This window comes from Rhinatrema bivittatum, chromosome 2 (genome assembly GCF_901001135.1).
Source record: "Rhinatrema bivittatum chromosome 2, aRhiBiv1.1, whole genome shotgun sequence".
NCBI lineage: Eukaryota > Metazoa > Chordata > Amphibia > Gymnophiona > Rhinatrematidae > Rhinatrema > Rhinatrema bivittatum.
In genome coordinates this window covers 34,605,651-34,677,739 of record NC_042616.1, presented here as the reverse complement: position 1 = coordinate 34,677,739, position 72,089 = coordinate 34,605,651, and the positions used below count along the sequence as shown (strand labels likewise).

The following is a 72,089-nucleotide window of genomic DNA, read 5'->3' as shown; positions in this document are numbered from 1 at the left end:
AGGATCCTTTGCTTTGTTGACATTGATTCAGACCCTGATTAATTATATGTATCAACCTGTAAGCATAAAGGAACAGTTGATAACCAGTGCAGGAATGACAGACATTATCCTTCACTAGTTAGAAGATATGCCTTTGCCTATTAAAAACTTACATGGTCAAGGCTATGATAAGGGAAGCAATATGAAAGGGAAAGAAAATGGTATGCAGTGAAGAATTTTGGATGTTAATCCACAAGCTTTCTTTGTTCCTTGCAGTGCACATTCTTTGAATTTGGTTGTTAGTGATCCTGGCTAAATGTGGCTTGGAAGCAATGGCTTTCTTTAACCTAGTACAACATGTTTATGTGTATTTCTCAGCTTCAACACATCATTGGGATGTGCTAATGCACTCTTACAATGAAACCATTGAGTGAAAAAGGATGGAAAGTCAAATTCATGCACTGAAACCTTTTCACTGTCAACTAGTGATATCTATGATGCACTAATTGAAATTGCTGACGATACTATCCTAACAGGATCATCTGGCAGTACCTCATGGCTAGAGGCACAATCTCTTGCAAAAATTATTCTGAGCTTCAAGTTTGTAGTTTCTCTTGTATGGAATAAACTTTTTGAGATAAAATGACTAGCAAACTGTTATAATCCTGATGTGTTAGAGTGGATTCTTAGGCACTACGGAGTTGGATACTCCCTCGGGGAGAACCCCATGGGGAATCGTAGCACAGGCTAGACTCGATACACACCGTCACCGAGGGTTAGACTTTATTATACAGCAGTTGTACTGTCGTGAAGCAGCCAGTAGTGGGAGCAGAGAACCTGCAGGAGATAACCCGGATATCCTCGGCAGAGGAAGTTAGTCTCAGGTCTTCGTACTCTAGAGAGACAGCGTATAGGCACAGGGCAAGGCCCAGATGTAGAGGCACCCAATAGTAGCTGTAGAGAAGACATTTAATAGGATTGTACTCACAGGTTGAAGAGTACTGTAAGGTCTCAGTGGTAGTATAGGCTCCAAAGCAGGTACCAAGAGAAGGAAACTGGGCCCTTGAGGAGCGAGTACCCAGGGTTAGCGTCAGGCACCTGTAAGCAAGGTGGACCCCCGAGGAGCAGGTACCCTAGAGTAGGTTAAGGTAGGCTTCATAGTCGCAACTGGAAGCAGCAGAGTAGCGCAGAACGGAGGCAATCCAATCGTTGCTAACTCGAATAGCTAGCAAAAGAGGGAAGGCTAAATACATGGAGTGAGTGACGTCACTCAGAGGGAACGCCCCTGAGGTTCACGCCATAGCGTGCATTTAGACGTGGGTGGCGTACAAGCATGCACGCACCCTAGGAGGCCCTCAGGAGGAAATGGCGAGACGCCGTCACCAGAGCCGCTCCGGGGAGACCGGAGAGAACAGCAGGAAGACGGGGTGGCAGCCATCTTCCCAAGGCTAGTGGAGAGAGACAAGAAAAAGGTGAGGCACAGGGGTCGAAGCCGTCTGAGACTGACGGATGCAACAGTATCCCCATTCAAAGGGCCCCCTCCAGACCCCCTACCTGGTCTAGGCTCTGTGGATGCGAATGATGAAACTGTCGTAGCATCTCCTTGTCCAAAATATTAGCCAGTGGTTCCCAAGAGTTTTCTTCAGGTCCGTATCCCTCCCATGACAAGAGGTACTCCCAAACTCTGCCTCGTTTCCTTACATCTAGGATGGAATCCACCTTGTATTTGATGTCTTCTTCTGCAGTGACAGGTGCAGGTTCTGGAGTCTTGGTGGTAAACTCACTGAGTATAAGAGGCTTCAGCAGCGAAATGTGAAGGGTGTTATGGATCTTCATTGCTGGAGGAAGTTTTAAACTGTAGGTGAGTGACCCCAGACATCGGAGGATGGGGAATGGTCCGACATAGCAAGGAGCAAATCGAGCGGATGGGAGCTTCAGTCTTAGATACTTAGTTGATAGCCAGACTTTGTCTCCAGGCTTAAAGTCTGGTGCTTTCTTTCGATGAGCATCACAGCCTTTCTTTGCTCTTAATCCTGCTTTTAGGATCATGTCTTTAGTCTGTTTCCAGAGCTGCTGAATATCTCTGGCAGAAGATTGAGCTGCTGGAAACGACGCTGTGAGAGGAAGTGGTAGAGCCGGTAATGGTTGTCGTCCAAAGACCTCTTCAAAAGGTGTTAATCCAGTAGAAGTTGCTGGATAAGAGTTGATGGCAAATTCAGCCCAGGGCAACAGTTCAGTCCAGTCATTCTGTCTGGCATGAAAGAACTGTTTGAGTATCTATTCATCCTTTCAGTTTGACCATTGGACTGAGGATGGTAGGCAGATGTTAAGTCCAGTGAAATGTTGAACTTTTGGCATAAAGCTCGCCAGAACTTCGCTGTAAATTGAACTCCTCTGTCTAAAACAATATGCTTAGGCATGCCATGGAGACGAAAAATATGCCTGATGAATAATTTGCTGAAACGGTCCACCGGAACCCAGATGGTGTTGTTACCTCCTGGCAAGTCAACCACAAAATCAATGGTAATGTGAGTCCAGGGCTCATCTGGAGTTGGCAAAGGTTGCAGTAGGCCCCAAGGATGGCCGGTCGGTGGCTTCTGCCTAGCGCAGGCAGAACAGGAGGCCACATAGGCTTGAGTGTCCTCTTTCATCGTAGGCCACCAATAATACCTCTGAAATTTAGCGAGGGTTCACTGTTGTTCAGCATGTCCAGCTAATTTGGCATCATGAGCCCACCGTATGAGTTTCTTCCTCAGGTTGTGAGGTACGATGGTCTTGCCAGGAGGTACTGGGTGAGTAGCAGCAAGGGCTAATTACTTTGGGTCAATGATTTGTTGTGGTTCATCAGGAATGTCCTCAGTGATGAAAGATCTTGATAGTGCATCTGCTCTGACATTCTTGTCTCCAGATCGATATTTTAGCAGAAAATCAAATCTGTTGAAGAACAGAGACTATCTTGCCTGTCAGTGGTTGAGACATTGGGCATGTCGGAGGTATTCCAGATTTTTATGATCAGTGAAGACAGTGATCTGATGTTGATTTCCTTCAAGCCACGGGCACCATTCTTCGAATGCCAACTTTATCACAAGCAGTTCTTTATCCCCTATGCCATAGATCTTCTCGGCTGGAGTAAAGCGTCGAGAAAAGAAAGAACAGGGGTGTAATGTTTTCGAGTCGCCTGCTTGACTAAGCACTACGCCCATGTCAGAGGCATCAACCTCTACGATGAAGGGTCTCGTAGATCTGGATGGCGAAGATGGGGCTTGCTTTGGAATGCATCTTTCAACTTCTGGAAGGCCGACATAGCTTCAGGAGACCAGTTGGCGGGATTGGCACCCTTTCTGGTCATAGCTGTTAGTGGAACAGTCAAAGAAGAATAGTTTTTGATGAAGGACCAATAGTAAGTGGTAAATCCCAAGAATTGTCTTAGAGCTTTCAGTCCAATAGGTTGTGGCCATTTCTTAATGCTTTCAAGCTTCTGAGGATTCATTTGGAAACCCTTGTGGAAACAATGTACCCCAAGAAGGGCACAAAGTCTTTATGGAATTCGCATTTTTCCAGCTTGGCGTACAAGTGGTTGTCACGAAGTCTTTGGAGCACTCTCTTAACATCCTTCTGATGAGTTTGCAGGTCCTGAGAAAAAATCAGGATGTCGTCCAAGTAGACAACGACACTGTTGTAGATCAAGTCTTGCAAGATATCGTTCATCAAATTTTGGAAGACTGCCGGTGCATTGCACAGGCCGAAAGGCATTACCAGATATTCGAAGTGTCGGTCTCTGGTATTAAACGCGGTCTTCCATTCGTCGCCGGAATGGATGCAAACAAGGTTATAGGCTCCTTTAAGATCAAGCTTGGAGAATATCTTGGCTCCTTGAAGTCTGTGAAATAGCTCTGAGATGAGGGGTAGAGGATAGCGGTCCTTAATAGTGATGTCATTTAGGCCCCTGTAGTCAATACATGGACGTAAGGTTCTGTCCTTCTTCCCTATAAAGAAGAATCCTGCGCCCGCAGGGGTCTCTTGGATGGTCTTATGAAGCCTTTCTGAAGATTCTCCTGGATATATTCAGACATAGCTTTGTTTTCTGTCACGGACAAGGGGTAGACCCTTCCCTTAGGAGGTTCAGTATTTGGCTTCAAATTGATAGCGCAGTCGTGAGTACGATGTGGAGGCAACACATCAGCTGCTCTCTTTGAGAATACATCCTGATAAGATGCGTACTGAGGTGGTAGACCTGGCAACACCTGAGTAGTTGGCATACAAGGAAGTGGAAAGACGTCCAATAAACATTTGCCATGGCAATCTGGTCCCCAGTGTGAGAGTTCTAAGGTGGACCAATCAAACTGAGGCATATGTTTTTGTAGCCAGGGTAATCCCAGCACCATGGGATGCATCACCTTTTCTAGCACAAAGAAAGAAATAGTCTCTGTATGCAGAGTGCCAGTGCGCAGCTTCACTGGTTCTGTAGTCAATGTCACTTCATCCGGTAAAGGCATCATATTTATGCCTCTCTTCTTTATATTATTGCATTATCTAATTTATTCAGTTATGCTGTCCTATATCTCCGGCTATCCTAGCCCTCCAAGTTAAAACCTCCATGTTATATGTATCTTTCGCCTCTTGTTATATGGTTGATTAAGTTATATCCCTTGTTACATGTAAACCGATCTGATATGAATTTTTTTCATGAAGGTCGGTATATAAAAATGTTAAATAAATAAATAAATAAATAAATAAAATAAATAAAGGCTCTCCATGAATAGAAGAAAGTAATAGCGGTGGTGACATAGGTTTTGTGGGAATATGTAGGTGCTCTACTAATTGTCTACTAATTGTCTTAGTAAGCTCTAATTGTCTTAGAAAGCTCTAAGACATGATGTGAACGTGTTCTCGAATGCCGGTATAAAAAAACCTTAAATAAATAAAAAAATAGTATAAAATTTCCTCCTGCTCCAGAGTCCACTAGAGCAAGAGTCTGGAATTCCAAGGGTCCACAGTTCAAAGAGACTGGCCGAGAGAGTGGAGGAGAAGGTGCTGTTAGACCTAAGAAGAGTCCTCCTGCAGGACTTAGGTCTGTTAGTTTCCCGGACATATAGGGCATGTTTCACCGTGTGGCCAGTCTGACCACAATACATACAAAGTCCCATCTTCCTCCGAAATCATCTTTCTTTATCAGGTAACTTCGGCCCAATTGCATTGGTTCTTCCTCGCTGATAGTAGGCATTGGGGAAGGAGATGTACGCAAAGGTTTAGAATGGTTATCTTTTGACACAGTTCTTTTAGGTTTCTTGACCTCCTGGGCTTTATGACAGATCCATCGATCAATCTTTGCGGCTAATTCCATAAGCCCCTCCAAGGTCTCTGGCATCTCACGAATGGTTAACTCGTCCTTCAAACGAGAGTTTAATCCTTCAAAGAACAAGGTCCTTATACATCTAGAGTCCCAGTGTATTTCAGCAGCCAAAGTCTTGAATTCAATGGCAAAATCTGGAAGAGTCTTGTTACCCTATTGAAGATGAACCAGGGTTGGATACTGCTATCGAGTACCGAGCAGGGTCGTCAAACACAGACTTGAATAGCTTGAGAAACCCACAGACTTGAAAAGCTTGAGAAACCCATCTAGGTCATTCAGGATAGAATCATTACGTTCCCACAGCGGAGAGGCCCACGCCAAGGCTCTTCGGTCTAGGTATGACAGGATAAAGCTACTCTTGGCATAAGCTATAGGGAAAAAGTTAGGTTGCAGGGTAAAATGCATGCAACATTGATTAATGAATCCTCTACATTTCCAAGCTTCTGCCGCGAAGCGTTATGGAGCTGAGAGGGATACTGCAGTCTTGATAGTCAGCTCTGGTGGCTTGGGTTCTGGACCGAAGACTGCTAAAGGTGTATTCAGCTGAGCATGCAGCTGATTAAAAGCGGTAGCCAAACTCTCTAAAGATTTTTGCTGCTCGTAGATCCATTGGGCCATGCTCTTTCTATCCTGTTACACTCCTCTCCCACCTCCCTTCCCTCATTTATCCCCATCCTTTCCTCAGTACAATTACTAAGAAATACTTTCCCTTTCTATCCTGTTACACTCCTCTCCCTCCTCCCCTCCCTCATTTATCCCCTTCCTCCCTCCTCTTCCTCACTACAATTACTAAGAAATACTTTCCCTTTCTATCCTGTTACACTCCTCTCCCACCTCCCTTCCCTCATTTATCCCCAACCCCTCCTCTTCCTCACTACAATTACTAAGAAATACTTTCCCTTTCTATCCTGTTACACTCCTCTCCCACCTCCCCTCCGTCATTAATCCCTATCCCCTCCTCTTCCTCACTACAATTACTAAGAAATACTTTCCCTTTCTATCCTGTTACACTCCTCACCCACCTCCCCTCCCTCATTTATCTCCTTCCTCCCTCCTCTTCCTGTTACGGTCCCGGGCCGTGTCCCGGTCCCTCCACCTACCTCGGGGATGGCCAGGGCTTTGGGAAGGCTTCTTCGGCCGCCCTGGCCCGACCTGGCTCCTGCCGCGCCATCCCCTCTGCGAGGGAGACGCCCGATCTGCGTGGATGGCCCCGCCCCCTAGGCGCGCGCTCACACAGGGGGCTCTATATATTTAAAGGGGCCAGCGCAGGAAAACACTGGACAGCCCGGAAGTGACATCAGACTCTGCAGGGGTACTTAAACCCTGCAGCTGTCCCTATGCCTTGCCTTGCAATGAGGTTCTCTCGCTTCTGATTCCTGGCTTCTGATCCTGCTTCGTACATTGACTCCGGCTTCAGCTCCATCCCTAGCTTTGGCTTTGACTTTGGCTTCTGACTTCTGGCTTCCAACCTTGATTCATTCTCCGACTCTGGTCTCCAGCCACAGGTCCTCGGTCGCAGGGCACCTCTCCTAAGTCCCAGCGGCTCAGGTCCTCAGGGGCTCTTCCCGGGGGACCACAGTCTTCCAAGGGTGAAACCATCTCGGACCACCGCACTACACCACTTCCCGGCTGCGACGTGCACTGTAGGCTCCCATAGTACCTCTCCATCCGTCTCAGCCAGTCCAAGGGTCCACAACCATAACAGTTTGCAAAGCCATGAACCTGGCGGATGCCACGGCCTTGAAAGCCATCCCCGGTGTCGCCCAGAGGCTGCAACAGCAGCAGGTCTGCCTTGTCTCCTTGATGTCAACAATGCAGAGACTTGCCAACCGGATAGACGGAGCTCCTGCGCCTAGCCCTCCGGTACCAGTAGCCGCACCCGACATCGGGCCTGTCTCACCCACACAACTACCAGCACCTTTACGGTACTTGAGGGATGCGAAATTATGCCGAGGATTCATTAATCAATGTCACATCTATTTCAACCTTTTACCAGCTCAGTTTCCTACTGATCGTATTAAGACCAGCTACATTATCTCGTTGTTAGATGGTAAACCTCTGGCGTGGGCCTCCTCTCTATGGGAACTGGGAACGACAGGACTCCCGGCTGGAAAGTTTGGAGCGGTTCCTTGCAGCCTTCCGACAGATCTTCGATGAGCCATCTCGTAGGCCTACTGCCATCTCAGAACTGCTCCAACTACATCAGGGTAATCGACCCTTATTCGAATATGCAGTAGAATTCCAGACCCTAGCAGCCGAACTGAATTGGGAGAATGATAGTCTCCACGGCGTGTTTCTCGAGGGCCTCTCCTCCCGACTCCAAGATGAACTGGCGGCTAGAGATCTCCCGGACAACCTGAACAGCCTCATCAATTTGGCAGGTCGGGTGGATTGCCGAATCCAAGGCTGGTTCCGCAAAAGAAGATCTGCTCAGAAACCCGGGGGTTCGGGAACCACATTTTCCCGTCCCGTGCCATCTTCTCCAGCCTCCCCACGGAATCAGGAATCAGGAAGTGGAACCCATGCAGCCTGGCCGAGGCCCACTCTCACAGGAGGAGAGGAAGAGACGCCGTGCTCATGGGTTGTGTCTCTATTGTGGCGCCAAGGGGCACTTCATTGCTTAGTGTGCTGAGCGGCCAGGAAACGCCAGAACCTAGGGATAGTAGGGGAGCTGACCCGAGGTAATACCGTATCTGCCTCCCCATGTACTGTCCCGGTTACTATTCTCCTTCCCGAAGGGAATTTCGATACTCTAGCCCTGGTCGATTCTGGGGCCGGGGGGAACTTCATCCTCAAGGATTTAGTCCAGCAACTTCTGATCGGGGTCCAACCTCAAGTGCCTCCCATCCGAGTATCTTTCATTCATGGGACCCCTCTCCCAGGGACCATCACTACCTGTACCAAACCCCTGACCTTATGCACAGGTCTCCTGCACGTTGAGGAGATCTCATTCCTCGTCTTAGAGAAATCTATGCACCCAGTCATCTTAGGCCTACCCTGGCTTTGGAAACACTCTCCGATCATCTCCTGGGATACTCTTCAGATTACCTCCTGGGGTTCTTCTTGTTTCGACACCTGCTTGACCGCTGTTTCTCGTCCTTCGGTGCCACTCCTGACCACACCACTAGCAGTGCCGCTTCCATACCAGGATTACCTGGATGTCTTCTCGAAAGAGAAGGCCGAGCTCCTTCCGGAACACCGACCCTTTGACTGCGCCATCAATTTGCTTCCAGGGACCATACCACCACGTGGGCGGGTCTATCCCTTGCCACTCCCTGAGACCCGGGCCATGTCCACATATATTCAGGAGAACTTGGACAGAGGTTTCATACGACCGTCCAACTCCCCGGCCAGAGCCGGGCTCTTCTGTGTGGGAAAGAAGGACGGGTCCCTCCACCCCTGTATAGACTATCGCGGCCTGAACAATATTACACGGCGTGACAGATACCCGTTGCCCTTGATTCCGGAGTTACTGGATCGTTTACAAGGAGCCAAGATCTTCACAAAGTTGGACCTCCGAGGTGCATATAACCTTGTACAGATACGACCAGGCGACGAATGGAAAACCGCATTCAACACACGGGATGACCATTATGAATATTTGGTCATGCCCTTTGGTCTCTGTAATGCTCCCGTGGTTTTTCAGAACCTCATGACCGAGATACTGAGGGAGATGCTCCATACCTCGGTCATCGTTTACCTGGACGACATCTTGATATACTCGAGGGACTTGAACACCTACCACAGAGATGTCCGCAGGGTACTGCAGAAGCTTCGAGACAATCAACTCTATGCCAAGTTGGAGAAGTGCCAATTTGAGCAAGAATCCCTACCCTTTCTCGGGTATATTGTCTCCTCCACCGGTTTCCATATGGACCCTGAGAAAGTTATGGCCATCAAGGATTGGCCACAACCCGTGGAGATCAAGGCGCTCCAATGGTTCCTTGACTTCGCCAATTTTTACCGGCAATTTATACCCCACTATTCCTAGATGGTAGCCCCGCTAACGGCCCTCACCAAGAAGGGGGTTGATGCTAGAAACTGGCCTCCGGCCGCCCAGCACGCCTTCCAGGAATTGAAGTCGGCCTTCTAGTTAGACACATGTTTCCACCACCCGGACCCCCAGCATCAATTCATTGTAGAGGTTGACGCCTCCGACATGGCGGTCGGAGCTGTCCTGAGTCAGATATCTAATAACGGCAAGTCTGTGCCGTGTTCCTATTTCTCCCGGAAATTCTCCCCCGCAGAAAACAATTATGGCATCGGGGATAAGGAACTCCGGCTATCAAACTGGCCTTCGAGGAGTGGCGCCAGTGGTTGGAGGGAGCGCTACACCCAGTGATGTTTTATACGGATCATAAAAATCTGGAGTGCTTGTGTCGCGCCCAGCGCCTCAACCCCCGACAAGCTCGCTGGTCACTCTTTTTCAGCTGCTTCAATTTTGTCCTCCGCTACAGGCCAGCATCCAAGAACGTCAGGGCAGATGCTCTCTCCCGCACGGCGGAGATGGAAGATAGTCCTAATCTGCCCCAGTACATACTCGACCCGGCCAAGGTCCTGCTCATGACGTCTGAAGTAGTCCCCATAGGAAAAACAGTCGTGCCACTGTGCCTCCGGAAGAGGAAGGGTATTGTCATGGGCACACGACTCCCTGACCGCAGGCCATCCCGGGATTGCTTGAACCCAAGAGCTACTCTCTGAGTACTACTGGTGGCCTCAGTTCAAGAAAGACGTCCGGCTCTATGTCAGCTCCTGTCCGACCTGTGCCCAACAGAAGACTCCTAATGCTCGCCCCTGGGGCCTGCTTCAACCGCTGCCGATTCCTACTGAACCGTGGACCCACATTTCTACTGATTTCATCGTAGACTTGCCCTCGTCCGAAGGGAAGACGGTGATCTGGGTCAGGATCGACAGATTCTCCAAAATGGCCCACTTCGTTCCTCTCGCTAAGTTACCTATAGCACCCGAGCTTGCAAACCTATTTACTCAGCATATCTTCCGCCTCCACGGCCTCTCATGACATATCGCCTTGGATCGGGGCTCACAATTCACAGCAAAGTATTGGAGGGCACTCTGCAAGAAATTTGGGGTCCAGTTAGACTTCTCAACCGCCTTCCACCCTCAAGCCAATGGCCAAGTGGAGCACACGAATCGCACCTTGAAGACCTTCCTCCGGGCTTTCGTAGGAGATCTACAGAATGACTGGGTGGCGTTGCTCCCGTGGGCGGAGTTTTCTTATAACCACCACAAACATTCTGCCACCGGCAGCTCCCCCTTCTACTTGGTTTATGGGACATGGCTCCGACCTCCCTTACCCCTGCCATTGGCAGTACCATCTCCAGCTGTAGAGCTTACAGCTCGACAATTACATCATCTCTGGACCTCTTCCCGGGAAAGCTCCAACACACCGCGCTCATCGCCAAGAAGCACACAGAAAGCCTACGACGCCCTGCTCCATTATTTCTCCCAGGGGACAAGGTATGGCTGTGCACCAAACATTTTTGCTTGCGGCTTCCCTCTATGTGCCTGGCCCCAAAGTACATCGATCCGTATCCTCCGCCTCCCACCTACGCTTAGAGCACACAACATTTTTCAGGTTTCCTTGCTGAAGCCATTGATTCTGTCCATCTTCCATAGGAAGACTCCTGCACCGATCACACCTGAGGCTCACGAGGATACAATCTATCAAGTCAAAGAGATATAGATGTGTGATTCCACCGCAGACGTTGGGAATACCTTCTCTCTTGGGAGGGTTACGGCCTGGAAGAAAATTTGTGGGAACCGTCCTCTCACATATTGGACAAGAGCCTTCTTCGCCAGTTCCACGTGGACCATCCAGCTAAGCCCAGACCGCCTGGAAGGAGGCGTAGGAGAAGGGGTACTGTTACGGTCCTGGGCCGTGCCCCAGATCCTCCACCTACCTCGGGGCCGGCCCGGGCTGCAGGAAGCCTTCTTCGGCTGCCCAGGCCCGACCTGGCTCTTACCGTGGCGTCCCCTCTGTGAGGGAGACACCTCCAATCCGCCGCCACTGGCCCCGCCCCCTAGGTGCACACGCAGGAAGCTCTAGATTTAAAGGGGCCAGCGCGGGAAAACACTGGTCAGCCCGGAAGTGACATCAGACGCTGTAGGGCTACTTAAACCCTGCAGCTGTCCCTACGCCTTTCCTTGCAATGAGGTTCTCTCGCTTCGGCTTCCAGTTGTGCTTCCTGAGTGTCTTCAGCTTCTGATTCCTGGCTTCTGATCCTGCTTCATCCATTGACTCCGGCTTCAGCTCCATCCCTGGCTTTGACTTCGGCTTCTGACCTTGGTTTGTTCTCCGACTCCGGTCTCCAGCCACAGGTCCTCGGTTGCAGGGGACCTCTCCTAAGTCCCAGCGGCTCGGGTCCTCATGGACCCTTCCCGGGGGGACCGCGGGCTTCCAAATGTGAAGAGTCTATCTACCTCCTGGTGCCAGCTGTTTCTTGGCCTACTCTCTCTGGTCCTCGGTTGCAGGGGACCTCTCCTAAGTCCCAGTGGCTTGGGTCCTCACAGGCTCCTCCCGTGGGACCGCGGGCTTCCAAGGGCATGCGACATGCACTGTGGGCTCCCACAGTACATCTCCATCCATCTCAGCCGGTCCAAGGGTCCACAACCGTAACACTTCCTCACTACAATTACGAAGAAATATTTCCCTTTCTATCCTGTTACACTCCTCTCCCACCTCCCCTCCCTCATTTATCCATCCCCTTCCTCTTCCTCACTATAATTACTAAGAAATACTTTCCCTTTCTATCCTGTTACACTCCTCTCCCACCTCCCCTTCAATTATCCACATCCCCCTCCTCGTCCTCACTACAATTACTAAGAAATATTTCCCTTTCTATCCTGTTACACTCCTCTCCCACCTCCCCTCCCTAATTTATCCCCATCCACCTCCTCTTCCTCACTACAATTACTAAGAAATACTTTCCCTTTCTATCCTGTTACACTCCTCTCCCACCTCCCCTCTTCCTCACTGCAATTACTATGAAATACTTTCCCTTTCTATCCTGTTACACTCCTCTCCCACCTCCCCTCCTTCATTTATCCCCATCCACCTCCTCTTCTTCACAACAATTACTAAGAAATACTTTCCCTTTCTATCCTGTTACACTCCTCTCCCACCTCCTCTCCCTCATTTATCCTCATCCCCCTCCTCTTCCTCACAATTACTAAGAAATACTTTCCCTTTCTATCCTGTTACACTCCTCTCCCACCTCCCCTCCCTCATTTATCCCCATCCCCCTCCTCTTCCTCACTACAATTACTAAGAAATACTTTCCCTTTCTATCCTGTTACACTCCTCTCCCACCTCCCCTCCCTCATGTATCCCCATCCCCTCCTCTTCCTCACTACAATTACTAAGAAATACTTTCCCTTTCTATCCTGTTACACTCCTCTCCTACCTCCCCTCCCTCATTTATCCCCATCCCCTCCTCTTCCTCACTACAATTACTAAGAAATACTTTCCCTTTCAATCCTGTTACACTCCTCTCCCACCTCCCCTCCCTCATGTATCCCCATCCCCTCCTCTTCCTCACTACAATTACTAAGAAATACTTTCCCTTTCTATCCTGTTACACTCCTCTCCCACCTCCCCTCCCTCATGTATCCCCATCCCCTCCTCTTCCTCACTACAATTACTAAGAAATACTTTCCCTTTCTATCCTGTTACATCCTCTCCTACCTCCCCTCCCTCATTTATCCCCAACCCCTCCTCTTCCTCACTACAATTACTAAGAAATACTTTCCCTTTCAATCCTGTTACACTCCTCTCCCACCTCCCCTCCCTCATTTATCCCCAACCCCTCTTCTTCCTCACTACAATTACTAAGAAATACTTTCCCTTTCTATCCTGTTACACTCCTCTCCCACCTCCCCTCCCTCATTTATCCCCATCCCCTTCCTCTTCCTCACTTCAATCACTAAGAAATTCTTGGCCTCTTTATTTTTATGACCTTTGTATTTCCAGTTCAATCAGAACCAGAGATGGACCTGGCGCTGTGAAATTTCAATCCCTACTACTATGGAATGTCTCCCCTCCCCCCCCCCCCCCCATTTTAAATCCCTCAGGAAACATGAAATCTACTAATTGCAGCAAGAGTGCTGGGCTCTAAGACAGCAAACACTAGTCCTAGGGGAATTCTGCGCAGAAAATTGCACGAGGAGACCCTGGCACGCCATGAATGGAGGGTGTCCCACTCGCGGTGAAGATAAAGGCCCCTGCGTGCCGCCTGTATCACGGGGTGTGTATGTGTATTAGAGAGAGGAAGGGACAGAGGGAGCCTGTGGGAGGGGCAGTATTGAGAGAGGGGTCAAAATCTGTGAGTGGAGATAGAGTGGTAGGGGTTGAGCCTAGAGGGGGAGGGGAGAGATACTGGCAGGTGGAGGAGTTGGAGCCTGAGAGGGCAAAGTGAAAGGAGACTGGGCAGGGGAGTAGGGAGAGAGAGTGGAAGGGACACTCTTACAGTGAATTTCCAGGGAAATTCTGCTCAAAATATTTACAGTTCTGCATCTTTAAGAAATATATTTTCTGTATTAATTTAAAATGTAATTATTTAAAGACTATTATGTATATTGTGTAATTTTTACCAATATAAAGTATGCAGAATTTTAAGTTTTTGTATGCAGAATTTTGAATTCTTTTGCACAGAATTCCCCCAGGAGTAAAACACCAAGGCACCTTCTGTAACTCTGCAATCACGGGTCTTGTATCCAGCCACTAGGTGTCAGCCCTGAGCAATGACTGTGACTCCCTGTCCTCACTGGGCCAATGAATGCTGCCTCTGCATATTTTCCAGCCCCAGCTTCCACTGATTTAGGGAGCAGAAGACCCAACCTCACTCAATAATAAAATATTCTGTTCTCCCCCTCCCAAAAATATGAATTTCTTATGAAATATTCTCTTTACTTAGTAGCTAAGTGTCTGATCATTCTCCTTCACCACATCTTTGTAAAGCTCCTTCTGCCATTCTTCTAAACCCTCCCACTCCTCCTGGGAGAAATAGACAGCGACGTCCTCAAAGGTTACTGGGTCCTGAAACACAAACCAGAAACACTCAACACCTTCTGCATCAGGAGAGCTCCCAGTGCTAGGGCTCAGAAATGTAGGGGAAGGGATTTCTGGGTGTATATAATTCACAGTCATATAGCACACAGTCCTAGAGCAGGAGTAGAGTAACCACACAGAACCTGGGACACCATGCTCTACTTTGAGTCACTCACGATCACTCTCCTTAAATTCAAGAGAGTCCCAAATTGCCTTTCTGGGCCCCAGGTCTGCTCTGGGCCCCATTAAAGACAGGGCTGACTCTGCAGATTCCCAAATTATAAAGCTGCAGCAGTGTTTGTGTAGAGAGGGCAGGATTGTAGTATTTAATACCTGTCATCATGAAGTTCTCCCTTTTTCTTTTTCAGCCAGTAATGTAGTAATTAAAGGATACAAATATGTAAATAAGCAAACAATTAGTATAAGGGCACTCTCAAACCTAAATCAAAGCTATGAGACAAAACTAAAGAAAACAGTTGAACATTTATTAAAATAAAAAACCCCCCATAAAACATAGAGACAAATAATATACAACCCAACAAGATCATGTATGGGCGTGTTGCCTGCCTCAAGGGTTAATATGCAATTCATCCATAAATGGTGCTGATACACTGTAATGGTACCTTAATCCTAAAAAGGAGAGGAGGAGAATTATGTTCTTGATCAAATAATACAAAAAAAGACTTTGGCAAGTGAAACCAAATTTGCATGGCAGGATGGCACCCCCTGGAACCCACCCAAGGGGCACAAACCTGGGTTACAAGGCTGAGCAAATTAAAGTGTGCCAAGCTGGTTCGCTATTTGGCTATTCCCAATGTAAAAATGTGCCTCCTAAACCAGTCCAAACTCCTCAGGAGAGATTATTTTAAAGACACTGAATTCTCTAGACCTTTCCTTATAATATCCCTGCTTCCACACTCATTGATCCTGTTGTCCTTTTCCTTCAGCAGCTCCCTGTTTTTATCTTTTTGCATGGGAAGCTGTTCATAGGGCTGCCACCTCATTTTTTTTTGCCTGCTTACTACCACCTTGACATTTTCTTGACCCTCAACCCCACCCCCACCACCGCTTCATCCATTCCATCACTCTATAATGGATTTTTCCACCACTGCTGTAGCCACGTGACCGATCGCACGTGACTGTCCTGTGCTCTAACTACCACCTCTACTGCTGAAGCTCTTCCTCCCTCTGCTGTCAGTCTCTTCCCCTGTACAGCCGCCCCCACAAGCCAGCTTCCACCTCCAGTCTCTCCTGCCTGACCCTGCCAGCACAGTGGCTCACAGTAAACAGACACGTTGCCTTGGCTGAAGTGATGGGCGCACAAGATGCTGACAGCAGCAGCAAATAAAGCAGGGAGGACTTACTGGGGAGCTCAAGAAGAAAATGAGAAGGGAGAGCAGGAAAAAGAGGGGAGGAGGGAGATTAATGAGGGGGAGAGTCTGGTTGGTTGGAAGCAGACTAAAGGTGGATACTGGAGGAAATTAAAGGAGGGGGGGGGGGGAGATAGATTGTAGGACATGGCCATAAATATTTATTAAGTGAGTCCAAGGAAGCACACAAGCAAAACCAGCGATCAATATATATATATATATATAGATAGATAGATAGATAGATAGATAGATAGTTAGATAGATAGATATAGATATAGTACGCCAAAAAGACTGCTGGACAAAAGTTCACATAGTCCAAGGTATCCAAAATATTTTTCAAGACTTCTTTTATTGTTACTTCTGGCAACTCCACTGTAAATATTGTTGAATTCCAAAATGGGGTCCCCCGACACGGACCCGTGTTTCGCCGAGGCTGCGTCGGGAGGGACACACTGGTGATTATCACAAATTCTTCAACATGCTTAGATCGTGAAACATCAGGGAGCTCCCGACGCAGCCTCGGCGAAACACGGGTCCGTAACAATAAAAGAAGTCTTGAAAAATATTTTGGATACCTTGGACTATGTGAACTTTTTCCAGCAGTCTTTTTGGCGTACTACATAAATATTTATTAATCAGATAGATAAGAGGTGGAGAATTCAAAGTCTATTTCTTGCATTCGTGGTATGTGGGGTAGTGGGGGTGGTGTTGCTGCCATTCTTGCCCTGTCAAGTTCTAATACCCCCTTCAGTCAACATAATGGCTGGGAGGGAGGTGGGGTGGGGAAGAGACGATGGCAATGCCCCTTTCACGCACAATTCTCCGGGCAGGAGGGTTAGAGGTGGAGGCAGGGGCTGGTATCAGTCCAACTTCTGATTGGGTCTCCCCAGGGATAGGTGAGTTAATGTGCTTTAGTTTTCTCTTTTTCTTCCCCGGAGGTTTCTCCAAGGAAGAAGGAATGGGTTTGGTGATGGGCTTCACCTCTATACCTAGGGCAAACAGAGGTGGCTCAGGGTTTAGCTCTCACCATACCTTCCCCCCACCCTTCTCACCCTCTTCCTGGCCCGCCATGGCCCGCCAGGGAGTAGCTGGGGTCCCTCCTGTGCTCCTACCTTCAACCCTATTCCCCAGGCTGTATCAGTTACTTTGACTGGAGATGCTTTGTCAGCCATGGTTTCCTTATGGAAAAAGGACAGACCACAAGGGATCTAGGAAGTGGGACTACAACCAAAGAAGAAGTAGGCACTTTGGCCTTTGGGGGCAAAGGAAAAGAAAAAAGAAGCAAACTGTTTCTCTCACTCTTTCTACTATTTTCTTGGAGAGAGAGAGGGGACCTTTAGCTGGATTCAGCCTTATTACCCACTCCAAAGTACCTTCTTGTTGGCAAGGCTGGTTACTCTGCAGCGCTCCCCACCCCCCTCCACTGTGCCTCTGAGGCCCGGCAAGGACTGCTGTGAAGGAAAAACAAGGAGTGAGTGGGGGAGTAGAGAAACGAATCCCTAACCGAGAAGGAGTTTGTATGTATTGAAAAAAAAAAACCCCTGTGAATTGCTGCAGCAAGCTAACTGAACCAGCAAAAGCACACCACCTTTCTTCTGCTGGAGCTAGCCCGGCGCAGAGTGATGACATCTCAGCGGAGGAGGGCTGTTTACCCTAAGCCCACAGACTGGCCTCTGATTAAAGCTCCTCCTTCTCTGTGATGTCATCAGACTGCACTCTCATTGGAAAGGGCCCATCCTTCGGTGTGATGTCATCAGTGTGCACCGGAGAGAACGTGGTGGGAGGGAGCTCTTTGCAAGTTTGATGCTTTTGAAATTGAGATTCAGGAACAACCGAATTTCTTCCCCTTTCCTAGCTACGCAGCTCTGATTGTCAGCTTTATTCAGATCTACCCCAGCCCAATTATTTTCTAATCTTGAAAGCAGCAAAAGCAAAGAGGAAAATGCCTGCAGGAGCTTCTGTTCAGGTAGGAATTGCCCCCCCAACTTCCTATTATTTCTTTATAAATACAGACAGGCCGATACTATAAAGTTCGCTCAGCTGAACGCACCATAGGGGTTTCCTGTCTGCAGCTGGTGGCGACAGAGAACAAACCTTCGTAATGTTTTTCCATTATGTCACATCCACTACAAAGGAGGCATGGTTGGAGGCAGTCCTCAGTATTTTTCTGCGTCTTGAAGTTGTGTATCGACTCAGAGAAAAACAATGTGGTGCCCTCTTTGCTCCTGAGTTAACAACCCCTGGCTTCCTCTCAGTGTGTTCTCTCGGGCTTGATCCCCAGGCCCTCGGGACTCCTGTATAGGAGATCTAGAAACGCTCCAGGTTCTCCCCCAGTTCCTCTGGTCTCCACCCGGCGGTGGGTACAAAAGGGAAAGTGAAAGGAAACCATGGGGGAGGGTTTAAGCACCTGCAACACTGGGGTGGGCCTTCCAGGAGCCGCATCGCTCGGGTGGTGGCGGCAAGGAAACGAACACATTAGCACTGTTCCCTGTATCTACCCGAATCAGTCCAGACTCCTGGGTTTTGCCTCCCCTCCAGCAGATGGAGATAGAGAAAGTTTTAACAGATTCTGCCTTATATAACAAGGTGCCATCCACAGTCTACCAGTATTACTCTGACTGCAGCAGATGGTGGAGGGCAAAACTCACAGTCTGTACTGGTTTCTTGGTTTAAAAAAAAAAGACAGTAGTTTAATCAGGTTTTCATTTAGATTAATTTAAATTTAAAAAAAAAAAAGACAAGAGACTCAGAAGGAGAAGGTCCTTCAGCCTCCCAGGAGGTTGGCAGGTCCTGAGCGAACCATCCCCCCTGGTCTTGGAGGTGGCTGTGGCTAAGGGTTGAGGGCCCTTCCTTTGTCTCGGTGCAACCAAGTTTGGGGTGATACCGGGGAGCCCGGATCACTCAACACAGCAGGACCGCTTCAGGATCCGGACCCAAGAGCAACGGGGCAGATTTGATTAAAAAAAAAAAAAAAGCGTTTTTTTGCTGACCAGTTTTGTTTTTTGTGTTTCCTGGGGCATTCCCTTTCCTTCTCTGCCGTGGCGGTCGGGGAGCATTGGATATTTTATTGTCGTCTTTCTCTGTTTCAAAAAAAAAGTTTTGTCTCTTTCCTGGCTCTCTCATGCTGCACAGAGCATCGTGCGGCTCCGGACGAGCGCACTTCTCGAGGGATGGGCTGTGTTCAGCCTGCATCCCCGGAGGTGAGGGAACCTCCAAGGCTGGCGGGGAGGGGGTGATTCTTCGGGGGAGGTCAGTGTCAATAGTATTTGGAGACCTGCCGGCTCCTTCCTCCAGGCCCTTCCTGCTGAGTGCGGGAACAGGCGCCATTTTAGGCTCCTTCTCCACAGCGTCTCAACTCGCGATGGGGGAGGGTAATCTCCCGCCCCCCTCTGTCTCCCCAGCAGCCCGCACCACGGCCTAAATCTCCTGTGCTTACTGATGCTAATGCACAGGGGAATGATACGGGGATGGATTCTGAGGGCTCTTCCTCTTCTTTTTCATCAGACTTTATTTTATTAATGCATAAACGAATACTTCAGTTCTGTGTTCACTAAAGAGGACCCTGGTGAAGGACCGTTGCTACTTAACAAGGAACTGGAGGGGGGTGGAGTAGATGTAACTCCATTTACAGTAGAAAATGTATGGGAAGAGCTGGAGAAACTGAAAGTGGACAAAGCCATGGGACCTGATGAGGTTCATCCCAGGATACTGAGGGAGCTCAGAAATGAGCTGGCGGGTCCGCTGTGTGACCTGTTCAATAGATCCCTAGAAACGGGAGTGGTACCGAGTGATTGGAGAAGAGCGGTGGTGGTCCCGCTTCACAAGAGTGGGAATAGAGAAGAGGCTGGTAACTACAGACCGGTTAGCCTCACTTCGGTGGTGGGAAAAGTAATGGAGTCGCTGTTGAAAGAGAGAATAGTGAAATATCTACAGTCGGGACAATTGCTGGACCATAGGCAGCATGGATTCACCAGGGGAAGGTCCTGTCAGACAAATCTGATTGACTTTTTTGACTGGGTAACCAAGGAATTGGATCAAGGAAGAGCACTCGATGTCATCTACTTGCACTTCAGCAAAGCTTTTGATACGGTCCTGCACAGGAGACTGGTGAATAAAATAAGAAGCTTAGGAGTGAGTGCCGAGGTGATGGCCTGGATTGCAAACTGGTTGAAGGACAGAAGACAATGTGTGATGGTAAATGGAACTCTCTCTGAAGAGAGAGCGGTTTTAAGCGGTGTACCGCAAGGATCGGTGTTGGGACCGGTCCTGTTCAATATCTTTGTGAGCGAGATTGCGGACGGGATAGAAGGTAAGGTTTGTCTTTTTGCGGACGACACAAAGATCTGCAACAGAGTGGACACGCCGGAAAGAGTGGAGAGAATGAGATGGGATTTAAGGAAGCTGGAAGAGTGGTCGAAGATATGGCAGCTGAGATTCAATGCCAAGAAGTGCAGAATCATGCATATGGGGAGTGGAAATCCGAATGAACTGTATTCGATGGGGGGAGAAAGGCTGATGTGCACGGAGCAGGAGAGAGACCTTGGGGTGATGGTGTCTAATGATCTGAAGTCGGCGAAACAATGTGACAAGGCGATAGCTAAAGCCAGAAGAATGCTGGGCTGCATAGAGAGAGGAATATCAAGTAAGAAAAAGGAAGTGATTATCCCTTTGTACAGGTCCTTGGTGAGGCCTCACCTGGAGTACTGTGTTCAGTTCTGGAGACCGTATCTCCAAAGAGACAGAGACAAGATGGAGGCGGTCCAGAGAAGGGCGACCAGAAAGGTGGAGGGTCTTCATCGAATGACTTATGAGGAGAGATTGAAGAATCTAAATATGTACACCCTGGAGGAAAGGAGGAGCAGAGGTGACATGATACAGGCTTTCAGATACTTGAAAGGTTTTAATGATCCAAAGACTACGACAAACCTTTTCCGTTGGAAAAAAATCAGCAGAACCAGGGGTCACGATTTGAAACTCCAGGGAGGAAGACTCAGAACCAATGTCAGGAAGTATTTCTTCACGGAGAGGGTGGTGGATGCCTGGAATGCCCTTCCGGAGGAAGTGGTGAAGACCAGAACTGTGAAGGACTTCAAAGGGGCATGAGATAAACACTGTGGATCCATAAAGTCTAGAGGACGTGAATGAAGAGTGGGTGGCTCGCGGGAATGACGGCTACTGCCTGGAGATAATACCCTTATTCAATAAACATTCACACAGTTAATGCGACTCCAACAATGCTCTAAACTTCAACGGCAAGAGGAAAAGTGGAAAAAAGGATTTGCATTCACAAAGAAGTGGGGAGTAGCTGTCTTGTTACGGCGGTTACTACCCCGAGCCAAATGGGCCTGATACTTCACTTTTAATACATATCCAGCATAGCTCTCTGCTTCAACGGCAGGGGGAATGAGGAAAAGTGGATCTATATCAAGACAACAACCGACAAGGACTGAATTACATAGTTTGAGTAGACAAAGGCATGGGTGTGACTTGCTTATTGCGGCGGTTACTACCCCTAACTGAGCTAGATATTCATTTGGATGCAGTTCCAACGCTGTTCTCTGCATTAATGGTTGGGGGTGGAGGGGAAATAGAACCAAAAGGTTACTAAGAGCCAAGACTAACAGAAGTATGAGAGAAGAAAAAGTGCAGGGCTTTGCTGGGCAGACTGGATGGGCCGTTTGGTTTTCTTCTGCCGTCATTTCTATGTTTCTGTGTTTCATAAGGCCTTTAAGGCCAGGAAGACCAGTAAAAAGCAAGTTACTAAACCGGTGGATTTCTCGGTACCACTCTCTAAGGCCAAAAAGTGGCCCCGGTCTGAGGGACAAGTGGGGTCCTCAAAAACAAAGCACCCCTTAAGGACCATAGTGCCACAGGACGATTCGGACACGTCCTCAGACACAGCAGACCAGGATGGTCAGCACCTACCAGCCCAGCCCCCGAGTGGGGTAGAGGGTGAGGAGGACCTGCAGCAGAGTGCTGCTTGGGAGTCCCATGTCATCGAGGGAGATGACCCAAAAGTGGTCCACCTGTTCCGAAAAGAGGAACTTGGACCCCTCATTCCCACCATTTTGGGGGAATTAGGGATTGAGGAGCCTCAGGAAGAGTCTCGCTTAGGGGCTATGGACCCTGTTGTTGGGCCTGAGGGGTCCTCCTACATCTTTCCCTTTCCATTTCTCGGCTACGGATCTGCTATTCAGAGAATGGGACACCCCAGATTTGGGGTTACAGGTCACGAAAGCAATAGACAAGCTTTATACTCTGCCAGAGGAGGCTTTGGAGATTCTTCGCGTTCCGAAGGTGGATGCAGCTGTGTCTGCGGTCACGAAAAAAACTACTATCCCGGTCACGGGGTCCACAGCCCTCAAGGATCTGCAGGATCGAAAGCTTGAGCTGCAGCTTAAGAAAATCTTTGAGGTCTCTGGCTGGGGGTCCGAGCAGCAATGTGTAGCAATTTTGCTTTGAAAGCAGAACTCCGCTGGGTGCAACAGCTGCAGGCCAACGAGTCTCTGTCTGAGGAAGAAGTTCTTCAGGCAGGGTGCCTTGAGGCGGTGGTGGCTTATAGTGTGGATGCCCTTTATGACCTTTTATGGACGTCTGCTCGGTCCATGGTTTCCGCTGTCTCGGCACGTGGATTGTTGTGATTGTGAAACTGGGGGTCTGCGGATGTTTCTTCCAAATCCCAGTTGGGGTCCCTGCCTTTTAAGGGCAAGCTGCTGTTTGGAAAGGAGCTGGAAGACATGATTCAGTCCTTGGGCGAGAATAAGGTTCATCGGTTACTGGAAGACAGACCAAGGTCAAGAGGAGCCTTTTCTCTTAGGTCCCGCTTTCACAGGGGTTGACGATCTCGAGCGCCCCGAATGCCCACTTCTTCCTTTCGGCAGAATGCTGGCAGACAGCAGTCATGGTCTCAGCCTTTTTGTGGGCGACGTTTCGGTAGACCTAGTAACTCCCAGTCTATCCCAGGCGGTAAATCTTCACAATGATGGGCAGCCAGTCCATTCCTAGGTTCCATTGGTAGGGGGCAAACTGTCTCTGTTTTACGAGGAATGGGCCAAAATCACATCGGACCAGTGGGTGCTATCTGTGATAAAATACGATTGTGCTTTAGATTTTGCACGCCGACCCCGTCCTCGGTTTCTGATCTCACCATGCGGGTATGCCACAAAGCGTCGGGCGGTAAAGCAGACATTGCAACGCCTTCTCGATCTTGGCGCAATTGTTCCAGTTCCTCCGTCAGCACAGCGAAGGGGCCGTTAATCCATTTACTTCATCATGCCAAAAAAAGAGGGGTCCTTCTGGCCCATCCTAGATTTAAAAGCGGGTCAACAGATGTCTTTGGATACCCCGCTTCCGCATGGAGATGTTACGGTCAGTCATTGCTTCAGTTCGACCGGGGAAGTTCCTAGTATCTCTGGATCCTGACGGAGGCTTATTTGCACATCAGGATCCGGGTGGATCATCAGAGGTTCCTGAGACTTTCCATCCTGGGACAGCACTACCAGTTTCAGGCTCTGCCCTTTGGCCTTACCTCAGCCCCCAGGACATTTACCAAGATCATGGTGGTGGTGGCAGCGCAACTACGCAGAGAAGGGTTCTTGGTGCACCCGTACTTGGACGATGGGCTGATTCGGGCGAAGTCAGAAGTGCTTTGCCAGGCAGCGATCCCCACGTATACTGCAGTTATTGAATGCGCTCGGCTGGGTGGTCAACATGGCCAAGAGTCATCTAATCCCCTCCCAGTCATTGGAATTTTTGGGGGCTTTGTTCAACACCCAAAAAGGGAGAGTTTTCCTAACGTCCGACTGCATTGTCAAATTGCAAGGGCAGGTGAGCCCTCCGAAGGTCTGGGATTACTTTCAGGTTCTAGGTTCCATCACTTCGACTCTGGAGCTGGTTCCATGGGCCTTCGCTCATATTCGGCCTTTGCAGTTAGCATTACTTTCCCGTTGGAATCCGGTTTCTGAACAATTCCATCGGCTCCTGCCGCTGACTGAGTCCGCTCGGTCCAGTCTGGATTGTTGGCTGCTCTCGGACAATTTGAGCTGTGGCATTCCCTTGGTTGTACCGGAATGGACGGTGGTGACCACGGATGCCAGCCTTTCCTGTTGGGGAGTGGATTGTCTGTGGAAATCAATGCGGGGCAGTGGTCTCCAGAGGCGTCTCGATGGTCAATCAGTTGTCTGGAGACCAGAGCGGTACGGCTGGCGTTGCAGGCCTTCCTCCCGCTTCTCAAGGGGAATTCGGTCAGGGTGCTGTCAGACAATGCGACCACGGTGGCTTACATCAATCGCCAGGGTGGAACCAAGAGCCAGCCGGTGGCGACGGAAGCTTGCCTGTTAATCAGCTGGGCGGAGCAGAACCTGCTCAGCATAGCAGCGTCCCACATAGCGGGGGTCAACAACTTTCGCGCGGATTTTCTAAGTCGACATCATCTCGCTCCAGGAGAGTGGGAGCTGGCGGACAGAGCCTTTCAACTCATCTGCGTCAGATGGGGCATCCTTACATGGATCTGATGGTGTCCTTCAAGAATTCCAAGGCTCCGCGCTTCTTTGCTCGCCAAAGAGAAACAGGAGAAGAAGGAGTAGATGCTCTAGTTCTTCCCTGGCCGACGACGGTCCTGCTTTACGTATTTCCTCCTTGGCCTCTAATCGGCAAAGTACTCAGGTGAATAGAGAAACACCCGTCAGACGTGATCTTGGTGGCCGCGTCGGCCGTGGTTTGTGGATCTGGTCAATCTAGCGGTGGAAGGTCCCCTGCGGTTCCCCTATCTTCCGAACCTGCTTCATCAGGGGCCCATCTTGTTTCGACCAGGCCGATCGCTTCTGTCTAGCGGCATGGCTTTTGAGAGGCAGCATCTAAAGGGCAAAGGCTATTCCAATACGGTGGTGACTGATTGCGTAAAACGTCAACTTCCCTGTCTTATATTCGCGTCTGGAAGGTTTTTGAATCTTGGTGCATAGACCGGAGGATTGTACCCACCTGGGCGTCCGTAACAGATATCTTGCATTTCCTTCAGGCAGGATTAGCTAAGGGATTATCGTGTAGTTCCTTGAGGGTCCAGGTGGCAGCTCTTGGTTGTTTGCACGATGCCATACACGGCATAGCGTTGGCTGTGCATCCTGATGTCTCTTGCTTCCTTAGGGGGGCGAAGCATTTGCGCCCACCGGTGAGTTCGGCATGTCCATCCTGGAACCTAAACGTAGTCCTTATGGCTTTGTGTGCGGCGCCCTTTGAGCCTTTGAAAAGGGCAACGTTGAAAGACCTCACGTTGAAAGTGGTGTTTCTAGTGGCGATTTCCTCTGCTCTTAGAGTGTCCGAGCTGCAGGCATTGTCATGCAGGGAGACCTTCATAAGGATTTCAGATTCTGGTGTTTCCTTGCGAACGGTTCCTTCTTTTCTTCCAAAGGTAGTTTCCTCCTTTCATTTGAATCAATCGGTGGAGCTCCTGTCCTTTTCCGATCTGGACAGGTCGGATCCGCTCTCTAAGGACTCGAGGAAGTTGGATGTTTGCAGGGCTCTGCTGTGTTATCTGGAAGTTACTAACAATTTTCGGGTCTTGGATCACCTCTTTGTATTCTGGAGTGGGCCAAAGAGAGGTAATATGACATCTTAAGACTACGATCGCCCGCTGGCTGAAGGAGGTGATAAATTACACACATTTACTACATGGTAGGTCCTTACCAGTGGGGCTTCGGGCACATTCTACACATTCTCAGGCGGCTTCCTGGGCGGAATGTCAACAGATTTCACCACAGGAGATTTGCAGAGCGCCTACATGGAAATCCTTGCATTCTTTTATGAGGCATTACAGGCTGGATGTCCAGGCTCCGGGTGCGGGTAACTTTGGAGAAGGTGTGCTGAGAGCGGGCCTCTCCGTATTCCATCCCAGGTAAGGAAAGCTCTGGTATATCCCAGGAGTCTGGACTGATCAGTGTAGTACAGGAATGAAAATTATCAGGTAAGAACTAATTTTCTTTTAACAGTGGGCTGTGAGTGCAGCAATACCGTGGCAGGAAATTTAGTCAGGAAGTCGACGTGGCAGCATGGTAAGTGGGAGAAGGTGTCCAGCCTGCGGAACCAAGAGGGGTCCTACAGTGACGGGCTCCCTCTGCCCCGTATGTGATTCTGAGATTCTGAGGCAAGAGATCTGCAGGGACCCGGAATGGCTGGGCAACCCTCCTTCCCTGCTAGAAGGTCAGGAGTCTAGTAGCCCTAGAAGATCAAGTGGCAGAAGAGGCAACACTGCCCTTAAGCAGCCTGCCCATGGATCAGGTATCAGTCCACCCTCAGTAGCTTCCTCTGGGAGCCGACAGAGGGAAGTCCCTCAGGAGCCTTCTGAATGTAATTCACTTTGTAGATGCATCAATCATTTTTTCAAGCGATGCCAGGCCAGTTCAGGTGGACAAGGACCCGCCTCTCTCCTAGGAAAGGAACCTCCCCAGAAAAATGCTGGGCTGATACCGGAAGAGCCAGAACGATCACCCAGAACCCCCACACAGGAGTCTGCAGGGAACTCCCCGGTTGATCTGGAGTCGGATCGCTCAGATGACCAGAGTTGTTCCTCTGAAGAAAAGGGAGACCTGGAGGAAGTTTGCCTATTTCATAGGCAGGAATTACCGGCCCTGATCACAAATACTCTGGCAGCTCTCAAGATCTTGGATCCCAAGAAGGTGGAAAGTGTGGAAGGCGATTCCATTCTGCAGCCCTTAACGAAATAATGGTTGATTGGGAGATGCCCCAAGGGCCCTTACAGGATACCAAGAAGTTTGGTAAGGTATATCTACTATCCTAAGAGATGAGAGAATCCTGGCTGAGGATACCTAAGGTAGATGCATTAGTGGCAGCAGGGACCCAGAAAACTACTATTGCGGAGGAGGTTGATGACAACATTATAGGAAGATGAAGACCATCCTGAAGCATTCACATTGCAAGCAGCAGTCTGGGGGGTGGTTACGTCACCAGGGCAGCTGTGCAATGGGCAAAATAACGTCTAGAATTTGATAACAGCACCGATCAAGTTGGGTGGCGTTTCTGGCAGACACTCTTTATGATCTGCTCATAATGTCCTCCTGAGCATTAGCCTCAGAGGTGGCAGTAAGGAGACTTCTATAGATCCACAATTGGTTGGCAGACAAAGCCTTGAAGACCCGTCTAGGCAAGTTACCCTTCAAAGGCGGTCTTTTATTTGGACAAGAGCTAGACAGATTCGTTCCTTAACGTTCTGCAGATCAGTCCAGACCAATGCGGTTTCTTCTCCTACCTGCAGATTGAGGCAGAGGACCAACTTCTTGCCTTTATGCCGCCTCGCTATATAATACGGCTTAGCGCACGAGGTATCTATTTCTCTGTTTCCAGCAGATGGTTGGAGGATTGTTTGGTACAAAAAAAATGAAGCAAGAGTAGGCCTCGGAGCTAACCATCCAGGAAGTGGGTTGTGTTCCTCCTGTGCAGGCCCGGGTCGAGTCGGGAATGGGTAGTAGGGACTAAGGCCAACAGTGTACTTGTCCCTGTCCCCGGGGCATTCAGGGGTTGGCCCTTGTATTTCCTAGCCGCAGAAACTGAAAATGGTACGAAGGATAACAGTGAACGCAGCCTGTGCTTCCCCTCCCCCTCGGAGTACAGGTATGGAGAAGGGGAGGAAGTGTGGACAGTGTGGCTCTGTTTGTAAAACCTGCAACAGGGAAACAGCTTAACACAATCTACCAGAGGTGGGGGAATATTCTGACCATAGCCCTGCGGTCCCATCGCTATGCACACCAGTGGCACAGGTTCCTCGGTGGTCATTAAGCGTGCATAGATCTCCTTTGACCAGCTCTTGCAGGGAAGCCCAGGGACCTTACAGCAGGAGACAGACTCCCTCAGAGAGAGCCTGGTGGAAATTGGAGAGTGATACCGCTCCTCACTGCCACTACCTGAGTCCTCTAGAAGAAGAAGAGTTTCCCGTAGGGGAACTGGAGAAGCAAAGGAGCTAGACAAAGGAGAGCTGCACTCTCAGACAAAGGATTCAGCAGTCAGATTGTTTAGGCAGCATGAAATGTGTGCTCTCATTTCTAAAGTCTCTAAAACTTTTCAGCTGGAGGAGGGGCAGATGGAGGATAGGCCCAGGTGGAACCCAATCCCCACGGACATTAAAAAGCCAGCAAAAGTATTTGTGTTACATGCCACAATTCAAGATACAATAGTGGCAGAGTGGGAAACCCTGGAGCTGGCACTAAAAAACTTTAGAACTATTGAAAGGCTCTATCCACTGCAAAACAGTGAAATATTTAGACACCTCAAATGGATGCTGCTGCAACATTAGCAAAAAGGATCCCAGTCCCAGTAGAAAGAATGTTCAGCACTGAAGGATCCACAGGATCACAAGCTGGACACTTCCACGATGAGATCCTCTGACCTGTCTGGCCTAGCCCTGCAAGCAATAATCTGTGGGGGCTATGTAGTGAGGGCAATGATCTGGTTGCAGCAGGGCAAGCCACGGAAGCTCAGGAGGTAATGGGGGTGGATCAAACACTCCAGGAGTCCAGGACAGCCTTTTTGGCTGATACCCTATATGACCTCATAAGAATCTCATCTAATCTGGTGGCCACATTGGTCATTTCTAGGCACTAGTGGCAAAAGAGCTAGTCAGCAGACTCAGTTTCCAAAGCAAAATGAACCAGGCTGCCCCTTAAATGAAACCTGTTTGGCAAGGACCTAGCCAAAATGGCGAAAGAATTTGGTGAATCAGTGCCACAGAGACTACCAGAAGATAGGAGGCCAATAGCCAGGGGTTCTGGCACTAGACCTCGATTGAGCGAGGTTAGACAATATAGGCTGGGAAGGCCAAGCAGACAAAGCTAAATCTTCCGGGAGGTCGCAGCCCTTTTGAGGCAGCAGACAGGGAAACTGGGAGAGTAATTTCAGATGGGCATCCTCAGGCAAAAGGACCCTCTATCAATTACAGGGTCCACGCCACGATCCCGCCAGTGGGAGGCCACCTGCAAAGGTTTACGAGGAATAGGCCTATATCACAAGCAGCCAATGGGTATTAGAGGTAGTTTGCCAAGGGTATGCATTGGAGTTGAAGGCCCCAATAGGTGAAAGCTATATCAAATCTCCCCTCAGGAGCTCAAAGGAAAAAAAAGATCTGGAAAACGGTAGACAGGTTAATTCAGTTGCAGGCAATTGTACCACTACCACGGCAAGAGCAAGGAGGAGGAAAATAGTTTCTCTATTTTATTGTTACAAAGAAAGAAGGGACGTTTCGTCCGTTACTAGATCTCAAAGAAGTAAACAAATGCCTGAATATACCCTATTTTTGGTTGGAGTCCTAGAAGCACAGTCCATTAAGAAAGGTGAAAAGAAGGCAAAACGATTACCGGCATGGTTAAAAGGAGAGGAGAAAGAAGAAGCTATTTTAGCCAAAAGATCTTCATTCAGAAATTGGAAGAAAGATCCAACAGAAGAAAATAGGATAACGCTTAAGCGTTGGCAAGTTAAATCTAAGACATTGATAAGACAGGCTAAGAGAGAATTTGAAAAGAAGTTGGCCATAGAGGCAAAAACTCACAGTAAAAACCTTTTTAAATATATCCAAAGCAGAAAGCCTGTGAGGGAGTCAGTTGGACCGCTAGATGATCGAGGGGTAAAAGGGGCACTTAGAGAAGATAAGGCCATCGTGGAAAGATTAAATGATTTCTTTGCTTCGGTGTTTACTGAAGAGGATTTTGGGGAGGTACCCGTTCCGGAGAAGGTTTTCATGTGTAATGATTCAGGTGGACAGAACCAAATCACGGTGAACCTAGAAGATGTGGTAGGCTTGATTGACAAACTAAAGAGCAGTAAATCACCTGGACCAGATGGTATATACCCCAGGGTTCTGAAGGAACTAAAAAATGAAATTTCAGATCTATTAGTAAAAATTTGTTACCTATCATTAAAATCATCCATTGTACCTGAAGACTGGAGGGTGGCTAATGTAACCCCAATATTTAAAAAGGGCTCCGGGGTGATCTGGGAAACTACAGACCGGTTAGCCTGACTTCAGTGCTAAGAAAAATAGTGGAAAGTGTTCTAAATATCAGAACATATAGAAAGACATAGTTTAATGGAACAAAGTCAGCATGGCTTTACCCAAGGCAAGTCTCGCCTTACAAATCTGCTTCACTGTTTTGAAGGAGTTAATAAACATGTAGATAAAAGTGAACTGGTAGATGTAGTGTACTTGGATTTTCAGAAGGCGTTTGACAAAGTTCCTCATGAGAGGCTTCTAGGAAAAGTTTAAAAAGTCATGGGATACGTGGCGATGTCCTTTCGTGGATTACAAACTGGCTAAAAGACAGGAAACAGAGAATAAGATTAAATGGACAATTTTCTCAGTGGAGTGCCTCAGGAATCTGTATTGGGACCCGAACTTTTCAATATATTTATAAATGATCTGGAAAGAAATACGACGAGTGAGGTAATCAAATTTGCAGATGATACAAAATTGTTCAGAGTAGTTAAATCACAAGCAGATTGTGAGACTGGAAAATTGGGCATCCAAATGGTAGATGAAATTTAATGTGGATAAGTGCAAGTTGATGCATATAGGGAAAAATAACCCATGCTATAGTTACATAATGTTAGGTTCCATATTAGGAGCTACCACCCAAGAAAGAGATCTAGGCGTCATAGTGGATAATACATTGAAATCATTGGTTCACTATAGGGAAAAATAACCCATGCTATAGTTACATAATGTTAGGTTCCATATTAGGAGCTACCACCCAAGAAAGAGATCTAGGCGTCATAGTGGATAATACATTGAAATCATTGGTTCACTGTGCTGCGGCAGTCAAAAAAGCAAACAGAATGTCGCAGGAGAGATCTGAAGTCCTTGGGTATCGATGCTCTCGTGCAGGTCTGGACGGAGGACAAGCTGCTGAATGCCTTTCCTCCATGTTGGGCAGAATAGTTTTAGGGTCGAAAGTCACAGGGGGATGGTGCATTGGTGGCACCGGATTGGCCCAGGAGACCATGGTATATAGATCTGCGAAGACTCCTGGTAGACTCCCCTCTCCGTCTTCCGGAGCACAGGAATCTGTTGCAGCAGGGATCTGTCCTTCATGAAGATATGACTTGATTTTGTCTTACTGTCTGACCCTTGAGAGGGCTCGCTTGTTGAAGCATGGATATTCTACTGTGGTGATTGCTACCTTGCTATGAGCATGAAAGTTCTCCACTTCCACTTCCTTAGCCTATGTGTGGGTTTGGTGAGTGTTTGACGCTTGGTGTGAAGGTCGAGGAGCGCTTGTTCAGTTAGGATCCCACTCATTTTAGAATTTTTGCAGGAAGGGTTGAATATAGGGTTGGCTCTTAATTCCTTGAAGGTACAGATAGCGGCTCTTGCCTGTTTCAGGGGCCAGGTGAATGGTGAATCCTTATCGTCTCATCCTGATGTGGCCCGTTTCTTGAGGGGAGTGAAACATCTTTGTCCTTCCTTGTGGTTATCGGTTCTTTTGTGGAGTCTTAAAACTTGTGGGAGAGAGCAGAAAGAGAGTCCATCTTACCGCCCTCAGCTGAAGGGACCCGGGGCGTGTGGCAGCTGGCTGTAACCCGACGGCAAACCAACAGCTGAATTGGTGACGTCAGGGGGCGGACCCGGTGAGGGGAAGCAGGAAGCCCTATAAAATCGGGCTGTGTGCAGCGCGCCTAAGGGGCACGCGGCAGGTCAGGCTTTTCCTGGCTTCGCCTGGATTCCGCCTGGAGCCGCCCGGGATTATCTTTGACGGATCACCAAGGTAAAAGTTTCCTTCTCTTTTGACTCTATCTGCGGATCAACTTGTGGGATATTTCTTGGCAATACAGTTGAGGAAGCTGCTAATTTTCTCTGGCGAAAGTTTTTTTCCTTGTACAGTTATGCCCCCGAAGAGGAAGGGAAAGGTGAGGGTATTTCCTTCTCTCCCTCTACCTTCCCCCATTCAACCAGAGATAAGCCGCTTCATGATCTCACCTGGATTTAACAAGGCAGGTACCGAAGAGCCTGGTGTGCCTGTCAGTCAGGGAGGACTGGCAGTGCCGGCAGAGGAGGCCTCCCTTAGTCCTAATACTGGACTGCCACCTGCGCAGAGGAATGGAAATGGGAAGTTTGGAGAAGCTTCTGCAGACATCAGTGTTTCCAGCTCTGTAGCTGGAACTCATGATGTCCGTTTAAAAGATCTGGACTCTCAAGAAGCTGTGGGTGTTGAAGGGAGCAGTAGGAGGATTGGAATTGTTGTCCCCCCACAAAGGGTTGGAGACTCAGCTGACCAACGGGACACCCCCTATCCCATTAAACCGCCCCGCGATGGTCACTTTAGACACTTTATGGGAGATGATGGCCGGCATGCTCAATAGTATTAAAGGGTTGGAGAATAAAGTTGATGCAATGAATACTGGGCACCAAAGAGATTTCTTTCAAATTCAAAAACAAATTAAAGATTCTACTGAAAAGATTATATCATTAGAATTGAATGATAAGAAAAATCAAGATTTTCAATTAGCAGTTGTGAAAGATAGAGAAAATATTGAGGAGAATTGAAAACCTTGAAAACAATTCCAAGCGTCTAAACTTAAGGTTTCTAAACTTCCCCAGGATAATTGGGGAAGTTCCTTTAATTTCCCTAAAAAAGTTTCTTACTGAATGTCTTGGTTTTGTATTAGAGGAGTCTCCTGTAGTAATTAACTGCTATTTTTTACTTAAACCTAGGAATGAGTTACCACAAGAAGCAGATCAAAATGTTTCAAGATGATGTACCTAACTTCCTAGAGGATTCTTTAGCACGGGTTATTGATAGGGGCACTTTGCTTGCAACGTTTTCATCAATTAATGATATAAATCTTGTTATGAAAAAATATTTTGCTAAGTTCCCCATCAATTACCTGGGGAAAGATATGAAAGTGTTCCCAGACTTAGCTGCATCAACACAGCAGAGGCGGAAATCCTTTCTGGGCTTTCGCCAAGAGGTTATTGCTTTGGGGTATTCTTTTGTTTTGCGATTTCCCTGTAAATGTTTAATTTCAAAGCAAGATGAAGTTTTTATTTTCTTTATACCCGACCATTTAAAAAATTTTTTAGAACAACGGAAATTAACAACTTCGTCCTCAGTGTCTGAAAACGAGTAAAAGAGTATCCAGGTTTCTGTATTAGCCCTATTTTTGTTTTTAAGAAAGCTTAATGTAATAATCTCCATAAATTTTCCAATATCCCGCATTTCTCTCAAGATTGTTTTGAAAAGATAATAGTTTAGAGAGACAATGAGTTCACTTTTTTTTTGTATGCTATAATTTCCTGTAGCTACTAACCATGATTTTTGGTGTTTCTGTAAATCATCTTATTTGTGAATTATTAGAAAAATTGATAAAGAATTAAAAAAAAACAAAAAACTTGTGTTGGATTTTTTTTACCGCTGCATAACCTTTCTTTGTGGTTACTGACCTTGAAAATGGTGTTTCTGATGGCAATATGTTCTGTCTGTCAATTTCTGAGCTTCAGGCCTTCTCTTGTTGGGAGCTGTTCCTTCGGGTTACTCCAGGAGCGATACAGCTGCCTAATGTTCCTTCTTTCTTGCCTAATGTGGTCTCAGATTTTCTCTTGAATCAGTCTATAACCTTGCTGTCTCTAGGTAATGAAAGAGATGCAGAGGAATATCACCTGTTGCATCCCTTGGATATCAAGAGATATGTTGTGAGGTATCTGGAGGTTTCTAAATCTTTCCAAAAGATGGATCACCTGTTTGTCTTTCATGCTGGAGGTAAATAGCGTGCGTTGGCTTTGCAGGCTACAATAGCTCGCTGGATTAAGGAAGTAGTCACGGCCACATATGTGGCCGCTGAAAAAACTGTTGCCTACTCAGCTTAGGGCTCATTCCACTAGGGCTCAGGCAGTATCATGGGTGGAGGTTAGATTATCTTCCATCGGCATTTGCCGAGCTGCAATGTGATCCTCCTTACACACCTTTTCCAGATATTATTGTTTGGAGAGAGAGGGAATTGCATAGAGAGAGGAATATCGAGTAAGAAAAGGGAAGTGATTATCCCCTTGTACAGGTCCTTGGTGAGGCCTCACCTGGAGTACTGTGTTCAGTTCTGGAGACCGTATCTACAAAGAGACAAGGACAAGATGGAAGCGGTACAGAGAAGGGCGACCAGGAAGGTGGAGGGTCTTCATCGGATGACATACGAGGAGAGATTGAAGAATCTAAATATGTACTCCCTGGAGGAAAGGAGGAGCAGGGGTGATATGATTCAGACTTTCAGATACTTGAAAAACTTTAATGATCCAAAGACAACGACAAACCTTTTCCGTCAGAAAAAAATCATGGTCACGAGCTGAGGCTCCAGTTAGGAAGACTAAGAACCAATGTCAGGAAGAATTTCTTCACAGAAAGGGTGGTGGATGCCTGGAATGCCCTTCCGGTGAAGTCTAAAACTGTGAACGACTTCAAAGGGGCGTGGGATAAACACTGTGGATCCATCAAGTCTAGAGGGCGTGAATAAAGTGGAGGCATTCGAACACTGCACGGAGCGGCAGTAGTCACAGCGGCATTCAAACACTGCACGGAGCGGCAGTAGCCACAGAGGCATTCACGGAGCGGGATGCCAGTGGCCAGTGGTTGGTGTTCCACCTTCACGGAGCGGAAGGATGGAGGGCTGCTATTTCCAAAAAATAAATAAATAAAACAAAACAAAAAAATAAAAACAGGGGTGGGTAAGAGTATGGGGCAAGGGGGTGGCCTGCTTGTTGCAGCGGTTGCTACCCCCAATTGAGCTGGATGTCACTTGGATGCAGATACAGAGCTGCTCTCTAGATTGGGTGGAAGGGGATTAGGGCTGGAGGGTACTGGAAGCCAATAGTAACAGGTGGGAGAGAGAAAAAGGGAAAAAAAATGGATAAAGTGCGTAGCTTGCTGGGCAGACTTGATGGGCCGTTTGGTCTTCTTCTGCCATCATTTCTATGTTTCTATGGATGTGCAGGCCTGGGGAGGCTGCAGCTTTTGCGCATGTGGTTTTCACTGGGCCGCAGGCAGCTTCCCATCCTATTCGAGAGCAGCTTGGGTACATCCCACAGATCCTGAATCCATCTGCGTAGATGCTAGGAAATGAAAAATTACTACTTACTTGATCATTTCCTTTTCCTTAATGTAGACAGATGGATTCAGCTTTCTGCCCTTGGCTGCCAAATGATTGTGTTATGGTCCTCCTATGTGGCTACGTGTTCCAGGGGATTACTGGTAAGAGTTCATCCAGTCCCTAGATTAGTGTTCATACATTCTTTGCCTAAGTTCAGTGTTTCCTGTTGGTTGAGCACAGAAATGGTTATCTGTTATTAATCAAGTTCTTGCTAGTCTATCACAGTTGGCTTTTGAAGAGAATACTGGCAGGCTGATATCATAGTATATATACTTCTGCAGTGACTTCAGCTTTGCTATATCTGAATCTGCTGGTAGAGGTGCATAACCCACTGGTCCAGAATCCATCTGTCAATATTAAGGAAAAGAAATTAACAGGCAAGTAACAATTTCTCTTTACTAAAGGCTCAGGAAGCATAGACCTCTTGAGCCTATACAAGAGTCTGGAAATGCTTTGAGAATTGGTGTGAGCAATTTGGCACCAGAGCAAAGAAGGCAGATGTACCAATAATTTTGCAATTTCTACAAGCGGGTCTATTTATTTTTATTTATTTATTTTTAATTTTTATATACCGATGTTCCTGTATAGAATACATATCACACCGGTTTACAAGGAACCGAACAGTCGCCTCCAGGGCGGAATACATTAAAACAGTCGCCTCCAGGGCGGAATACATTAAAACAGTCGCCTCCAGGGCGGAATACATTAAAACAGTCGCCTCCGGGGCGGAATACATTAACATAGGTGGAACAGGAAAACTTTTAAGGAACATTCATAAACTCGATTAAATGTGACTGGGTACCAAACTCGGAAACATATGTACAGAGGTAAGTACATCGTCTATCGCTTCATCAGGTTTTAGCTCTCAGGGAAAGCTTCGGTGAATAGCCAAGTCTTTAGCTTCTTTTTGAATGTCAGAAGGCACGGTTCTTGGCGGAGGTCTGGTGGGAGCAGGTTCCAAAGAGGGGGACCTGCAGTGGACAGAGCTCGTTTCCTCAGTGAGGTTTTCGCCGGCTGGGTGTTAAGCATGTTCTGGGATGCACTTCTGATAGGTCTCTTGGAAATGTGTTGCTGTAGTTGGAAGGATAGGTTGAGGGGGGAGATGTTGTGAAGAGCCTTGTGAATAATCATGAGGGATTTAAATTGTATCCTAAATTTTATCGGCAGCCAGTGAAGATTTTGGAGGATATGGGTGATGTGATCCCATTTTTTGGTGTTCGTGAGGATTCTAGCCGTTGCATTCTGGACCATCTGAAGTGGTTTGATGGTGCTGGCGGGCAGGCCCAGGAGGAGTGAGTTGCAATAGTCCAGTTTAGGGAGGATGATAGATTGAAGTACCAAGTGGAAGTCTCGGAAGTGTAGAAGAGGTTTTAATTTTTTTAAGACTTGCAATTTGAAGAAGCAGTCTTGGTAGTATTATTTATGAACTTGGTGAAGTTGAGTTGGTTGTCTAGAAGCACACCAAGATCTCTTACTTGCAGCGTATGGTCGATTGATGTGATGGAGAGTTGGGCGGAACTAGTGGGTTTGAGCAGAGAGCAATTGTCTGGAGCTATTATGAGGATTTCGGTTTTGCTAGTATTTAGCACGAGGTTGAGGCTTGTTAGCATGTTTTTGATTGCCGAAAGGCAGCTGTTCCAGTAAGACCATGTTTTATGGAGGGATTCCACTATCGGGATGAGGATCTGAATGTCATCCGCGTAAAGGAAGTGTGTTAGCTTGAGGTTAGATAGTAGATGGCAGAGTGGGAGGAGATAAATATTGAATAGTGTAGGTGAAAGGGATGATCCTTGGGGTACCCCCAGCTTTGATCTGATAGGGAGTGATTCTTTGTTGTTAATCCTAACCTTGTATTGCCTGTTTTCAAGGAAAGATTTGAACCAGTTGAGCGCTGAGCCCGTTATACCAATATCTGCTAGACGCTGAAGGGTCTAGAGAGAAGCTTAGCAGTAAATTCATAGAAGATGCAGGAAGCAGCAATTGTCTCTTTCGGAGGCCATGTCAAGGGGATCCCTTTAGTCACCCACAGACATAAACCGTTTTGGAAAGGAGCGAATCAAGTACACCCTCCTAGGAGAAGCCAAGTACTAAGGGCACTGATGCAAGCACCCTTTGAGCCAATCAAGCAGGCATCGGTGAAGGACCTCACACTTAAAACGTTTTTTCTGGTGGCGATCTGTTCAGCTAAAAGAATCTTGTAGTTACAAGCCCTATCATTCTCCAGAGAAAAAAATGTCACTGTCAGACTGGTTCCCTCATTCTTACCCAAAGTGGTATCATGATTCCATCTCAGTGAGGCAGTGGTACTGCCAGGGTTTAAGGAAGAAGGGAGTTGAGAAGACTAGAAAGTTCCTTCTTAGGTATCTCGAGATTACCAATCACTTCAGAAGACTAGATTGTGCTTTTCGCAGGGCAATGTAAAGGCGCAGCAGCATCAAAGACCTCTGTTGCAAAGTGGATTAAGGAAGCAATAGCTTCAGCCTACACACTCAAAGGGAAGAGAGTGCCAGAAGGTCTCAAAGCACACTCGACTAGGGCCCGAGCAGCGTCATGGGAAGAATTATTTATTTATTTATTTATTTATTTGTGGGGGGGTTTTATATACCGATCATCGTTTGGAACATCTGATCGGTTTACAGTGAAACATCAAATTCAGCAACAGGCTTTACATTTAACTTAGCGTATAACAGTCAGGGAGAAGGTAGTGGAAACAACGATAGAGGTGTATACAGTTATGTTACTCTGAGTGAACGGAAGATACATCATTATATCACTCTGCGATAGCAGTAATTTGGGAAATTGATCAAAAGGGAAAAAAATAAATATTCTAAAGTTTATACAGATATTTACATTTGCCATAAGGACTAAAAGGGTAATCAATTCTTAGACATATATCTTTACTCAGGGGTGTGGACATAAAGTTAAAAAAGGGTGAAGGTGAGATATAAGCTAGGGAATGGAGAGAGAGAGTGAGGGAAATAGCATGGCAGAAAGAAGGAAGTGGTGGGCGGTGAGCAGGGTGGAGTCTGGGGCAGTCTCGTCACTGGACATATGCAAAGCAGCTACTTGGTCCTTGCTGTATTCGTTCCAAAGCATTATAGATTAAATTTACAGGAGCAGAAGGATGCAGCGTTTTCCAGAGAGTAATGCAAGCAGCTCTGAGGAACTCCTGCCTGGGATAATTACTGTTCAGGTACAACCTCAGAGGTCTGGATTGGACTGCAGGATGTTAAGGAAGGTGAAATTGGATCTTACCTGCTAATTTCCTTTCCTTTAGTCTTGACAGACAAGAGAAGAAAATTATTTTTTGTTGGCTTCATTTCATGGAAGTAGGCGGGGACAAAAAAGGTCACGGAAAGAAATGCCCCGATGCAGGGGGATAAGCAAAGGGAATACTTCCTAAACTGTAAGAACCCGAGGAAAGGGAAAATTGATATTAAGGCTCAAGACTTTTTATTTAGGTTTTCTTTAGTTCATTTATGGCCGGACCTTAAATACATTTGAAGAGAATGTTTCCCTGTACGTACCCGGATCAGTCCAGACAGCTGAGTTTTGCCTCCCATCCAGCAGATGGAGAAAGAGAAAGTTTGACTGACTCTGCCACTTAACCCAAGGTGCCACCTGCAGTCTGCCAGTATTTTTTGTCTCCAGCAGATGGTGGAGGTGCAAAATCCTGCAGTCTGAGATTTAAAAAAAAAAAAAAAGAACAAGGAAAGGGACAGATGACTCCTCCTTCAGCTAGCCTCCCAGGGAGTAGCGAGGTCCTGGTAGGACCGTCCCCCCTGCTATTGGAGGCAGGGGAGCTGTTGGCCAGGAGATCCTTTGACAGCCACCAGAGCCTTGCCACCACTCAGGGTGACACCAGGGGTTCTGGTTCACTTGCCCTGTGAGGATTCACGTGAGCCCAAGTTGTTAAAGTTTTTAAAGTTATGAAGGAAAATAAAAAAAGACACTATTTTGTTTATCGGCACGGCTCTGCTTTCCCTGTGTGACGGCAGCTCTCCAATCACCCCTTCCCCAGCGGGCAATATTTGTTTCTTTCTTACTTTGGGACCACGATCGTTTTCCCGGCCGCCATGATGCAGCGTGGGTCGGTGTGCAGGACACGCGCATGAGGTTGTCGCACAATGGTGTGTGTGCTTGCTGCCTCCCTGGAGGGGAGGGTTCGTCGAACTCAAGAAAGCCGCGTGAGCCTGGGAAGCTCTCTGCTTCGCGGCAGCTCCCGAAGGACCTGTCCCGCTGAGCGCTGGAACAGATGCCATTTTGTCCTTATTCAGGACTGGTGGGGGGGGGGGGAATTTCCCGCTTCCGTGACTGCCGCAACATGGGGCCTCTGGCAGGGGCCGGGCGGCTCATGTGGGGTCGGAGTGCCTGAGGAGCTCTCTGATTCTTCCTCCTCCTTTTCCTTTGCATTGGACTTCATGTGTTTCATGTAGAAGGTCTTCAAAGTTGGCAAGTCAGCCAAGCAGCAGTGGGGCAAGCCTGCAAAAAGGGCAGGAGCACCTGCCAAGCGCGGGGTCCTGAAACAGCGATGGATGAGGTCTCCTCTGCTCGCGCCGATGGCGGACACCTCGGAGGGTTCAAGACTGGATGATCTGCAGGAGCAGGACGCGCCGGGGTTGGATCCTGGGCTGAGTCCTCAAGATCTGGACCGCGATTCCTCTCAGGTGTCTGCAGCCGAGGGAGATGATCCCAAGGTGGTCCGTCTGTTCCACAGGGAGGAGCTAAGCCCGCTAATTTCAGCAGTCTTGGTGGAACTTAGTATTGAAAATCCTCCTGAGAGCACGGAGCTGAGCACGGTGGATCCAGTTATGGTGGGGCTCCCAGGTCCTACCAGGGCGTTTCCCTTCCATCAGACCATGACTGCCTTGCTTTTCCGGGAATGGGATACCCTGGACACCGGGCTGAAGGTCACGCGGGCCATGGACAAATTGTACCTGCTTCCGGAGAAGCACTGGACCTCCTGAGGGATACCTAAGGTGGATGCTGCTGTGTCGGCGGTCACTAAGACCATTCTGGTCACTGGCACGACGGCACTCAAGGATCTTCAGGAAATAAAGTTGGAGAGTCACCTTAAAATTTTTTTTGAAGTGTCAGCGCTGGGTGTCCGAGCTGTGATGTGTAGCAGTTTTATGTTGAGAGCGGGCACCTGCTGGGTTCAGCAGCTGCAGATGGACAGGTCTTTGTCACCCGCAGAGGCTGGTCAGGCCAAACAGCTGGAAGTTCTTGTGGCCTATAGCGCGGATGCTCTTTATGACCTTCTACATACATCTTCCAGGACCATGGTAGCAGTGGTGTCAGCTTGCAGACTCTTCTGGTTGAGGAATTGGGCAGCGGATATTTCCTCCAAGATGCAGCTTGGTTCACTGCCTTTTAAGGGAAGGCTGCTTTTCGGAAAGGACTTGGAAGACATGATTAAGTCCCTCGGAGAGAACAAAGTGCATAAACTGCCAGAGGACAAACCGAAGGCTTGAAATGCCTTTCCTTCACCCTCGTTTTCGTGGAAATCAGCGATTCAGGTCCTCTGCACGGCAAGGTGCTGGAAGGCAGCAGTCGTGGAACCAGTCCTTTCATGTTCGCTGATCTGGACGAGATGGCTCTTCCCAGGGGCAAGGCGGAGTTAAGTCACAATGAGGCGAGGCCGGTTCACTCCTCGGTGCCCGCAATAGGGGGTAGGTTGACTCTGTTCTACGAGGAGTGGGTCAAGATCATGTTGGACCAGTGGGTCTTAAGTGTTGTAGAAAAAGGCTACGCTTTAGAATTTGCTCGACATCTCAAAGATCAGTTTCTGGTTTCCCCATGTTCTTACGAGCAGAAGATTCTGGCAATTCAGAACACTGTCCTCCGCCTCTGTGAGATGGGAGCCATCGTGCCGGTGCCTCCAGCAGAGTGAAGACGGGGTCGCTACTCCATCTATTTCATGGTACCAAAAAAAGGAAGGTACTTTCCGTCCCATTCTGGATTTGAAGAAGGTGAACAGGTCTCTGAGAATTCCCCGCTTCCGTATGGAGACTCTGCGGTCCGTCATTGCGTCAGTCCACAGTGGGGGGAGTATCTTGCCTCTTTGGACCTGGCGGAAGCATATCTGCACATAGGGATGCGATGGGATCACCAGAGATTTGAGGTTCATGGTTCTGGGAGAGCATTACCAGTTTTGCACTCTGCCTTTCGGATTGGCGTCAGCTCCCAGGACCTTTACCAAGGTCATGGTCGTGGTGACGGCAGCTCTCCGCAAGGAGGGGGTCCTGGTCCACCCCTACTTGGTCGACTGGCTGATTCAAGCGTAGTCAGAGTCCTCGTGTCAAGCAGCGGTGGATAGATTTCTCCAGCACTTGGCGTTAGGATGGATTGTCAATCTGGCCAAGAGTCACTTGGTTCCGTCCCAGTGGTTGGAGTTCCTGGGGGCACAGTTCGACAAGAGCATGCTAAAGGTTTTACTTACCGAGGAAAGGATTGTCAAGTTGGAAGCTCAGGTTCAGACGCAGTTAGGCAAATTGTTGCCCCAAGTATGGGACTACTTGCAGGTGCTCAGATCTATGGCATCCACCTTGTACTTGGTACCATGGGCGTTTCCTCATATGAGGCCTCTACAATCTGACTTACTATCCTGTTGGGATCCAATGTCCGAGCTTTTTCATCTGCCTCTCCTCCTCCCGGACTCGGCAAGATCCAGTCTGCGGTGGTGGCTTCAGCCAGACACGTTGCGAAGGGGAGTGGACTTGGATGTCACGTCTTGGACACTTGTTACCACGGATGCCAACCTCTCCGATTGGGGAGCGGTGTGTCAGGAGAGATTCGTGCAGGGCCGGTGGTCTCCAGAGGAGGCCTCATGGTCGATCAACCGGTTGGAAACCAGAGCAGTGCGGCTGGCTCTCCAAGCCCTCCTACCCCTGGTCAGGGGAAAATCAGTGAGAGTGTTGTTGGACAGTGCAACCACGGTGGCATACATCAATCGGCAAGGTGGAACAAAGAGCCATGCAGGAGCCCAGGAGTTGTTCGCCTGGGCCAAGCTCAATCTGGAGAGATTGGCAGCATCTGCATCGCAGTCGTCATTTATGGCCGAACCTTAAATACATTTCAAGAAAATGTTTAACTGTCCTTCTGATTAAGGAATAGAGGGAAGCAAGAAAATGCAACCACGGGAAGAAGGATGATCTGCTGCCCTACTTAACTGGAAGGAACACACTCAGCTTGGGCAATAGACTACTGATGCCTCCTCCGGCAGAGCCGTATTATATGGTGAGGTGGTGTAAAGGCAAGGAGTTGGTCATCTGCCCCCATCTGCTAGTAAGGGGGGAAAATCCCATTGGCCTGGACTTGTCTGTCAGGACTAAAGGAAAGGAAAATTTAGCAGGTAAGATGCAATTTCATCAGAAGGATCTGGGGAATCCAAACACCAGATTTTGCTAGAAGACAGGCCAAGATCCAGCCCCAGGAACCTGAGGCACCAGCATCTCAGAGATTGCCAGAAGGGCAGATCAGGGGCCAGAAGTTCATGAGCAAGAAGGTGAAGGACCCAGTCCTTTCATGGAGACAAAAGGCAGAGAAACGACCCCTCACTGTCAGCAGGCTCCATCCACTTACCACCGTGACAATCAAGGGGTCCCTGCAGGAATAGAACCAGTAGGTTCTGTTGGGTTGTAGTGGTCATCCACAGGGGCTATGCCCCGGAACTGGGGAACCAGTACCCCAAATTTCCAGAGTATCGCCCTGCTCAACCCCAACAAAGAAGGTGGCTATAGAAGCAACTCAGACAAAACTGCAGGTTTTGCAAATGGTAACCATGGTACCAATCCAGGAGCGATGCACAGGGACACTCTTGTTATACTTTATGGTACCCAAAACGGATGGATCATTCCATTCAGTTCTGGACCTCAAAGAGGTCAACAAGTGCCTCCGAGACCTGCACTTTTGAATGGAGACTCTTTGCTTGGAAATCAGGTCAGTTAGGAAAGGGGAAATCCCATCCTCACTACACCTAACCAAAGCCTATTTCCACATCCCTATAAGGGAACCCTCCCCAAACTCCTGCACTTTTGCATTTTGGGCAAACATTTTCAATTCCGGGCAATCCCTTTTGGCATTGTGACCTTGCCAAGGTCCTTCATCAAACTGATGCTAGTAGAAGTGGTGGCAGTGTGCAAACAGGGTGTTTTGGTTCACCCTTACTTGGACAATTGGCTCATTGATGCTAAGTCCCCACTGGAAAATGAAAAGGCCGTAACAGCGGTAGTACGCTTATTGGAATATTTAGGATGAGTGATGAACCATGCAAAAAGCAATCTGTTCCCCACGCAGTCACTGGAATTCCTGGGAGCAAGGCTCAACACAGGAGCGGGACACAAGAAGGTAGGGAAATTAATTGCTCACACAATAGAGATCGAGGTGCAGTTGGCACCCAGAGCCTGGGACTACCTGCGCTTGCTTGGTCCGATGACAGCATCCATAGACCTGATCCCCTGGGCCAGGGCGCATAGGCACCCTCTCTGTCTTATCATGGAGCCCTTTACTGTATCTAATACAGGTTAAAGAAACTGGTGCTGGGGATTCTCACGAGTCTACCTGCTCACACATCATATGTCTTTTAATTACTAAGTTTAACTATTAAAAAAGAAAAAGGGAGAACTTCATAATGACAGGTATTAAACACTGCAATCCTGCCCCCTCTATACAAACACTGCTGCAGATTTCTAACCTGGGACACTGCAGAGTCAGCCCTGAGTTTAATAGGAACTCGAGTAGACCTGGAGCATGGAAAAGGCATTTTAGGACTATCCTCATTGTAAGGAGAGAGATCAGGAGTCACTCAAAGTAAAATTTAGTATCCCAGGTTCTATGTGAAACTGGTTCCTGGTTGCTGTAGTCCTGCTCTGGGCCTGTGTGTTTTGTGACTGAATTATTTACATCCAAAAAACTCTTCCCCCACCCTGCTGAGTCCCAGCACTGGGAGGTCTCCTGAAATATAATCCTGCTCTGGGACTGTGTGTGAGGGGACTGTGAATTTTGTACTCCCAGAAATGTCTCCTCCCAGTGCTGGGACTCAGCAGGGCAGGGGGTCTCCTGATGCAGAAGGTGCTGAGTGTTTCTGCTTTGTGTTTCAGGACCCAGTAACCTTTGAGGACATCGCTGTCTATTTCTCCCATGAGGAGTGGGAGGGTTTAGAAGAATGGCAGAAGGAGCTTTACAAGGATGTGATGAAGGAGAATTATCAGACCCTCAGATCACTGGGTAAGGATGGACTTTTATTTGTGAGTGAAGTTGGGTCTTCTGTTCCCTGAGTCGCTAGGGATGCAGGGGGGGGGGGGGGGGGCAGGGAGTCAGGATCATTGCTCAGGGGTGACACCTAGTGGCTGGATTCAGTATCCATGATTGCAGGGTTCTAAAAAGAGCTCTGGTGTCTGCACCACCCCCTCCAGCCCAGTTCCGTCCCTGCAATGAGCAGACTCATGTTTTAGGAGGGGTATAACATGGGGAGAGAAATTCCAAGGTATTTGGGAATTAAGGCTCACGATGCCAGTCCCAACCTTTGTTCTGATTGAACTGGAAGTACAAAGTTTAGGAAAAATATCCCAGGTCACAAAAACTAAAGAAAGGGAAGAGGTGGGGGTTGGAGAACAAATGAGGGAGGGGAGGTGGGAGAGGAGTGTAACAGGATAGAAAGGGAAAGTATTTCTTAGTAATTGAGAAAGAGGAAATAAAGGGATGAGTTTGTGTTGTAGACAATGGAAAGACAGACAGACATATACCTGATATTGGGAGAATAATCTGAGACATTGATCTGTGTCTGTTTCTGTTCTGGAGGAAACTGGACCCTCTGTGGGCTGTGATCCCTTTTATTAGACTGGCATAAGAATCATCCACAGATGAAGTTGGTCTGTGAGTGTTTGAAACTCCACAGGTTCTTTATCCCAGGACAAGCAGGATGGTAGTCCTCACATAAGGGTGACATCATTGTATGGAGCCCTATCACGGAAAACTTTCTGTCAAAGTTTCTAGAAACTTTTGACTGGCACACGGAGCCTACTGAGCATGCCCAGCATGCTATGATCCCTGAAGCCACACGGGTCTCCCTTCAGTCTCTTTTTTTCCGCGCTGCTTTTAGCCTCGCGTTGAAGGAGCTCTGTGAAATTTTCACAACTTTTTCCTCACGGAAATTCAAACAAAATTTGACAAAAGGTCATCGATAAATTCCCTAAAAGGGGTCTTCCATCGGTGCCAGTTGGTAAGTGCTGTTCCGGCGCATAATTTCAGACGGTTCGTTTTTACCTAATACGGGACCCGTATTTCATCGACCGTTTGCGGCCTAAAAAAAAAAATTTATAATGGCCATGGGTTTTAAAAAATGCCCCAAATGCCCCTGGACAATGTCCATTACCGATCCGCAAGACATCTGCGTCCTATGCCTAGGACCAACTCATGGTGTTCGCGCCTGTTCCACCTGCGCGCAGATGACACCGAAAGGCAGGCGGGCTCGCCTAGATAAGATGGCGGACTTATTCAAAAAATTAACCCCATCGACTTCACTTCAATCGTCACCGAGATTATCTTCCATTGAAAAACATTGAGTAAAAAAGAAGTCCAGTGACCGTCCGTCCCCGATGCCTTCTGGGGTATCGATTGCTTCTTCCTCCGCTACAGCCAAGGATCATCTAGAGAAGAAGCGTCATCCACAAGAGACGGACCCCATTCCGGAAGGAAGCAGTATCGCATCGGCATCGTTGGCCATCGATCCGATCGTGAAGCAGGCCCAAAGTACATGAGCCACCAGGCCCCTCTGTACCTGAGGCATCGAGGCGCTCCCCACCGGGCTCGGTGCCGGGAACTGAACCTCCACGTTCCAATGTGGAGAAGCCAGTAGCGCCCATCATATCATCCCCTGTGACAGAGAATTCGCTCCCAGTATCCAGGGAAGAGCTGAACACCCTCGTATGACAATCGGTCATCGAGGCAATGAAAGACCTTCAGCTACCATCGATTCCGGTTCCCACGCCATCGACGTCTGAGGCATCGATATTCGCTCCTCTAATGAATAAACTCTATTCACTGATCGCTGCGCTTCCTATGCAACCATTACCGACACCATCGACAGAAATCCCGTTAACTCCGCTAATTCCATCGGATTCCTCTGAGGAAGGTGAACCTCGTCCGGGTCCATCAGGTATTCACAGATCGTCCCGACCGGAAAATCCATCGATGCCTTTACCAGGTCCATTGGGGGACACCGGTCATCGATTCCCGCCGATGCCGGCCAGATTACCATCGATGCTAAAGCATCACCCAGTAAAGTCATCGACGATTCCATCACTGCCACATCGTCCATTTATATCACACATACCTCCTCAAGAATTCCATGCGGAACATCAATTCCACCCATGGGAAGGTGGGGATACTGACACGGACTCTGATGATGTCCTCTCAGAACCTTCTCCACAGGAAGAAAGAAGAAAATCTCCACCAGAAGATCTTTCTTTTTCTAATTTTATTAAAGAAATGTCTGAAACAATTCCATTTGAACTTGTTACTGAAGAAGACACCAGGCATAAAACTCTAGAAGTCCTCCAATTCGTTGATGCCCCAAAGGAAGTCATGGCAGTACCTGTACATGAGGTACTTTTAGACTTACAACATCGCCTTTGGGAACAGCCATGCACAGTACCATCTGTAAACCGATGTACAGATGCTACATACCTGGTTCAACATGCACCTGGTTTTCAGAAACCACAATTACCACATCAGTTGGTGGTAGTGGAATCAGCACAAAAGAAGGTCAGGAAATCTTCCATCCATTCCATGACACCTCCAGGAAAGGAACAAAAATTTCTAGATGTCCTAGGCCGAAAAATATTTCAGGGATCAATGTTAGTGTCAAGAATTGCTAATTACCAACTCTACATGACACAATACCACAGGAACTTATGGAAACAAGTTCAAGACATCACAGATAACATCCCACAGCCACATAAAGAACAACTCAATGCTCTCATTCAGAAAGGCCTTGAATCAGGAAATCATGAGGTACATGCAGCATATGATGTATTTGAAACTTCTGCACGTATAGCTGCTACGGGAATCAATGCCAGAAGATGGGCTTGGATGAAAGCGTCTGATCTCCGGTCAGAGGTTCAAGAAAAACTAGCTGACCTACCATGCACTGGAGATAATCTCTTCAGTGACAAGGTTCAAGAAGCTGTCCTACAGCTCAAGGACCATCATGAAACACTCAGGCAGCTGTCAAAAATTCCATCTGATCAATCCTCGTCAGCAAGAAAGCTCGTTCAAAGGGATATTAGAAAGCCTTTCTACAGACCCCATAGATATTATCCATCATCCTCTATGGTGCGTTCTTCCAGGCCATCTCAACATGGACATCCTCGTAAGTCCAAACAACCTAAACCTCAGAAGGCCCCACAAGCTGGACCCGCATCAGGTTTTTGAAACATTCTCAGAGAACAGCAGTCACTCCAACAATCCCAGACCAGACTTGCCTGTCGGAGGATGGCTCCATTATTTCCAACACCATTGGAGACTTATAACCACAGACCAGTGCGTATTATCTATCGTGAGCCGAGGGTATCGTCTCAACTTTCAAACAATACCTCGCTGTTTCCCACCAATTCCACTGTGGTCACCAACCAATCTCACATCTCAACTAAAGCTAGAACTCTCTGCCCTGTTGACCTCCAGGGCCATAGAACCAGTTCCCCGGACTCAACGAGGAAAAGGGTTCTACTCCCGCTAATTCCAAAGAATACAGGCGGTCTCCGCCCCATCTTCGCAATCTCAACAAATTTTCTTCAAAAAGAAAAGTTCAGAATGGTCTCCCTCTGAACCATTCTTCCTCTGTTACAGCAAGGAGATTGGCTCTGTTCTCTGGATCTTCAAGATACCTACGCTCACGTCCCCATTTCCCCACAATATCAAAAATACCTCCGATTCGTAGTGGGACAAAAGCATTTCCAATACAGAGTTCTACCATTCGGACTCGCTTCAGCTCCTCGAGTATTCACAAAATGCCTAGCACTAGCTGCCGCACTTCTCAGACAAAACAACATACATGTTTTTCCCTATCTGGACGATTGGCTAATCAGAAGCCCATCCCAGCAAGGAGCTCTCATTGCTTTAAGCAGCACCATGACTCTGTTACGTTCCCTGGAATTCCTAATCAATTATCAGAAATCCCACATGAATCCGTCTCAGCTCCTCACCTTCAACGGAGCAGACCTCGACACCACAGTTGCAAAAACCTTTCTTCCGAGCGACCGTGCACAAAACTTTACGAAACTTGCAAACTCTCTAATCAGATGCAAGGTAGCCTCTGCCCATCAATTTCTTCACTACTGGGCCACATGGCATCTACAGTCCACGTTACCCCTATGGCGAAATTAGCCATGAGAAGGACTCAATGGACTTTGAAATCTCAGTGGATCTAAGCTCACCCACCAGTTACGTCTTTCCCTACACTGGTGGACAAACCAACCTGTCTTACAGACTGGTCTACCTTTCCAGCAACCGGCTCCTCAAGTCACGTTGACCACGGATGCATGCAACTTGGGATGGGGAGCTCACGTCAACAACCTTCAAACACAAGGTACGTGGACTCCGCTCGAAAAAGTGTCAAATCAACTTTCTGGAACTTCGAGCAATACCTTATGCTCTTTATGCCTTCAAAGACTGTCTCTCACACAAGGCTGTGCTGATACAAACAGACAACACAGTAGCAATGTGGTACATCAACAAACAGGGAGGCACAGGCTCCTATCTCCTGTGTCAAGAAACAGTACAGATCTGGGCCTGGGCCCTGACACATTCCATGAATCTCAGAGCCACTTACCTAGCAGGCATGCAAAATGTCCTAGTGGACAGTCTCAGCCGACCTTTCCATCCCACGAATGGTCTCTGGATCCCTGTGTAGCAGGCAAAATCTTTCGACGCTGGGGTCAACCGACCATAGACCTCTTTGCGTCCACACTGAACCACAAAGTAGAAAGGTTCTGCTCCCTCCACAGCCGGCGTCAAACGTTCATCAGGGACGTCTTTGCTCGCCCCTGGAACAAAGGCCTTCTGTATGCGTATCCTCCGATACCCCTCAAGGCCAAAACTCTCGTGAAGCTACAACAGGACAAAGGGTCAATGATCCTCATAGCCCCGTATTGGCCTCGACAAGTATGGTTCCCCATGCTACTAGATCTCGCGATCAAAGAACCAATTCACTTGGGCACAGCGCCCACTCTCGTTACTCAGAACCAAGACAGGTTACGCCATCCGAACCTACAAACCCTTGCCTTGACGGCTTGGATGTTAAAGGCTTGATCCTACAACTGCTTAGTCTTTCAACTCAAGTCTCTCAAGTTCTCGTAGCTTCACAAAAGCCTTTCACACGTAAATCTTACCATTTCAAGTGGACTAGATTTACCAAGTGGTGCACTCCAAAAGGTATGGACTCTTTCTCATGTCCTACTCCATCTCTATTAGAATATCTGTGCCACCTCTCAGACTCTGGTCTCCAGACTTCTTCTGTCCATGTACACCTGAGTGCCATTGCGGCGTACCATAAAGGTATAGGGGATGCCCCAATAACAGCGCAACCCCTAGTGAGTCAGTTTATGAGGGGCTTACTTCAACTTAAACCTCCCATTCGGCTACCAGTTACCGTATGGGACCTTAATGTAGTGTTTGCAAGGCTCATGCACTCTCCGTTTTAACCTTTGCATTCCTGTGATGTAAAATTTCTTACATGGAAAGTTGTTTTTCTAGTAGCCATTACATCTGCTAAAAGAGTCAGTGAGATACAAGCCCTTGTCATATACTCACCCTACACGAGGTTCCTACGTGACCGAGTGGTCCTACGCCCTCACCCCAAATTCCTGCCTAAGGTGGTAACAGATTTTCACCTTAACCAATCTATAGTCTTGCCCACTTTCTTTCCAGGGCCCCACTCTCACCAGGGAGAGAGGGTTTTGCACACCTTGGACTGTAAGCGTGCACTCGGCAGTCCATAAGAAATCCACCCAACTCTTCGTTTTCTTTTGACAAAAACAAGCCAGGAGTTGCAGTGGGCAAACAAACTCTCCAACTGGCTAGCAGACTGTATCGAATCTGCTATGAGAAAGCAGACCTACCTCTCCAGGGGCGAGTAAAGGCACACTCAGTAAGGGCCATGTCAACCTCAGTAGCACACTATCGTTCAGTGCCTATTGTTGACATCTGTAAAGCTGCAACCTGGACTTCTCTTCACACTTTGCAGCTCATTACTGCTTAGATAAGGAAGGACGACAAGACTCTGCCTTTGGACAATCTGTCTTGAAAAACCTGTTTCCAGTATAATAACCAACTCCTTCCACATCCAACCTGCTGTGATTTCAGGCTGCCTCAATTTTTCCAACAGTACACCAGTTGTTGTGCCGGTTGCACAAGTTGTATGCTATTGGTTCATTATGAATATGACTCAGCCTGTAGCTTGCTAATCACCCATATGTGAGGACTACCATCCTGCTTGTCCTGGGATAAAGCAGAGTTGTTTACCTGTAACAGGTGTTATCCCAGGACAGCAGGATGTAGTCCTCAAGAAACCACTCGCCACCCCGCGGAGTTGGGTTCGTTGCGTATTATTTTATTTTTCTATTTTTCGCTCGCACTTATTGCTACAAACGAGACTGAAGGGAGACCCCTGTGGCTTCAGGGATCATGGCTTACTGGGCATGCTCAGTGTGCCAGTCAAAGGTTTCTAGAAACTTTGACAAAGTTTTCAGTGATAGGGCTCCATCCAATGATGTCACCCTTATGTGAAGACTATATCCTCCTGTCCTGGGATAACACCTGTTACAGGTAAGCAACTCTGCTTTCTTCAGGAGTGAGCACAGAGACTCCAGGGGATCCTGATCCCAGTAGGATTGCCATGCATCTGATGTCATGTCATGCTTAAATCATGAATGAGCCTCTATCTATAGAAAATGCCCCATTCTTGTAGACTGATGCAGCCCACAAGGTATTTGATCATCTCTTCCAAATCCCTCTTTTCTTTAGTTTAATTCTTCTCCAAAGATTACCAGTGATATTATGCTGAGTGTCTATGAGAAACCTAATGCAGTGCACTTACCCCAGGAACAGGCTCCCCGACCATCACCCCTGAGATTATATCCCACATTGAACGAGGGGAAGAGCCGTACATCAGGGATGAACCGGGATCAGAGGAAGGAGGAACTGGGAGAAGTAGCTGCTCAGGTGAGTGCAGGAATAAGAGGGACCGGGGTAAAACTGCTGAGCTGGAGAGTGGAAGGAGCAGAGACCCCTTCACAAGCTCCTCTGCAGATCTCTGGAATCACTCACAGGGTGTCTGTGACAGGCAGTGCTTGTGTCTGTGTCATTTATTCCTATTTGGATACTCAAAGCCCTAGAGTGAGTGATTTACATAACGTGATCTGTCCACAGAAGGCCATTTTTTTGTGCACTTAATGTATGTGCAAAATCTATACTTCTTTTTCTCTTTATGGAGGTAATTTTCAGAGTTACACAATGGTTCATGTGTAAGATTAGCATATATCTGTATTTGTATGCTATTTTATGAAGCTCGAGAGTATGTATGTACTTGCAGTGTTGCATTTAAATGTGAACTAGGATGCAAAGGGGCGATGGTGCAGGGTTCAGAAATGGTCACTAAAATCATTTTTATTGGAGAGATGTAAATGTGCAAACAGATATCAAGCAAAAACAGTTGAAACATGCACACTTGGAGATCAACTCCATAGACAAATGAAATGCACATGGGTAGCCCAAGAACAAACATACTGGAATCCAAAAACTGATAACATTTTAACCCTTTTCCTGGAGAGCTCCAGAATGACCTTTCCCAATATATGAAATAAATTCTTCATACTTTTTTTTTCTTTTCCATTTTTTCTTCACTTCTTTGTCCTGCTTCTACGCCATCTTCCCACCCCATTCATACTACACTGATTCATCATGCATTCTGACCCTGTCCCTATATCACAACACCCCCACCCTTGACCCACAGACCTCCCCTACACAACCACCCCTGTTGTTCTTTTATCAGTGAAAAGAAGGCAAACAGAAACACCGAAAACTATCCATTTAGCCCTAAAGGCCCCCATGAGCATACTTGGGAACTGGTTCACAGCTTCCATGCACTGACATTGCAGACCGATTCAAACAAGTACTCAGATTATCCCATCCACTGTAAGGAATCTTTCAGATCTCCATTCCATTTGGTAGAGTACCCTGTATTCACGAGTCCATTCTTAATATCTGGTGGTAAAACACACAAACTCCTGGTTTATGCCTGCCCTCGACTAGCTATTTAATACAAAACACACAAACTCCTGGTTTATGCCTGCCCTCTGACTAGCTATTTAGTGTGTTTGTGTTTTGTATTAAAGAATATACCCCATTAGTTTACTTCTCCCCCACAACTTTTAAGTTCTAAAATTTCCCCAAGCAGAACTTACCAATTCTCTTCAGCCACCAGCAAGGTGATCCTCTCCTTTCAGTGCTCCTGCTTGATTGTAGGTTACTGAGTTCTTCCAAGCCTGATCGCAGACGGCTGCGACCGCTCTTGCTCACCTCCTTTTTTCCCTTCTCTGACTCCTTGGGGTAGGCTGGCAGCCTCCGCCAGCTACCAGCGACTTGCCTGCTGCTCCCAGTTCTCCCGGGCCGGCACGAAGGCCGCCGACCCCCTCCCCCCCCCTCCGGTTTGTAGGGTAGGCTAAGTGCCTGGGAGAAGTGTCTGGCTGGCATGAATACCGGTGGTCCGGTCCCTCCCCCTTTTTTACTTTCCTGCAGAGACGTTTCATGCCTCGGGGACTTGTTAAAAACATATAAATAAATAATAAATAAAGCGGACATCTTGCCGGTTTCTTGCGTCTGGCTTCCCGCTCTCCCTCCCGGGGAGTCTCAGGCAATTTTGGTACTTTTGCACGCTGTGCTCCGGGGCCCGACCATGCCGCGGCCATTGCGATGCGCTGCCTTCGGGGAGTCTGCATCAAGACTCTCCCACAACAGCATGTGTGCTGTGTGCCTCCCCGGCAGGGAAGGCACTTCCAGGTCAGCATGCAAATCGGGGGGCCTGGTCCCCCGCTACCGCTGCATCTTCTTTGTCCTCGGGTGCCCGTTTGAGCAGGCCTGATCCGTTCCTACTGAGCGCGGGAATGGCGGCCATTTTAGATACTTTTACTGCCACGGCAGCACAGGCAGCTGGGGGAGGGGAAATTTGCTCTCCTCTTTCGCCCCCTATTCTCAGTCCTGAAGACCCTCAGAACCTGCTGCAGGAGCCTCCGGAGGATTTAGTGACCCCCTTGGCTGGGCCTAGAGCTCCTCCAGCCCCTTTCTCCACAGATTTTGTTCTTCTTCTGCATAAGGCTTATTTAGCCAGTTTCTCTCAGCCAGATGAGGTACCCATGCCCAGTGCACGCGTTCAGAGCCCAGAGCCGCCGCCTCCTAAGGTCCATAAGATGTCGGCGGCACAAGACGTTAACAGAATTTGCACCCTCCAGGATCCAGGGGCCCCTGACCCGCCTGAGGTCAGTTTCCAAGACCCTTTAGACGTGCTAGATCCGGATCAGGACGGCGATCCTCAAGCTTATCTTCCGGTGGAAGGGGATGATCCACGCATGCTTCGTCTGTTTCTAAGAGACGAGCCGGACCCATTAATTCCCCATGTGCTGAATGAGTTGGGAATCATCCCTCCTCAAGAACTTCCAAGCGACAGCATAGTGGATCCGGTCCTGGCAGGCTTGCGGGACCCGGCGCGTACCTTCACTTTTCATTCCGTGCTTCTACAGATTATGCTGCGAGAGTGGGATACTCCGGAGGCGAACCTGCGCATAGGGCGAGCCATGGACAAACCGTATCCTTTACCGGAAGAGTCTGTGCAGCTCCTTAAAGTTCCGAATGTGGACGCTTCGGTGTCTGCGGTCACCAAAAGGATGACTATCCCTGTTAAGGGAGCGGCGACGCTTAAGGACCTCCAGGACCGGAAACTTGAGGTCCATCTGAAAAGAAGTTTTGAAGTCTCAGCTCTTGGAGTCAGGGCAGCTAGGTGTAGCAGTTTAATGCAGCGAGCAAGCCTGAGGAGGGCTCAACAACTCCTCAGCGCAAGGGATCTTTCTCCCCCAGAAGCAGAGCAGGCGCGCAGCGTTTGGAAGCAGCAGTGGCCTATAGTGCGGATACCTTGTATGATCTTCTTCGGGTGGTCTCTCGATCCATGGTGTCAGCGGTTTCCGCTAGGAGGCTGCTCTGGCTCCGCAACTAGTCGGCGGACACTTCGTCAAAATCCCAGTTGGGAACTTTCCCCTTTAAAGGAAAATTTTTATTCGGGGGAGGATCTGGAACAGATGATAAAGTCCCTGGGGAAAAACAAGCTGCGAAAGCTCCCAGAGGATAGGTCTAGAGCTTCCAGGACTGCCTTTCCTTCTCGCTCTCGCTTTAGGGGACAGCGGCGTTTTCATCAGAATAGGCCGTCGTCCCTGGTCAGAGACACCCTTCCGCACGATCTCAGGCTTGGGCTCAATCCTTTCGTAGGCGCCAATTGCGCCGTGCTCCGCCCCGACTCCTCTCCCCAACTCCTCTCCCCAACTCCTCCCCTCCATCTTATTTGCATCCTAGCGCACGCGAAAAGTCCCTTTTCGCGTACAATAGGGGTTTATCGCGTGAAACATGAAAATATCTTCTTTATGGCTACAGGTAAACATCATGTTTCAAGACTGTTTTAACATGAAAATATATAAGGATGCAAACGTCCACAAAAAACAGGACAGGACACGCACACATCTATCATTCATTCCAAAACAAATCAAAGAACATTTTACAAACAATATGTTCTTTGCATGCAGAATCCTAGTTTCTGTAAGCTGTCTATAAGCGATATGGTCAAAAGATTGTAAAAAGACGTCCAAGCCTGCTTATAATCAGCAGATAATGAACAATGAGTGATCTTAACAGTTCTTCATAAACTCATCTATGGAGAACAGACAGACTGGCTTAATACTGCTATCAAAATACACATTTCATAACGGAACTTACGCTCAGCCAACAAAGGTCTGTTATCTATCCCCTCAGTAAGATCTGCACAGCTAACTCAAGTAAGAGATAGGGCAATCTTTCTAGCAAGTCCAAAAATATTGAACTCCCTACCTTTTGCAACCAAACCTAAAATCTTTCAAGAAGGAAGTCAAAACATGGCTATTTAGGAATGCTTATTCTCGGGTCGATACAGTAAGGCCGCGTTAGAGTGCGGCAGTGCTGGGCGCACCCTCGTTTGCCCCACGCACTGTTCTGATCACATACCGCTCGATACTCTATTTAAATTGCTTGCAAATGCAAGCCGCGTATGCAAAGCGTTAGGCGAAGCGTTAGGCCCGCGCCACCCATTTTACTGTATAGGCGCTTAATACAGCACCTATACAGTATCCTGGGTTTGCTGGTACCTGTCATTTCAAATGACATTTGAAATGACGGGTACCAGGAAGTGGATCCCAACTTTAACCCATGAAAACCTAAAAACCGAAAATCACCTCCTCCCGAAGCGGCTCGACATGTGCCAACTTACCTTTTGTTGCTTTTCAGCCCCTTCCCTTCTCTGCCGCCCTCCGGAGGGGGCAGCCGGTGGCGAAAGCGGTTCGCAGCGGTCCCCCCCGCGCAGGTCCCGGTTCTCCTGGCTCGGCAACAGCAGTACAACAGCTAGGGCTCCATCCGGCTTGCAACGTTCCTCCCCCCTCCCCCTGCGCAGGTCCCGGTTCTCCTGGCTCGGCGTGAAGTGCCCTCTCCGGCACGAGCGAAGCGGAGCGTTCTTTCGTTGGCCGGAGCGCCCGTCGATTTGGGCGCTCCGGCCAATGAAAGCACATAGACTGGCTCCGATGGAGCGCACTGTCAGCCTGCTCTGGATGCGCGTTTTCCCTTACCCCTTATTCAGTAAGGGGAGGAAAACGCGCGTCCAACCCGTGGCACCTAATAGCACCCTCAACATACAAATGCATGTTGATGGCCCTATCAGGTATGCGCACGGGATACAGAAAGTAAAATGTGCAGCCAAGCCGCACATTTTACTTTCAGAAATTAGCGCCGACCTTAGGGTCGGCGCTAATTTCTTCCGGCACCAGGAAAGTGCGCAGAAAAGCAGTAAAAAACTGCTTTTCTGAGCACTCTCCGACTTAATATCATAGCGATATTTAGTCAGAGGTCCCAAAAAGTAATAAATAAATAAATAAATAAATTTTGAATTCGGCCCGCAGCTGTCGGGCCGAAAACTGGACGCTCAATTTTGCCGGCGTCCGGTTTCCGAGCCCGTGGCTGTCAGCGGGCTTGAGAACCGACACCGGTAAAATTGAGCGTCGGCTGTCAAACCCGCTGACAGCTGCCGCTCCTGTCAAAAAGGAGGCGCTAGGGACGCGCTAGTGTCCCTAGCGCCTCCTTTTACCCGGATCTACCGCGTCACCTAATTTAAATAGAGAATCGCGCGCACCGGCAAAGAGCCGGTGCGTGCGCGCACCAGGAGAGCGAGCGTTCGTCCGCTCTCCCGAGGACTTTACTGTATCGGCCCGAAGGAGATTGTGATAAATTGCAGGAAGATCTTATAAGACTGGAAAATTGGGCATCCAAATGGCAGATGAAATTTAATGTGGACAAGTGCAAGGTGATGCATATAGGGGAAAATAACCCTTGCTGTAGTTACACAATGTTAGGTTCCATATTATGAGCTACCACCCAAGAAAGAGATCTAGGCATCATAGTGGATAACACATTGAAATCGTCGGTTCAGTGTGCTGCGGCAGTCAAAAAAGCAAACAATGTTGGGAATTATTAGAAAAGGAATGGTGAATAAAACAGAAAATGTCATAATGTCTCTGTATCGCTCCATGGTGAGACCGCACCTTGAATATTGTGTACAATTCTGGTCACCGCATCTCAAAAAAGATATAATTGCGATGGAGAAGGTACAGAGAAGGGCTACCAAAATGATAAAGGGGATGGAACAGCTCCACTATGAGGAAAGACTAAAGAGGTTAGGACTTTTCAGCTTGGAGAAGAGACGGCTGAGGGGGGATATGATAGAGGTGTTTAAAATCATGAGAGGTCTAGAACGGGTAGATGTGAATCGGTTATTTACTCTTTCGGATATTAGAAAGACTAGGGGGCACTCCATGAAGTTAGCATGGGGCACATTTAAAACTAATCGGAGAAAGTTCTTTTTTACTCAACGCACAATTAAACTCTGGAATTTGTTGCCAGAGGATGTGGTTAGTGCAGTTAGTATAGCTGTGTTTAAAAAAGGATTGGATAAGTTCTTGGAGGAGAAGTCCATTACCTGCTATTAAGTTCACTTAGAGAATAGCCACTGACATTAGCAATGGTTACATGGAATAGTCTTAGTTTTTGGGTACTTGCCAGGTTCTTGTGGCCTGGATTGGCCACTGTTGGAAACAGGATGCTGGGCTTGATGGACCCTTGGTCTGACCCAGTATGGCATGTTCTTATGTTCTTATGCAGTCACTAAATTAGGGGTACAAAATGCATAGATAGGAGTGAACCACTCCCATAAAACTGTAATTCGCAGGCTACATTGTAAAACCTGATCTCAAGTACACTAAGACCCCCCCCCCCCCCCCATATAGTTTGGGACGTATCAATTTATCACAACTAATCCTAGTTCTCTTTCCCCGCCTGAAGAAATGCACGAGTAAAGATTTTATATCCACTGTGTCTTTATTAGGGCTCCAAGATGGAGCCGTTTGCAGTTTGTACAACACCTAGGGAATGTTACCCTTTAATATAAAGCACTTCTGTACCCTTTAATATAAAGCACTTCTGTCAAAGAATGTAAGCTTGCAACTAGGATTGAATTTCTGTAAATAGAGGTCGTACGTTAGCAGGATAGAGCATTGATTTATCTGTAGTCATTTGAATTCCCAAATACTTTAATTTATTTTGTGCCCAACTAAGAGGGCTCCTGATACCTTACTTTCCTGATTTCTCTCTCTGTTTCACCAGGTATTCTTTCTTCCCTGTGTTTCTCTGCTTGGGATCCTTTGTACTTCTTGAACGCTGTTCTTTTTGCCTTTATTTTTTTCAGCCTTGTCCTTTTTTCTCTTACATTTGGGTACTTTTCAGACGCGAGAGATTAGTTGCCTTTGTAATGGCTCCTTCTAGCTTGGCCCACCGGTGTCCTACCTCGCCCATTTTCTCCCAGTCCTCTAGTTCTTCTTCCAAGTTTGTCCCCATTTTGACTAAGTCCATATTTTTGAAATTCAGTGCACAGATCTCTGCGTGACTTCTCTGTATCCTATTTGCTATATCAAACCATACCCTCTGATGATCACTGGTGCTCAGGCGACCACCAGCCCGTACGTTAGTGAGCATTAGCTGCAGTATCACAGCTTTGAAGGGCATCCATTATCTCTCCCCTTCTTGTAGAATGGAAATTCTGCAGCATTATGGGTCGGAGAGCCATTTTCTTAAAGTTTTACAGTGATCCAAACATTCTGAACAATTATAGGCCAGTATCAAACTTACCACTAATCGCAAAATTAATAGAAAAATCCATACAAAAACAGCTCGCTGAACATTTAGAGAATAACAATATCCTATATCCATCACAACATGGCTTTCGCAAAAACTACAGTACTGAAACGCTACTGCTTGCCGTAACAGATAACAGCATGAGAGGCTTTGACAGCGGGAAGCGGTACATCCTAATGATGCTTGACCTATCAGCAGCATTTGATACTGTAAATGATGCTTGACCTATCAGCAGCATTTGATACTGTAAATGATGCTTGACCTATCAGCAGCATTTGATACTGTAAATCATAACATCCTACTAAATAGATTAGAAGAAATAGGCTTAGGTAATAAAACAATCAAATGGTTCCAATCATACCTAGACAACAGATACTACCAAGTGCAGATAAAAGATGTAATGTCAAATAAAATAAAACTTCAAACTGGAGTCCCACAGGGATCAGCTTTATCGGCCACCCTATTCAACATATACCTACTACCACTTTGTCACCTTCTAGCTGGTCTAAACATCTCACACTACATTTACGCTGATGATATCCAAATAATCTTACCCATTGATGATACAATCGAAAAGACCCTGAACATAGCTAATATGTATCTGGATATCATCAAACAATTACTGAACCAGATGGAACTAGTGATTAACATAGAGAAAACAGAATTCCTACTCTTGGAACGCAAAAACATTGAAATCATCCAAAACCCTATCACACTCAAAAACAACCAAAAAATTAAACTGAGAAAGTGAGAAACCTCGGAGTAATAACTGACACAGAACTGAACCTAAAACAACACATATCATTAAAAGTAAGGGAAGGATACGCCAAACTCATGACCCTCAGAAGACTAAAACCTCTACTGACAACAAGTAACTTCCGTTCAGTGTTACAAGCTCTTATTTTCGCAAGCATGGATTACTGTAATGCCCTCCTACTTGGTTTACCATACACAACAATTAGACCACTCCAAATAATGCAGAACACGGCCGCCAGAATTCTGACTGGTAAAAGTAAAAGAGACCACATCACGGAACCCTGATGAAGTACACTGGTTACCCATCGAGCAAAGAATACAGTATAAAACCCTTTGTACAATACATAAGCTAATACATAATGAAAATGCTGATTGGCTGAATACAGCCCTCCACATACACGTCCCTAATAGAAACCTGAGATCAGCTAATAAAGCTTTACTGTCCATCCCCTCAATCAAAACAGCCAAACTAACCCAAGTAAGGGAAAGAGCACTCTCCTTAGCAGGTCCTATGCTATGGAACTCCATGCCCGTCGAGATCCGCTTACAAAGAGACATCAAAACCTTCAGAAAGCAGTTAAAAACATGGTTATTCAAACAGGCATACAAGAAAGAGAAAGGAGAGTAGAACACTGGGAAAAAGAAAAGCGATTGGCAGCACACCCTAAACACACTACCCAAATCAACACGGGTACATATTCTATTTTAATCTTTAATCTCAAATATCTAGAATAAGATGACATAGTTTCTCTTTTATTCCCGCTCAAAATAAACGGACATAACATAACACATCCAATTATGAGTTTTTCTAACTACTTTGTTACCGTAAAGTCTTGGCACATGTATAATGATAGAATTCATAATCTTTTCCAATATTAATATTTGTGCCTTATTGTAAACCGTTATGATGGTACCTAACTTAGTGACGGTATAGAAAAGTTTTTAAATAAATAAATAAATCTGACACACCTTCGGTTCGAATTAATGGAATCGTGTCAGAAGAGATCTCCTTACTGTGAGGTAGTAAACAAGGATGTCCCCTTTCTCCGTTGCTATTTCTTGTATCCTTCGATCCCTTTTTGTGCGTTATACGTAATCATGGTGAGATTCGGGTATTCCTTTAGGAAAAGAAAGTTTAAGCTAACTGTCTTGGCAGATGACATTGGCATTCATACATCTGACCCTCTCATACCACTCCCTAGAGTCCTCAGGGAGTTTCAGATATATGGGGAATATTCAGGGTTGCCATCCCAACATTGGATTTAAGTCCGCCACTTCAGTGGGCGTGGCTGGGGAATCACTTTGGGACCAGACTGTATCTGTTAATAGAGGCAGGAAGATCTAAAGCTGCTCCCGTCCATCCTGATACAGCCAGTGCCATAGCAGTAATTATCATAGAATTATTTCTGACAACCTGCATCTCCAGGATTCTCCAGGGGGCGGTGTTTTGTAATTGAACTGGAGGCTGTTGGGTGCTAGTAAGAGTAGGTACTTCCTTGGTTACCTGTCGTTCTCCTGGACCCCACCTTGCATGTTGAATTCTAAAAGTAACATTCTCTCCATCTCCTACTACTTGGAAAGCCTGCCAACTCCTAAATAACTGAGCCATAATATAGGGCTTAACCCTGCCCTTCTATAATACCTAGATAATTAAGAAAAGAGCCCCTAAAGTCTTGTATTTGTCCGATGGTCAAGACCACATTGGGCTGGCAGCAATGAGACCTGCTGCTGCACCAGCTGTAATGGCTACATTACTGGTAACTCAGATAAGGGCTGTGATTGGCTCAGCACCCACCAATATTAGGGATATTGCAGTATGGCTAGGGAGAGCAATTGCTGTAGTTGAAGGGATGGTGAGTGTGAACAATCCAGATATTAGAAGATGAATAGTCAACACACTGGTTACCAGCTCGTGTGCACCGATTCTGGTAGAGGCCGCTACGTGGGAATCTGCAATATCAGCCCTCTATACCAAATTAGTGAGTGTGGTCCTTATTTCTAGACCTGAGGACAGTATATCAGAAGAATGGGCTGGGTGTAGACTTGGAGCTAGCTTCTAGGCCTACGTGGATCCATGGGTAGGGGGTAGGAGGCTATTCCTTCTAGGATCTCAGGGGCCTGTTGTAATATTTGCAGTGCTGCTCTTTCCTGGGTATGGTGGTAACTGTTTAGGTCCTGGGAGTTAGTGTTGCTTTGGTACTGTAGCTATTGAGACATTGTAGGGCCTGCCTTGTGAATGTCTCTGATCTGACATCTGAAGAAGGGACCTATGTAGTTTCAGAAACTTTTGTACAATATTTTTAGATACGTGTGTTTTCATTTTACCTATATTTTTAGGCAGCCTGACCTATTCTGTTTTCCTAACAGGAGGAGCTTTGGTGGGCCTGATGTAATATTTGCATTGTTGCTTTTTCATAGACAGGATTGTTGTTGCTTGAGTACTGTTTGGTAGGGGAGGTTTATTATATTGTAATTCCTTATTCAAGCCTCTCTGAGGGATAGGACCACACCTAATACATGTTAAAATGGGCGTAATGCCATGAGGATTCCAGATATCATCTCTGTCTTGGGAGAAGGGGTTGAGGGAGTGAGACTGCAGGATCCTTGGGGGGAGGTGGTGTGGGAGGGGAGAGGAACTGAAGTAAGACTGCTGGTGTCTGGGGGTGGCTGGAGGTGAGACTGATTCCCCTGCTATAAATGTCACCATATGCAACTGAGTTACATAAACCTGTGTTTGCATGATCAGCCCTCAGCTTCATCCTGCACTGAGATCCAGCAATGTGCTCTCGTTCATGCCAGAATGCTGCAGAAAGGAGGTGATGCAGCTGCCTTACACTCCTGTTCTCTCTGAGGTGTCTGTTAATGCTGAGAAAACCCAGCCCATTGTCACTGTGAGTCTCCCTCACATCAAGTAATGTCTGTCCTTTGTTTTCTTATCCAGAGATCGATGAATCCAAGAGAAGGTACGAGGAGATGCATCCTGAGGACCCCACTAAACATCTGGAAGTGACTAAAACTGTAGCAGGGGAAGAGAGAGGAAACACCTGCCCATGTTGTGACTTGGGGGAAAAGTACTGGAATGAGTGCAAGTCAGAGGAAAGGCTGAGAAATCCAGCAGGAGATTCCATTGAGAATGTGACTCTCTGTGCGCAAAGTAGACATCTGAGAGAACAGACTGGGTTGAGACCCTTTTCAGATAATGAATGGGCAAGTAAAGTAATATTAAAAGTTCAGCAGAAGATTAATTCAAGAGAGAAAATATTTCCTGCTAGTGAATGTAATAAAAGCTCCCTTTATGCATCACAACTTAAAATACACCAACCGATCCATATGGGAGAAAAGCAATTTACATGTACGGACTGTGATAAAAGCTTCACTTGGAAATCAAAAATGAAAAAGCATCATAGGTTGTATACAGCAGGGAAAACATTAACTGTTTGTGATAAAAGCTTCAATTATGAATCAGAACTGAAATGGTATAAAAGGATCCATTCTGAGAATCCATTTACATGCAGTGAGTGTGATACAAGTTTTTGTAAGAAATCAAAACTGAAACAGCATGAAAGAAAACACAGGGACGTGAAACATTTTACATGCACAAAATGTGATAAAAGCTTCATTGAGAAATCAGAACTGAAAATGCATAAACGGATCCACAGAGGAAAGAAGCTATTAACATGCATGGAGTGTGACAAAGGTTTCACCCGCAAATCCCATTTGAAAGCACATGAAAGGATCCACACGGGAGAGAAACCATTTACATGCACTGAGTGTGACAAATGTTTCACCCGCAAATCCTCTTTGAAAGCACATGAAAGGAACCACACAGGAGAAAAACCATTTACATGCACTGAGTGTGACAAAAGGTTCACTCTCAAATCCTCTTTGAAAGCACATAAAAGGATCCACACAGGAGAAAAACCATTTACATGCACTGAGTGTGACAAAAGTTTCACACACAAAGCCAATTTGAAAGCACATGAAAGGATCCACACAGGAGAGAAACCATTTACATGCACAGTGTGTAATAAGAGGTTCATTGAGAAATCACAACTGAAAAAGCATGGAAGGATCCACACAGGGGAGAAGCCTTTTTTTGCACAGAGTGTGATAAAAGCTTCAGCTGGAAATCAGAATTGAAAAAGCATGAAAGGATCCACACCGGAGAAACATCTTTTACATGCACTGAATGTGATAAAGCTTCAGTTGTAAACCCAAACTGAAAAGGCTTCAAATGATTCACACAGGAGAGAAACCATTTACATGCGCAGTATGTGATAAAAGGTTCATTTCAAATGGAAATTGAAAAGGCATGAAAGAATCCACATGGGGAGAGAAACTAATTACATGCTCTGAGTGTGATAAAAGCTTCAGTGAGACATCAAAACTGAAAAGACATGAATGGATCCACTCGGGAGAAAAACCAATTACTTTTGATAAGCATGATGCAAGTTTTATCTGGAAATCAGAAATGAAAAGGCATGAAAGGATCTACATGGGAGAGAATGAGTTGTAGTGATTAGAGTAAATCTTTCTCACCAAGTCTTGCTGAATTCACGTGGTGATCCTGTTCATAGTACCTAAATTAAATCTCAGCTAAGCAACAACTACTGCTACTAATGAAGTATAAAGATGGTTTGTTTCAAAACACATTGTTTAGTCATTCTTCCTTCACCCACTCAGAAATCTTTAATACAGGCACATTGTAAACATCTCGTCCAACAGTCACACTCACACTCATGTAGTGCTTACCACTCTGCATCCAGAACTCACACCCATACAATCACTCATTCCTTCCACTGAGACAATGTCACAACACTAATGTTGATTTCAGTTGGGACAAGATCCCCTGCCAGAAGGAGAAGCTGAGTCATGCCAATCCACTGAATACCCCAAATCAATCAGATGTGCCATATCTTGCAGTGAAAAATTGCTTCCACACTTGATATGTGTGCCTGAGCTGGAGACCAACATGGAGAAGACAAGTGACCCAGAATCTTCTGCTATCTTAGCCTTCTTGGGTATGTGAACTTCAAATGCTTTACTGAGCCTGACCTGGAGGAATTCCAAGGACACTTGGACGGCAGCTGAAGCTGGCGACACTTTATGATGCCTAATTATAGGGTCACAAAAGCAGAAGAAAACGGTCGGAACTTCAGGCTAGACTATCACTACAGTGGCATCTGTAAACACAGCCTAAGATGTGTTAATTGCCCTGACCAACAAGATTCTAAAAGAACAAAGGACTGTCTAAAGAGTGATGGTAAATGGGCCCCACCTTGGAGAAATAATCAGCGTAGTTTATGGATAATCAAATCATGCTGTTGACATGACAATCAATATAAATTATTCTCTGGGTAGTCACGCACTCTTAGAATTTCTAACCTAGTACTATATTGTATAAAAGAAGGATCAGTTCATGTATACGATGAGATGCTGGTGATCAGTTTGTTAGAGAAATGGTATCAGCATCTCCCAAGAATACTTAAATTGATCAATAAAAAAATTATACTTTCTACAAAATCTAAGTGTTCTTGTATCCTTGGATATAAGTGTCATAAAGAATGGCTTGGCGCTTAACATTTTGGTGCCCGAACAGGGACCTGATGGCCACCGTGCATTGGGCAGTCTTGCATCTGAATCTGCTGGACAGGCTCAGACTTAACTCTGGTAGTCGGACATTAATTGGCTCTCGTCCGAAGGAAGTTATCCAGATAAATATTTCTGGATGTTTTGCTTATTGCATAGTAATTCCCAGGAACAGAAGATTTATGGATGACTGTTTATTAAAGTGATACCCAGAAGACAGAAGAGAGAGTGCCCCCCACTGCGGTAGAGGATGACAGATCTGTTTGTAAGTATTTAATCAGGCGTACATAATCAATTATTGTAATACATTACTCCTTGGATTACCTGCCTCTTCCATTACTCCTCTTCAGCTTTTACAAAATGCTGCTGCAAGATTACTCAGTAATCACTAAAGGTCAGATCACATTTCCTCAGTACTCAAATTTCTACACTGGCTACCAATATTTTATAGAATACAATACAAGACTTTATATCTTATTCATAAAGCCTTATACATAAAGACTTTATATCTTATTCATAAAGCCTTATACAATAAGTCTAACTGGATGGATACAACACTCACTTTTCAATCATCAATAAGACCTTTACGTTCCACAAACACTGGCCTCCTCGAAATTCCCTCTCCTAAAAGATACCATCTCATCTCAACAAGACAACGTTCCTTCTCAATTCCTGGCCCAATACTATGGCATTCCCTACCAATTGATTTAAGACTTGAGCCTTCTTCACAATCTTTTAAAAAAGAACTGAAAATATGGCTTTTTCAAAAAGCATACTCAACATGATAAATCGTATTATTCTTCTAATCTAATCTCATTTAAACTATTTCTCATTACTTCTTTTTCACACATTTTATTTTTCCTTCTCTTTTTACATTTAATCTTCTCACTGTTATGATTATTATAATGTAACATTTGTAACTTTTTTGTTATATGTACACCAGTGACTCTAGTTGAGTATCGGTATATAAAAAAACAAATAAAATAAACTTGTAAGTTTAATTTTCTAGTTAACAAGTAAAAGATTTTCTTTGGCCAATTGTAAATAAAAGTGCACTATTCATTTTGATCTGCTGTGGGGACGCCCACTTGTAGATTATTGTTAGTATACTTAATGAAAACTTATTAAGAGTGATTTTGATTTATTTGTCTGTATATTTGTTAATAAATTTGTACTGTAAAACAATACAAAGAGGTTTAAAACAGCAACAGTTAGTCCTTTTGTTTTAAGTCCTTGCCATGCTTGCAGGGCTGTGGGATTATTAGAGGAGCATAAAAAAGGAAAGTTTTTGGAAAAGTATAGTTTGGAATCTGGTTTTCTGTATATGTCTGATCGCTGCCATGGTGTAACGCATTGCAGCGAGTGGGGTCTGCATTACAAGTGTTATGGCAGTTTCAGAACTTGAAAGGGCCCTGGGAGCTGGAGAGTTAACTGTCTTGGAAGGTAAGAGAAAGTGGGAGGTATGTGAAGCTCAAGGTGATTCTTATGCGCAGGTGAAACAGTGGTGGTTTAAATGAATTGCTTTTTTGTTTGAAAGTTATAAACAGACTGATAAGGAATTATAGTTGTGGAGAAATGTTACAGAAAGTGAATTTAATTTAGTAGATTCTTTAAGAAAGTTTGGTTTCGTCGGCTTTCTCTGGATGGCTAGCATTGAATTTGGGCAGAAACTAATAAGGTATGGTTTCTTTAAACGATGGGTTAATAAATACTTGCATGTGAGATAGGTAAGGAAGGTAAACGGCTTTGAGGCTCTCTTGTCCCTTTTCTCTGCATATAATATCTGTTTGGGTCCTGAATCAGACTGGAATGCCCGCTAGATATCTGTATGTAATGAAATACTATAGATACTGTTTATTTAGGAAAAGAACCTGTATAGCAGAATGAGTGGACACATGCAGTTAGTTTCTGAGTGCCTTGCTCTTTGAATAAGCAGATACTTGTAATTGTTTAAAACAGAGATCTGATAGAGATGAGAGAAGTTTCCTTTTTATTTTTCTGCTTTTGGCTTTCTTTGTTTAATGGATTAAAAAAATCACGTGGTTAGAACAGAATAGGATTTCTTTCTTTTTAAGTTAGATAAAATACTCACAGTAGTTTCCTACTTTAGTTAGACATGAAACGGTATCCGGTAGCTGTCTTTGTCTTCCCATGTGATTAGATTTAAAAGATGAATCAGCCTGGTATGTTACCTCTGTTTTACCAAGCATTAAGAAAAACATTACCTAAAGGTGTACAGCAAAAGTTAGATAATGTAGTAGGGCTGGAAAGTAAGCTGTGGTCAGAAATTGTTGCGCGCCCTGTCTGTGCTCGGCCCGTGCATGGGTCATCTTACCCCGCTAACTCCTCTGCTGGTCCGGGGTCGGCCTCTCCAGCAGAGGCTGCAAGTTCTACGAGGCCTCGGTGTCCTGCGACAGCGGTCGCCGGGCCTTCCTCAACACGCCCATCCTCACACCGAGGCGCAACACCCTCCGTGACGTCAGCCCCGCCCCTAGGCGCGCGCCTGCCCAGTTCCAACGTCTGTCTTCTCCTACGTTTCCCCAGGTAGTACCTCTCGGACTGATTCTCTGGTACTGACCTCTGCCTGTTCTTGACTACGTTGATTGCTGCCTGGACCTGATCTCTGCCTGCTCCTCGTCTACGTCTACTCTCTGGAACCTGACCCCTGCTTGATTGACTACTCTTGGACTGACCTCTGGATCTTGATCCCTGCTATTCCTGACCACGTCTCCTTGAGCCTGGCTCTTCTCCTAGCCTTGTCATCGCAGACTCTGTTCTGGCCATCCTTAGCTTCCGCAAGACTTCCAATCCAGACATCGACCACGCACCCTTAATCTTGGGCACACCTCTGAACTTCCTCTCTGGGAGAACCTGCGAGGCCCACCTAAGTCCAGGCGTCCTGGGTCCCTACGGGCTCCACCCGGAGGGGACCTCAGACTTCCAGTGGTGAGGCTCCAGCTAGCCTCTGTCTCCTCTTGTGCTCCGCCCCCTGGTGACAGGAGCTTCCTGGGTCCGACTAGGGAGCCATCCCCTACTGTCCCAGGACAAGGGTCCACCTCCAAGCGCTACAGGTTGCCAAGGCCATGGACTCGGCGGAGTAGATTCAGAGTAGAGGAGGAACCGGAAGGCTCATCTGCATACTGCTCCCAGCATCCCCCCCGGGAGTGGAGTCCAGAGGTCACCGCAAGAGATCCAGGGATTGACTTCCACAGCCCCAGCTTCCAGAGGCCCCACACAGTTTGCAATACAGGAGGACAGGAAGGCTCATCTGCATACTGCTCCCAGCATCCCCCGGGAGTGGAGTCCAGAGGTCACTGCAAGCGATCCAGGGATTGACTTCCACAGCTTCCAGAGGCCCCCGCACAGTTTGCAGTAGAGGAGGACCGGAAGGGCGCGCCGAATCTCAAACCCCTTCCACTAACTGAATGAAGATTAATTTAAAGGATTGGTAAGCATAGTTTTCAGAAATTTTTGGGCACTTAAAAGTTTGGTGAAAGGTGAAATTAAGGGATATATTCTTTAGAGTTTGTGTGTGTCTGAGGTAATAAGCAAGCCAGAGATAGTTAATTCTAGTGTCTGTCTTTCCCACCCACTCAACCCTTGATTTTTAGGCACAAGACACTTTCTCATTAAAAATCAATCAGGGTCTTATCTAAAACATACTATTGTACCAGCCCTTATTGAAAGTTTAATCATCCCCTTGTAGGTCACTAGCTGATTAATTACTAAGCTCACCTGTAAATTTAAAGTACTCTCATTCCAACTCCCTTAGTATCCTAAATGTAACTAGGAACTCAATAAAACTAAGATGAAGGCAGCAGTCCAGCAGCAAGAGGGGGCTTTCCAGTCTTTTGCATTGAGTGTCACATGTATGATTTTTTACCCGCCGGTGAGAGATTGTATGTGTGCACTCGGTGCAAAGAGCTCCTGGCTCTCAGGGAAGAAGTCCGATCTCTGGGAGCTAGAGTAGCAGACTTGGAGGAAGAGAGGGAGACAGAGAAGTACATTGACGAGACCTTCAGGGACATAGTAGCCAAGTCCCAAATCCATTCTGGCAGCCCCAGTGCTGCCTTGGATCAGAAAGGTCTCCCAGTAGGAGAACATCACCCTGGTGTAGCAGGAAGTGATCCTATAGCAAGGACCTGCTCTCCAGGTGATGTATTGTCCTCTCGCACTGAGGACAAATCTCCCAGGGCTACTGCCCAGGAGAGAAGGGTTAGGTCGGCCATCATAGTTGGTGATTCGATTATTAGAAATGTAGATAGGGTGGCTGGTGGACGTGAGGACCACCTGGTAACTTGCCTGCCTGATGAGAAGGTGGCAGACCTCACACATCACATAGATAGGATTATAGACAGTGCTGGGGAGGAGCCGGCTGTCGTGGTACACGTGGGCACCAACGACATAGGAAAATGTGGGGGAGAGGTTCTGGAAGCCGATTTTAGGTAGAAAACTGAAATCCAGAACCTCCAGGGTGGCATTCTCTGAAATGCTTCCTGTTCCACGTGCAGGTCCCCAGAGGTAGGCAGAGCTCCAGAGTTTCAATGCGTGGATGAGACAATGGTGCAGGGAAGAGAGATTCAGCTTTGTAAGGAACTGGGGAAACTTTTGGGGAAAGGGGAGACTTTTCCGAAAGGATGTGCTCCACCTTAACCAGAGTGGAACCAAGCTGCTGGCACTAACTTTCAAAAAGGAGATAGAGCAGCTTTTAAACTAGAACAAGGGGGAAAGCCAGCAGTCACTCAGCAGTGCATGGTTCGGAGAAATGTATCCTTGAAGGATACTAATGAAACAGGAGAGTTAGAGCATCCCAACAGAGAGGTTTCATTAAAAGCAAACATGGTTCATATGTCTATATGTAAAAAATCACCAAAGCTAATGATTTCTGAATTATCCCAAACAACTGAAAAGCAGGTTGTTAAAACAAACAAAAACCGCACTTTGAAATGTCTGTATGCCAATGCCAGAAGTCTAAGAAGTAAGATGGGAGAGTTAGAGTGTATAGTAGCAAATGATGAGATTGACATAATTGGCATCACAGAGACTTGGTGGAAGGAGGATAACCAATGGGACAGTGCTATATCAGGGTACAAATTATATCACAATGATAGGGAGGATCAACTTGGTGGGGGTGTGGCACTTTATGTCTGGGAGGGTATGGAGTCCAACAGGATAAAGATCATACAAAAGACTAAATGCTCAGTAGAATCTATATGAGTTGAAATCCCATGTGTGTTGGGTAAGAGTATAGGGATAGGAGTATACTACCGTCCACCTGGACAAAATGGTCAGATGAAATGCTAAGAGAAATCAGGGAAGCAAACCAATTTGGCAGTGCAATAATAATGGGAGATTTCAATTACCCCAATATTGACTGGGTAAATGTAACATCAGGACTTGCTAGAGACATAAAGTTCCTGGATGTAATAAATGAACCAACAAGAGAGGGAGCTATTTTAGATTTAATTCTTAGTGGAACACAAGATTTGGTGAGAGAGATAACGGTGGTGGGGCCATTTAGCAACAGTGATCATAACATGAACAAATTTAAATTAATAACTGGAAGGGGGACAATAAGTAAATCTGCAGCTCTAACACTAAATTTTAAAAAGAAAAACTTTGATAAAATGAGGAAAATAGTTAGAAAAAAACTGAAAGGTGCAACTGCAAAGGTTAAAAGTGTTCAACAGGCTTGGACATTGTTTAAAATACAATCCTAGAGGCGCAGTCCATATGTATTCCGCGCATTAAGAAAGGTGGAAGGAAGGCAAAACAATTACAGTCATGGTTAAAAGGTGAGGTGAAAGAGGCTATTTTAGCCAAAAAAAATCCTTCAAAAATTGGAAGAAGGATCATCTGAAGAAAATAGGATAAAACATAAGCATTGTCAAGTTAAGTGTAAAACATTGATAAGACAGGCAAAGAGAGAATTTGAAATGAAGTTGGCCATAGAGGCAAAAACTTATAATAAAAACTTTTTAAAATATATCCAAAGTAAGAAACCTGTGAGGGAGTCGGTTGGACATTAGATGACAGAGTGGTTAAAGGGGCTCTTAGGGAAGATAAGGCCATTGCAGAAAGACTAAATGAATTTTTTGCCTCCGTATTTACCAATGAGGATGTTGGGGAGATACCAGTTCCGGATATGGTTTTCAGGGATGATGAGTCAGACGAACTGAACGAAATCACTGTGAACCTGGAAGATGTAGTAGGCCAGATTGACAAACTAAAGAGTAGCAAATCACCTGGATCGGATGGTATGCATCCTAGGGTACTGAAGGAACTAAAAAATGAAATTTCTGATGTATTAGTTAAAATTAGTTAAAAAAAAAAAAAGAGGAGGAGATCTGCTTCTAGCAGCAAAGAAAGGGTTAGGCCTAACCCTTCATCTCTCATATGCCACATCGAAAATCGAATTTGCCCTCTTCAAATCAAAGTTCCTTCAAATCGGCCTAATCTATGCTCCGCCAGGATCTCTTGAATCAGACCCTTCTCCTGGCATCGAAATCATCACGAAACATTTCAATGCGGACAAACTAGCTATTCTGATGGGCGACTTTAACCTGCACATGGATGCCTCACCACTCTCTGCGAACTGCGAAACTCTACTCACCACATTCAGCCATATGGGATTCAGACAAATTGTCAATAATCCAACCCACAAAGCGGGCCACACTTTAGACCTCATCTTTATAAATGAGGGCATCTCACTAGCCTCCAACCTAACTTGCTCACCAGTCCCTTGGTCGGACCACCAAATCATCTCCACGGTTTTAGAGATTAAGGAACACCCACACCAGGCAGCCCCCACAACCACGGTAACTTTCAGGAAACCTTGTCCCACAGACCTCCTAAGCACACACAGCTCTCCAGTGAACTAGACCAACTCGACCTTTCTGACGCCAACACCGCGACATCACCAGCAAGGTAGCTGAACGAACCTGCCCAAAGATCACCAAAACACGTCATCCGGAGAGGGACAACAGGAAACCTTGGTTTACACCGGAACTGAAGTCCCTCAAACAGAACCTTAGAAGTAAAGAACATAGTTGGCGTAAAAACCCCTCCACAACTTCCCTAGCCGCCTACAAGTCCTGCTTAAATGCTTACAGGAATGTCATCAACAGAACAGAGAGAATTCTTCTCAAAAAAGATCCATCACTTCATTTTCGATTCCAGAGCATTGTTCTCCTACATATCAGCCCTCACCAAACCGTCCACACCATTCATTCCGGACGACCAAGCCTCCAGTAAAGCCAATGAATTGGCTGACTACTTTGAGAAAAAAATCTCCAGCCTCATCTCGCCCCTCACGATG

General features: G+C 46.8%; 1 protein-coding gene across 1 annotated transcript; it reads left to right on the top strand.

The window, feature by feature from the left end:
• The first annotated feature begins 17,526 nt into the window (after nucleotides 1-17,526).
• LOC115083786 (gastrula zinc finger protein XlCGF57.1-like) lies at nucleotides 17,527-65,970 on the top strand. Its single transcript, XM_029587803.1, has 4 exons — nucleotides 17,527-17,735; nucleotides 44,002-44,128; nucleotides 51,002-51,121; nucleotides 62,124-65,970. Exons 1-4 carry the CDS (start codon nucleotides 17,712-17,714, stop codon nucleotides 63,320-63,322), a joined length of 1,470 nt encoding a protein of 489 aa, XP_029443663.1. The 5' UTR covers nucleotides 17,527-17,711; the 3' UTR covers nucleotides 63,323-65,970.
• The last annotated feature ends 6,119 nt before the right edge of the window (nucleotides 65,971-72,089 follow it).

Excerpts from the sequence above, each read along its gene's own strand:
- LOC115083786 (XM_029587803.1), top strand. The coding sequence starts at position 17,712 with ATGCCTGCAGGAGCTTCTGTTCAG. Across the intron at positions 17,736-44,001 it reads CTGCAGGAGCTTCTGTTCAG|GACCCAGTAACCTTTGAGGA; the intron begins GTAGGAATTGCC and ends TTTGTGTTTCAG. Across the intron at positions 44,129-51,001 it reads TCAGACCCTCAGATCACTGG|GAACAGGCTCCCCGACCATC; the intron begins GTAAGGATGGAC and ends CACTTACCCCAG.